A 72,089-nucleotide genomic window follows, 5' to 3' on the forward strand; every position below is an offset into this window, starting at 1 on the left:
GAGTCCCCCAGGGGAGGTGTACTCTGGATATTGATTTGCACATAATCAATTAAACCAACTGAGTTTCAATTTTCTTATCGTAAAATGAAGATAATTTTAAAGTTTTTCCCACAAGAGTGTCTTGTGCATCAATAAAGTCATGAGTTTGAGTGCCTGCCACAGTGCTTAATTCATGCTAAATGCTCAAAAAATATTTATTCACAGAAGCCAGTTTGGAGCTGGATTAAAAAAAAAAAAGTTAAGAAGCATCATTTCCTGACATGAAGTATCTGGGGTGGTTAGCTTTATGTATCAAGTCAGCTGGACCGTGGTGCTCAGAATAATTAATCAAACATCATTCTGCATGTTTTAATGAAAGTCTGTTTTGGATTAGGTTAACACTGAAATGAGTAGACTTTGAGTAAAGCTGATTACTCTCCATAATGTGAAAGGGCCTCATCCAGTCGGGTGAAAGGCCTTGATAGAACAAAAATTGACTGCTCCAGAGCAAGGAGGAATTTGGCCAATAGACTCTACCTTGGGCCTAAACCTGCAACTTTCCTGAGTCTCCAGCCTGAGGGCCTCACCAGGCCATAAGATAGGACTCACCAAGCCTCCGCGACGAGGTGAGCCAATGCCTTCAATTCTTAAGAGTCCTTAAAATTATCTAGCTATATCTAGCTATATCTATATTTACATCTATGTCTGTATCTATCTAGTTTCTCTGGAGAAGCCTGACTAATACAATAACTGCACATTGTTTCTACCAGGATTGAACTTTGAGTGTTACAGTGAGAGAGACTGAGAACTACCAGGAGCCTTTCCCGGTGGGATACATTAGTATTGCGTAGAGTTCTGGGAGGTAGCAATGTGGCAAAAGACTGACAAAAGCACAAGCAGATACTAACCAGTACTGGGATAACGAATGATTCCCGCTTACAGTAACGGTTCCCTGAAGACGTGTTGCTAGATAGCATCCTGCAAAATCCCACTGTAAGAACAGAGCTGTGTATTGTTGGAAACATGCTGCATATTTTTTATTACTAATAGTGAAATATTTTTCCACTTTGTAGTCAAGCTTAGCTTTTCTTAATTAATTAAAGCTCATAGTTAAGGACACTGTTTCAAATATATATTTAAAATTGAAATATCTCAGTTGGGTGGATCTCAGTGGCACTTTAAAACTATTGTATGGCTATTTTTTAAAAATTTGACAGTAATTGTTATGAACTGAATGTTTATGTCCCCCTAAGATATATGTGATGAAACCCTAGCACACAATGTGATGGTATTTGAGAATGAGTCTTTTGGAAGTAACTAGGGTTAGATGAAGCCATGAGGATAGGGCCCTAATGAGAGACTAGTGACCTTATAATGCCAGAGGATCATTTCTCTCCCTGCCATATGAGAGCATAGTGAGAAGGTGGTTTCCTGCAAGTCAGGGAGAGGGCTCTGATCAGAACCCAATCATGCTGGCCCCCTGTTGTTGGACTTCCAGGCTTTAGAATGTATGTCCTTTAAGCCCCTGAGTCTATGACATTTTGTTACAGAACCCTCAGGTGACCAAGACAAGTATTTTACCATTAAAAATAACATTTTAAATTAGAGTAAGGAAGAACTCTTATACAATCCCTTATCCTTTTATATTATAGTACAGTATGTGTCTATATGTATGGATATTTTTAACATAGCCACTGATTGTAACAATACCTATATTTTAAGTCACTATTCTTGTGCTAGCACTGGGTAAACTGAGTAAGTACATGGCTTACAATTGCAACAAGCTCTTTTTTTTTTTCAAGCTCTTTTTAGACAGAATTTTATGAACACGTGGGACCCAAAAGGTGTATGTTAACCTACAAATTTAATTTATATCTTAACCCAGTAAAATGTTATGATCACCGACAATGATATGATGAATTAAAAAAAAAAAGGATCTATGCCCTGGATGGCATCAGGCTAACATCTGCATAAATAGTGTATGTTCATTCCATTTACATAAATGGTTTACATTGTGACTATCACTAACATTAGGTGTATTAATAGCCAGTCTCGTGGCTGTTTTAATGGAATCTGTTTGCAATCTGTGGCCCTCACAGTAAGGCTCTCAATACTCTTTCAAAGCAGTGTCTCTCCACCCTTAAAACAGGACCCTTCTGGCACAATGTTTCAAAATCCTTTTCAAAATACATATTGTTAGAAGCTCACTTTGATGGCAGAGGCACATAATCCGAAAATGTATCATCTCGCTTCCCACAGGTTTTAGGTAAGTAAGAAAGAGCATGGCTCTTGGGAAGCCTTTTTGAATCAATGCAGCTGGGAACTTCTCCCTGAGAAGTTACTACTTCCATGCCCAGCCAAGATTAGGTGCCAGGGGTATGCTGCTGTTAGGTGTGGGCTGGTCTCTCATTAAGCTTGGCTAAAGGTCAGACTGCTTGTTCTGTCTTGAACTTTCAACCAAGGTCATCAATGCCCTATTATTCCATATTTGCATAATGAATGAAATACCCATCATTAATAAACCTGAGAATATGAAACACAGAGTTGCAGGGAACATTCACTCTTGTAGATATTATCTCCTAGTGTTAAAAGGTCTAGGGACTGGTGTTTGTGAAAGATTCCAGGAAGAAAGGTGTTTGGTATAGAACTTAGTCATCAAATTAAAGAGCTGGAACAGTATTTCTTTGTGTGGGATCATAAACACGTGTGTGTGTATGTGTGTGTGTGTGTGAGAGAGAGAGAGATTGAGAGAGAGAGAAAGAGAGATTGAGGACAACAGAGTGTTTTTTTTTTTATTTATTCTAATTATCTGTTTCTGGATAGGAAGGCAACAGCAAATCATGAATAGTGAATAGATATTTATCTCATCTATTATGTCTTCTAAGAAAATATCACAGTCTTCCTATTTGATGCATACCTTATATTTTTCTCCAACTGACCCCATGCATTTTGACAACTACAAACAATCAGTAAGACTCTTGACTATAAATTATCATGTTTTCTGAATTTATTAGGAAGCTACCCAGTATTGGAAGACAGCTAGAAATCCAAAGTAGATTTTTTTGGGGGGAACAGCTTCTACTTCATCCTACTTTATCCAGACAAGTGTGGAAATTTTTCTATAATACTTCTTTTACCTGTTAAATATTCTTCTTAGTTTCTAGTTTTAAAAGAATTAATGGTAAGTACCCTCTGAACACTCTGTATAGCCAAATGCAAAGGAGCCACATAAATGGAGTAGTAAAAAAAATATATATATATATATGGCCCCTGCAGAGACAGGAAGGAGGTAGGAAAGGAAATATATATATACACACACATATATATATCATATATATAAGTATAAATATATATATAAATAAAATGATTAGGGAACAATAAAGTACTATTCATGCTTGCTTTATGCAGCAGGAAGTTTTAGAGACTTCTGCTGGAAGAGGTTGATAATTGTACAGTGCAGACTATACAAGTAAGAGGGAGTGAAGGAGTTAAGGCAGTATAGGGATGCTGCCGGTTCAGTGTGATTTCATTTATTCCAAAATTGACTGTAGCGATAATAATAGTTCCTTGCATCTCTATAGTGTTTTAGAGCTTTTTAAAAGCTTTCCTGCACATTATTCTACTTGATTCATTTAACTAAACTGTAATGAGGGAACAACAGGTTCTATATTTTATTTGTCTGTTTATTTATTTGACAGATGAAGACGTTGATTCTCAGGACAGTTTGATGATCTCTATCAGATGTATGAGCAACTAGGGGGTAGAAGTGGAATGAAAGTCCTCTTGGTAAGCCAGGTCCTGCCTATTCCTACTATTGCTCTATGGGATCAGCTGCAGGTGACCAAGCCTGTTGGACTGGCTCACATTATTCCATCTGTGGGAAGAGGTTAGCTTTGGTGGTTTATATCTAAAAAATGGAATTTGCTTTATGAGATTAAATTATTTTCTGGATTAAATAATTCTACAACTTTAGAGATATGTTTCTTTTGAGAATCACATGACATTTAACTATTCAATGCTACAGGACCATTAGTGAAAATCGAAATAAATGGAATTAAGAAAAACATTAAGGAGTACAGTGATGGCAATAAACATTAATTAAGTGGAGAACATGCACGTGTGTATATATATACATACATACATACATACACACATACATATATATACACATACATACATATATATACACTCATACATATATATATACCTTGCCTATTAATTTTAGAAAGCTGGTATTTTTTTCTCCCTCTGTATATGCTGTTTTTCTCCCAGTTCCCAACTGAACACCTTATTTTTAAAGATTTCCGAATAATTGCTGAAACTTTCTCCTGACTTGAAGGATGCAGTTGGCAGCACTTGTGGAACACCTGTTCAGAGCACATCCAGGTTTTAAGAGACTCTCCTGGGAAGTGATTTCAGGCTGTGCTTCTCAGTGGGAGGTTTCCTGCTGAGAACTCTTCGAAATATTTCTGACATTCAATTGCAAGGCACTTGTTCCTTGTTGTTGTTATTGTTTTCTGTTTTAGTAACATCATCCTCCATTAGTGTTTCATAAAGTCAAACAAGGATTCATATCCAGATGCCCATACCTTCCATTCAACCCAACCGAGGCAGCTTCAAGTCATCCCCAAGACTCTGAAACTGCTTAGGAAGAAAAGACAAAGGATGTGTGGGCATTTTCATTTGACTTTACCTTTTTAAGGGAGAAATATTCTTCTTTTCAAGAGGTAACAGTTTAAATAATCGTCAGAAGTTAGTTTGCACTTCACGTATTTTCCTGACAGCGGTCACCTCCTACCCTGGCCTCAGCTGAGCTGTGTCCCTCTCTCATCTGCAAAGTGCCCAGAGTCTGTCCTGCATGTGGAGCGTGTGGCCTTCACGCGTCACTTTTCTTGTCCCTTCATTCTGAGGCTACTATTGTGGATTCGCCTGTCTTCAATGGACAAAAATGCTTGTTCCCTTTGTTTCAAAACCCCTTATGAAAATATTGTGAAAAACACTTTCTTGTCTCCCTGGATGATGGCAATGATGATGATATTTCTAATAAGTAATGGGCACTCAACTGAACAATTTACAAATATTACCACACTTAATTTGTGACAACATCATGAAATCGATGTAATGGTGACCGTATTATTGGTGAAGAAACAGAAGGTTAGAGAATCAATTACCCATGCTCACCCAGCCAGTAAATGGCAGAAACAGGCATTCAAAGCCAAATCTCTCTTGAACAGTGTTCTTCACATTCACATTATTTCAGATCGGAAAGCCTTCCCCATCAAGGGAGAGTTCTGAATGCTCACCAGATGGGTCAGGACGACCTAGGCTCTACTTAGCACAGTCACTCAAGGGCCCAAATGGGCAGAGAGGCTCCTTACACATGTGATTTTTTCACGGGCAAGGCAGGAAAGAGGGAGGTGGCAAGATGTACACTGTCTCTAAGAGCTGCTGCCTAGACATGCCTCATTTTACTATATTTTATGGGCTGAATCAAGTCCCATGACCACCTGTATCTTCAGGAGCATGGGGAATTATAATCTGATGTAGGCTTGGGGACAGACGAGAACTGGAATAGTTCTAAAAATCCCTTATAGTACCCACCAAGCTTAAGTGTTTTATCAAAATAGAACTTGTTTCTGGAACTCTCACAAGAGTTGCCTAAAAGTTCTCTTATCTAATTCAGGAAGTTCCTAATGTTTATTCCATTTAGGAAATCTTTTCAGACTAATTAGAAAGTGGAGATTGGATATGGATTTCTATATTATTTGGTGTTGGGTTCTAATCTGTAATACACAGTCCTAATACACAATGTCCACATTTGAATAATGGTAACCCTAAGACATAGCTAGGCTAGAAGATGAGAATAAAATCATCTAAGAAACATAAAAATGGCTGATGTGGGGCCTGGCACACAGTAGGCACAGTGGTAAATATAAAATTGTATCTCTACTTTTCTTCTTCTTTTCCTTTTTCCTTTCTATGCCAAATGTTGAAAAAAGTTAAAGAATATGATAGCTTTTCTTAAATTCTGATTTGATGACTTCTACTACATGAACAGTTTATCTTCTCTGGAGTTCACTTTCTAAAGTCTCTTCTTGCTTAATATTTTTATGAATTTAAGAAAATTTGCATCACTAAGAAAAATAGCTAAACCGTGATCTTTATTAAAGTCCTTTCAACTGCAATGATTCACTATAGAAATGAAAACATGACACTATAAAGCACAATCTAATCTGGGTCTTCTATTTACTGACGTGTCACCTCTTAGACAAGCCATCGAGTCCCTCTAACTGCATAGTTTTCTCATCCTACGAGGCATGAAGCAGAAAAAAGTTTCAATACCAGTGGTCAAAAGTCAATTAACTGTCTTCAATTTCTGGGAAATAAAGTGTGAAATTAATGCTTGGACGTGAGGTTAAGCAGCGAAATACTCGCCTACACTAGAGAAGGCACCTTCTCTGACATACTCCTCCATCCAGGATCTTCCTACTACACTTTTGTACAGAAGTTTCCATGTCAGAAAATAGAGTGAAACATACTCTGAGCATGATGAAAATGTTCCTGCATGTAGAAGGATGTGTCCACATACCCACTATTTACACAGCCCATTCATCCCAAAGTCTGACTCATTCCAACTACATTTGGTAGCTTTGCAAGTGGTTATTATTAGAAAGTTGTTCTTTCACAGTAGAAGATTCAGGACTCTTTGTGGTTGAACACTTCAATTAATAGGTCTAAAACTTGAAAAATTGAATAGTCTGCACTTGTTAAACAATCAGTGAATTAACCAATGACTCAATTATTGCTTCCAGAGCACCTACTAAGTACCAAATACTGAGTTAATAACTATAAGAGACTGTCTCATTGAAATTACAAAGAGGAAGCATGGAGGAAAAAAAACACCTAATAATGCATTTTTCAAATGACAAAAATTTTTAAATAATGGTATATTTTCAAGTGACAGGAAAATGAATATTGCCAACAATATAAGCTGTACCATACAGAGAAATAGGGGAGTACTTGGTGGTTTGAACACCAAAAGGTGTTCATGACATATGACCCAGGCTTTTGAGGACGTGGATAGTGGAGGGAAATGTGAGCGATTAACCTAAGAAAGATGTCAGTAACCATAATAGCTTCAATTAGTTCTCCCTAAAGCAACACTGGGGTTTTGTTTTAGTTCAGCTAAGTCAAGTTAAAAATAATTTTAGAAGTTACTTTTACTAAGTCATTTAAAGGGGTGAGTTAAATAAAAGTAATATAAAATCTGGAAAGCAGTTGTCAGTGACAAAGATTTCCGGCTTTAGATTCTAGTAATACCTCACAGAAGCCCCTGTGAGCTCTGCCCCTCAGGAACCAGGCTTTCTTCAGCTCCATTTGTACTAAGATGCTGAGCTGGGTTCATGTGAATGGGTTCCATTGCCAGGATGCCAGAATCCTTCATTCTTGCTGGAAGTGGCTTAGGCTGCGGCTCAGCATGTGTCATTCTTTCTGCATTTGATCTCCACTTTGGTCTGCATTTTGGTTCTTTTGACATATATTGGTCCATATCTGGCCTCAGGACAAAATTTGTTAACTCTTAGTCACTCTCAATCTGAGTGTCTTAGATATGCTATTCAGGAGTTCGTTTTGTTTTATGTGTTCCTATCAGTGTGTTGTTAGGGGTCATCACACTCTTCAGCAGAAATTCTAAGCCTCCATTTACCTTTTTCCCTTCTTTTTGCAAAATGTGTTGTTGTTTCTCTAACTCATGCAAATCTTGTTCTTTAAGAGCATTTATCGCACCTGATGCAGAGTCTGTGCTTCATCAATGTTTGGTGAATAGTTGATAAGAAGAAAATTGATCAATATGTCTTGACTCCAAGAATGATCCAGTCTTCTGTCCTACAAGTAACCAGTTCTGCTTCTTGCTTGAATGTTGTTGTGATGAGTTATTATCCAGACTCTTCCCATGGGAGTGTTTTTATTCAGAATATTGTCACTAGCATTTCAAATTTATCAAAAATATATGTAAAATATAGGAAATATAGCAAAAGCAATTTCTGCAATGGAGAGGAGATAAATAGCATAGTAAATAAAGCCTTGCCAATCTTCCAAACTAAATTGCATTGGTAGATGCAGATGTACCAGAGTACAGAATCCCTTTCTGCAACCCTACTGGAGGAGATAACAGTTTTCTAAACTATAGTTTATACGTCAATAAATTCAGATCCACTATTTGTAAACTTCTAGTGGTAGGAGTTATATCACCTTTTTCTTCTGACATACTTAGGAGTGCATTACAAAGGATAACACACATAATATAAATGCAGGATAGAAAAGATTATCATTATATAATAACTTATTATATGTGATTTCTAAAATTTATCTTCAACAGGCAAGTTAGGGGAGAAGAAGGATACTTTTAATGCACCTCCCATACACCCTTCCACCCTCAGCAGCTTCCTCTTTATCTTTGTCTCCTTTTGTTCAATCACCAAGAAAACAGGCCAATCAATGCTGGGTAAGTCAGTGGCTGTGCTATTGATTCTATTTTTGTTTGCCATAAACCACTGATGCCACACGATAGCACTGTGATGGAAATGTATATAAACACATAGTGGGAAAAAGAATCATCTCTAAAAACTAAAATGTATACATGGTTATTTCATCTATTCTCATCTATTTAATGGCACTTTCTTTAGTTTTCTTTTCTCCCCCTTTTGGAATAACAACAAATATTTTCAGAAACCCAAACATTCACATGGGAAATTTTCCAACTGGCTGTTCACTCATATCTGGGTACATGAAGATACTATAGTGTAAAAAATACAACTCCCTTGTACTTATTAGAAAATGAAAAAAGGAATTATGTGATACCCAGGATATGAGAGATTCCCAGAGAGATGTCCCTGCCCTTAATGAGAAATCACAGAGAAGGCTGCCATCGCTTGCCTGGGCGCCTGGGCTTATCAGCAGGTCTCAGAGTTTAGGCCTCTGCGATATTGAGTGAAGATTATAAGCCAGATGGGCCACAAATTCTGTCAAGCCTTCTTGGCAGCTGCTCTCATTACAAAAGCCAGCCAGCCTTTTCCAAAAATAAGAATGTGAAGCAAATTGGGCTTATAGACCCTTATAATGCAATTGCACGCAGAGATAGGGGCCTGAGCGGGCAGGCAGAAATATTATTGATGGCTGGTGAAAACAGGGAATAAGATGTTATTAAGGCAACTCAGAGATAGATATCGATAGCTAATATAAAGCCTTTATTGGTTTACAGGCTCTAGGAAAAAGGGTTCATAGCTTCGACCCTTTACTTTGCTTTTAATTTCACTGGAGGTGCAAAGTTTATGAATAAAACATATCTTCACTCATGATTCTGATATTAGTCACTACTTTCTCTGTCCCTTGTCCACAAGAAGCAAGCAACAGACACTAACAACATGAACCGTAAAGGCTTCTACTGAGGAAGAGAATTTTGTGTGTGTGTTGGAATGAGAGAGGACCATTTTCTAGAAACACTAAAATTGAAAGAAAATAGTAAATTGCATTCAAAATAAAATTTCCAGAATGAAATACCAAGGTATAACATAACATTGAAAATAGCCCATGTGATAAAAGAGAAAGTAACTTGCATGACACAATAAATCAGATTTGGGGGGACAGGTAAGATCACCAAAGGTCCCAATGAGTCAGACTTGTAATGCTTAAGGAAACAGGGTTTTGAAATGGTATTTACTTGAGAGCAAGGGATCAGATGGAAGAATTAATTACTACTTTCTTCAGACTTTGCATATTACAACTGAGACGGAGTCTCAGTTCCCATCTGCCAAGCAGCACCACGAGGGTGACAGCTTTGTTCAGTTTCCTCCATTCTAGTAGAAAATAATAGCTAAACTGCATGTAGAACTGACTGAACTAATCAACCACCCGTTTGACGGACTATTATGCAATCACTGCACTTTATTCCAAAGTATTTATAAAATCAAGGGGGATGCAGCCCAGTTTGTATTACAATTAGTTTAGAAATAGAACGCAATTTGCACGACTCGTTTCTTCCTTCCCCTCCTCCACCCCTCCAAAAATGTAGAAAGCACAAGGGGATAGGAATCTATGTAATCTGAAAGGGTATTTTTACCTGGTGTTTGCATCTTGTTGGGTCATGAATAGATTTTTAAATCAAAAGACGCTTGCTTATTGCACAGACCACACTCAACACATATCAACTCTCTGAGAATATTTGTACCATCTTAAGTTATCTGAAGGAAACAAGAAAATTTTAAGAAATTTTTTAGGTAAAAATAAGCACTGGATTGACTGGACTGACAGAATTAAAATCTATTAATATAACAGGTAATTTTTTTTAAACTTTTCATCTAAGACATTAGACTCAACTAAAAATAAATTTGTCATATCTAAATAACTTGTTGTTTTTCAGAGAACATCCCTGGAGTATTGGGTTACTGTGGTTATAGGATCCACATTCCTGGACCATTTAGAAACCTTGGTTTTCTGATTACATAACAATGGTCATTTAAAGCGGTCAGAAAATAGTCAAATGCAATGTGTATGTTAAGTTCACATCAACAGTAATTTCCTCTATACCTGTGTAATTGAGAATCAAATAACTCTATTTAATTATCCAATATTGTTTGTAATCATTTTTGTGAATTTTAATCTCAAGTATTTTGATGGGTTGCAAACACATTGAAGAGTTGTGATATTACACTTTTTAAATTTTTAAAAACGTTTACAATTTTTGTCTTTTTATCATGAAACATCTGGTGCTATTCCATATACTTAACAAATATAGAATACATGTTAGAGGGTTTGCTCATTGTTATATGCATTTCCTTAATGGAAACACCGACTTGAAAGATATTTTCAGATATTGGCCTTAAACCCGTTTGCTGTCATCCAGCATAAGAGGGGACATCTATTTCTTCTCGCATCTGTCTACTGGTCCTGCTCACCCAGACTCAGCCTGGGTAAAACAAATCCACAAAAATAATTGTAACTTAGAAAGTATCTTCTAAAAGGAGGCAGGATTGTAGTAGAAAGAATGGAGGGTGTTAGATAAAAAAGTAGATCACATATACTATGAGAACACAGTTAAACATTTTTTCCTTTGCAATTTTGAAATAGCATGAAATTATAATCAAAATTGCCATATGTAAGCCGATAGAGAAGAAGCTTTGGTTCTAACAGTTGCTGTATTTCGACTCCTATGGGCTCCAGGGACACTAAAATGTTGCCTCGTTCTATGGCCTCATTTCCACATCTTATAGTGCCTATGTCCACAGGGCCACTCAGTGGCATAGGATTATTCCGGTGCTCTATGCTGTCAGGTCTCCTTAGCATCAGCCCTCACGGTGCCTCTGAATTGGCAATTGGAATACAGAAGTGGCAACTCAGAGGTTTGCAGCAGACAGATTACTGAAGTACTGAGTACGAGAGAAGAAACAGGAAACATAATTTGGGCTCCTTATTCTTGCTGGTGTTGCAGAATTCTTTAATCATATTGAAGTCTAATTATTTATCCTATGACAGTATCACCCAATTTTCACATTTTTCATTTTTTCCCCCAAGGGCATAGTTGGCCCAAGCTTCACTGAGAAGAGAAGGGAACTAACTTGTCTTGGTCAAATACCATAAATTAGACACTACTCTAGGTACTTTTAATATATAATAGCTTAATAAATATAAACTGAATTTCTTAAACTACATGTCTAGTCTAACTATTTATTTTCAAACTGAGTATCAGAGTTCTCTCACAAATGCTTGAAGTCTACATTATTCTTGTTCAGAAGAGATCATTGAATTTGAATACAATATAATACTTTTGAGGTTCTCTTATTACTAAAACTTTAAATTGAAAACAAAAGCCTTTTTTACATTCAACTAAAATGGAACTTACCTGTTGCAACACATGAAATCAAGTTGTTCTTTCGATTTCTTTAAAAGTATCTTAATACTTTTAAAAGAATCTGTAAAAAAAATGAAAGAATATGAGAAAAATAGACATTATAAGTAGTTTTAGACACACAATAATTTAAAACAAAAAACAAAAAAACAAACAAAAAAAACCCTCCAAAACACCCCAATATATTCTCATTAGCTATTGCAAAAAATAAATGGGAAGCTTGAGTGAACAGCTTTATGCTCTCAGATAAAAATGAATGAAGGAGAACATAGGTTAACTTATGAATGTTGATTCAGAGCAGAGTTTTCTGGCTGTTTCTAAAAATATTTTATTTAGAATTCTGACTTGATTTGGGCAGGGTAACAATGTATCTGCTCCCTCCTCTTACGTCTCTTCAAACCAAATGAAAACCACAAAAAAAACCCAAACATTTTTGTAATGAATTTAGGAGCGATTTGTAAATCCAAATCAGGGTAAGAGAAATGGCCACCTTTGGCTTAGTGATGGCTGGCTTGGGGTGGGGAAAGATGCTATGAGAGGATATCTGACTATGTCACAGAGAGAGCTAAAGAGCAGGGCATTCACTGCAAAAACTGCACAATGCAGTGATTGGAAGAAAAGTTCTATATTTGAAATAAGAGGGTTTGGAGTACATAGGCTGACTGCTAAAGCTTCTTGGGGACTTGCTCGGCACTATGGAGTATCTGTGGGAAAAAGACACAGTGTACCAGTGTGATGTTGTTGAAAACGGTGGCTGTGGCTGTTCTTTCAGCAGGGGTTAAGAGAGGCTGGGCTTTGTGAATACCCTTCCAGCTGCCACACTTTTATTGAGGAAAAGTGGAACACCAGTTCTCTCCTTCTGCCTCTCTTTCAAAGGAGATATAAATATTTTAAGGACAAAATACTAAATAACAGATTTAATAACTTAGAAATGAGATGGAAAAATAAATAGAGAACTTATGAGAAACTATTGAATATAAGACAGGAGAATGACCACTATTAAAAACACAGCCAGTAACATAAGAATAAGCCTGAAAGGAGGATTAAAATTAAATTTAAAAAATAGTTGAAAAGGATTGGTGATATAAAGCTAGATATAAAAATAGGCAAAGTAAAGGATATAAGCATAATTGGTATCCTGGTAGAAGGGCAACCAATGAATGAGAATAAAAGATATAATTCAAGAAAATTTCCAGTAGAAAAGTAAAGACTAAAATATACAAGTTGAATTCCCTGGTAGTCCAGGGCTCCACGCTTCTGCTGCAGGTGTCATGGTTTCTATCCCTGGTCAGGGAACTAAGATCCCACATGCTGCATGGGATAAAATTGATAGGGAAAATTATATCCTAGAGAAAACTGATATATATCACTCTGGAGATATATCCTGGTAATATTACTAGACTTCAGAGGTAAAGAAAGAATTTTAAGGGTATATAAGCCAAATTAAAAAAAAAAAAATCATCACCTGTAAAGGCAGAAATTCAAGTCATCTGTAAAGACAGAAATAGCAGACTGACTTCAAAACTCTCCAAAGACACATTCAGAGTTAGAGACAGTGTTATTTATAGTTTCTTCTCAGAAAATACATTGTTTAAATTTTCTTTGCAGCCCAAACTGTCATATAGGTTCAGTCAGTTGATAGATATTTTCAAATTATGAAGAGTTTAGTCAACTAAATCTTATTAAAGAACAAATAAAAAAATAATTTTTATCCAACCACAGAATAAATGGAGAAACATCTAAAAGGCTAGATGATGAACACAGAATCCATTTAAAAGTAACAGGGACTTCCCTGTTGGTCCAGTGGTTAATAGTCGGTGCTTCCACTGCAGAGGGGGCTGGTTCGATCCCTGGTCAGGGAAGTTCTGCATGTCCTGCAGTGTGGCATCGACTTTCTCATTTCAAAACATAAAATAAAATAAAAGTAACAGGAACACTGAACCAACTCTGAAGCCCGTGAGCCTCACACTCAGGCTCCCCCAGGTGTACATGCACTTTCCAAGGCTGGAGGTATGTATTTTGGGGTCAGGGCTTCTCAGTATTATGTTCACATGTGGTCATAGATTTTAAAATTTGCACTTTAATACTATGGGTTAGGGTTTCTGTCTCTAGTTTCTCTTTCTGTTGGAAAATACACAGACATTTTGGGGAATTAGCTAAGAGAAATTGACTTAAGAATATTTTTAGATGGAGTTTAATGTGATATATTCATGTGATTCACTGTCATTTCCATGGACTAAGGTAGGACTGTCTAATTCTCACCACCCAATGTAGCCACTATCAAGTTACAATGTAAATTCAAAGGTCTTCTGTCATCATAAGTGCATAAACACCAGAAATGTGTGACTAGCAAAAGAGAACAAGGTTTGAAAAGGATGGAGCTACACCTGGTTCCTGGAAAATCATTTTGATTGTCAACATTTTGTTGTCATCACCTAGTCAAAGTACATGTTTTCTCATATAGAGCATAAAATTATAAATTTACAGTTTTCCTTTTTAACATTTTTGATGAGAATGATATGAAATAGAAATGCTGTCTTGCAGAGTATTAATCTACATCAATGCTAAAATCAGTAAATCCATTTGTGTGGGATAGCACACCTTGGACTGTGTCTTAGTGTACACAGTGACCTATGTTGTCCTGATGTCTGAGGGATCTAGATGAAATTAAATGAAAAACGGTCACTGGTATAGCAAGTAAAACACAGAAAACAAACAAATCAATAAGTGATTTTATTATTTAAGAGTGTTTACTCATGGTGCAAGAAAATTGAACTGTTCTGAAATCATATAGCTTGATATGAAAAATATCCTGCTAAAGATTATCCTAAATTTGATAAGTATGACATAAAGTTGTATACTATTACCAAAAAAATTATGGAGCGGCAAGAAACTTTTCCAGTGATAAAAAGGTCAATTGACCATTTTAGAAAACAGGCTGAATTATATTTTTTATTCATATTATAGAAATTTTATAAAATCATTGATCATATGAGAGTATGCAGCCAAATAGAGAAACAAATGTATTATAAATGTGTCTGACTGTTAATAAATATATATAACTTCTTGAGCTTTTGGGAAGCTTGCATTTATTTGCTTTCTGATTTCTAATTTATTGTGATTTCTCATTCAAAAGAAATAATAGGCTTTTTTATCTTCTTTTTCAATTATAGTTTTGTGTAATTTTAATCAAAGAGGGCCAAATTGTTCATGCCCTGGGACCCATCAAACCCAGATCCACCCTTGAGTTAGAAAGAAACAAAATCTTACATAATATCAATCATGAAAAAGTAGAAGTAAAAATATAATTAATGAAAGAAGAGAAAGATGAAAAAATGGTTAGACTCTGTGTAAGTAGGTTGATTCCTTTGTTATTTTTGAGAAGTAAGGGTAATAGATATTTTTTAAACCAGAAAAACATTCAAGTAACACAGGTATATTATATAAATATAATAAGCATCTAAGAAAAATATAAAATCACAATATTAGGTGAAAGATGAAACTAAAGAGCTCTAAAGATTAAAAAGACAGTTCATTCCCTTCTTTTTTCCAGATGTGGTGTTGCAATAGTTATTGGTATAGCTGGAAAAACAAGACAGAGGCATGAGTATTTCCTAAAGGCACATCTTTAAATTTCTAAAATCAATTTTATGTAATTTAATTAACTTTCATGTAATTTATGACAATACTCATTTAGTAGGGTGGAAGGGAGAATGTGGGAATAAGTGGAAATTTCGTAATTCACTGTCATTCATGTTGCAGTGCTAATAAACACTCCTTGGGGAAAAGAGATATTAAAGTTATAAATGGAAAGGAATAAAACTGATTGAAAATATACAGATATCAAACAAACAAGAGAAAACATATATGCTATAGTGATTTTTCTATATTAAGAAAACTGAAAGTATAATATAATTTTAAATTGTAAATAAAAATTCCATGGAATTCCTCTAGAAAATAAGATAAGAATGCAATTATTGGGCCCCTTCTTCTTAATCTAATTGTAAAAATCTAACTTTCCACAAATAATAGGTGAGCTCTTTCCAAATTTATGTGATGGATCTGGCAAAATAATCCCTGACCAGGACCACATTTTACAAAGCCCTATATAAATTTAAATTTTAGAAAATCCCGTACAATGAGTACATTGTATTCATATTTTTTGTGTACCACAAAAATAAATCCTTTCTGAAGGAAGATGCTTTTCTTTGCCAGCCTTCTAAGGGCAAAAAGAAAAATGGATTTTTTTTTATTGTTAGAAAATAAATAGGTAATTACAACTATGTGGACATCTCTCTATCGAGTAAAGTAGGATGAACCATCACCATGCTTGGGGTTTCAGTTCTAGGGCTGATTGCAGAGCCATTTTGGAACCTCTGCTAACAACTGGGCAGAGATGTGATTACATTTGGGCATGGAGCGAAGCAGAAGGATGAATAGATGACCCTTCCCCACCTGAGCCTCAAAAAACATTCATTTTTGGACCCATGACATACCCACATGGTGACTATCCTATCACACCCACTTTGAAAAATCCACATCAAAGTCAATACAAACAGACAGAAACATTCACCTTCAAAACTCCTGAACTAAATCACAATCTGCAGGGCGATGTGTGGGGGCAGTCATCTATTTATTTCCAATTACCTGAGAAGAGCAAGAAACATTTGCTTCCAATATTCTTGCACCCCATCTGGTTGTCAGCTTTCTGGGACACGACATCAAGGGTCATTAATGCCAGAAGCACTTGTTTTCCAGAAGAACTGACTAAATGTTTCACTGTGCTGGCTGCTGTTAGCTCAGCTGCTACTTGCTCTGGCTGTACTTCAATTTCTCCTTTCATTTTAGGTTTTGGTCTCCCTTTTTTCCATTTTACTGAGTAATATATGACTCTGAATGATGTGTATAATGGGAAACTGATGTTACGTGTGTACTTTATTGACACAGCTGCCAAAAAAACAGCCTAGCCTACATCTCTAAGTAGTGCAATTGATTGTTCTCTATCCCCCATTCACCCGCATATAATAGTAAAGGAGAGAAAAGACTGAAGGAATTGTAATTTCAACTTTCTCTCCATATACTTAAAAAAAGAGCCCAATACCCAATCATTAAACTTGAAGCAAGCTGTTCCTTCTCGTGGGACTCTGTGTCCTGAGATACACGTTCCACTGCAATACAACTGTCCCCTGGCCTTGGGGGCCTCTGCTTACCTAACAGGAGGGTAACTGGGGTTCAGTTATCATCACTGCATTTCCCACAGCTAGAGGCTGCACTGTGAGAACAGCTCCACACCCTTTACTAAGCAAGTGGAATGATCCATCGCTCCTTCTTCTCAACACAGAAATGTCTAAGCATTCCAAATTGGCCTATAGTGATGGTGAGACTCTGGGAGAAGAAATTCTTCAGTCTAATGAAGAGAAATTCTTCCTCTAATGTTAGAGGAAATTGTAATTCTGAGCTTTCAGTTTGCAGTATATGATGGTTGGTGTGCATTAACTAGCTAATAACTATCAGTATCCCTGTGGCACAGGGCATACGAACTTCTATTTTCCAATTAATTATATTTTACATAAATAATGCTTTGTTATGTGCTTACATATTTCTGTGAGAATATTTAACTTATTTAATAACAATAAATATATTGCAGCAATTAAAAATGTTTGATAGACAAAAATGCAAGTGCAAGCAATGTTTAAACATTTTGCCAGAGATCAAAAAAAATTGTATTTGTGAGTATATCAGAGAAATGGAAGAGGAGGTTCCAAGAGTTTTAATGAGGGCAAAAACCATCAATAAGAGAAAACAAGATTCACGTACACTGAAATACCAATCTACAATTATGCTGGCTACAGATAGATGATATATATTTTATCTAAGATTGTGTATGTGAGTGTGTGTATATGTACGTGTTTCTTGTTTTACATGCAAACATAGCTATACAAGAAGGTGTGTTTTGAAGTGTTGGAATGAGAACACGTTGTTCTTTGCAAAAAATTTAATCAGAAAAATACTCTGCTTGGAAATGAGATAATGGGATTGAAAATACTATGTAAACTGTAACACATTCCACATATGCTAATAATTGCTATTTGAATTGTATTTGTTATTGTAATTATTAATGCATAGTAAAATGATCGCTTCCTGGTGGAAGAGTGAGGCCCTTTAAGCAGTTTGCCCATGATATAAATTGTTCTATATTGGATTGTTACATCTTAGAATATGAGTGTATGGTTCCAATGCAGTACCTCAAATCTTTTTTAATGGCAGAAATTAAATTTTTCTGGTACAATGGGACCTTCACTATCTTGACTATCTCCTAGTAGCTTTTATTTTAGGTAAATATGGATCCTTTTTTTTATTTGTATTTTGTGGGCCTTCCCAGTTATACCACATACTTGGAGTCACCAATGCACAATTAAGATAGAACTTGATCCACTTTTATAAGTCACAATGATCTGAATGGAGATATTTTCCAATATATAAACAAATCACCTATGTTAATCTATTTATTCAATGAATGTTTATCATGTATTAATACTCTGTGCCAGGCACTTTGTCTTCTAATATTGCTAACATATTCGTGAACAAATACACACAGTCCATCTTCCTGGTACGTTGGGTCCAAGGGAGAAAATTAAGTAACTCCAAGATATTTAAATTCTTATCATTACAAGTTCTCCTATGGAAGATTAAAAAGTTGGGCAAGACAAGACAAACTGGATGTCTGGTAAAATTAGAGCAAGAGAGAGAGAATTAGTCATGAAAAGCTTATCTGAGAAAGAAATTTCAGAATCTAAATTTCAGTTTAAAAAGGATGCTCTTTGGGTCAGAGGGAGGGTTGAGGTGGAGAGTCACACTCAAAGTGAAGAGCACTAGTCTATTCAAAAGATGTGAATGCTTGGGCTGCCCTGGTAGTGGTGATTGGCACAGAACTGGGATTGAAACTCACCTCTGTCTGGCATCAGAGACCGGAACTCACCCCACACTCTGCTAAGCAGCAAGGTCAGACTGTGTGTTCTCCTTGTAGCCTTGTGGAGAAACCCAGAGCCTGCATTTCTGAGCTGGGCTGTCTGTTCAAGTCCAGCTTCCATGCTCTCCTCATTGGGTACACCCCAGAAACTATCTACCACTCAACATCGTGTCCTATTGTAAAATGCAGATAATAATAACATGTAACTCATGTGGATGATATAAAGATTGAATGAGTTAACATTTATAAATCTTTACCTCAAGAATGACAGGGCTTCCCTGGTGGCGCCAGTGGTTAAAAATCTGCCTGCTAATGCAGGGGGCATGGGTTCGATCCCCAGTCTGGGAAGATCCCACATGCCTCAAAGCAACTAAGGCCATGTGCCACAACTACTGAGCCTACATCATAGAGCCTGTGAGCCACAACTACTGAACCCATGTGCCACAACTACTAAAGCCTGCGCGCCTAGAGCATGTGCTCCACAAGAAGAAGCCACTGCAGTGAGAAACCCATGCACTGCAACGAAGAGTAGCCCCTGCTCACCACAACTAGAGAAAGCCTGTGCGCAGCAACAAATAACCAACACAGCCAAAAATAAAATAAATAAAAATAAAACTAAATAATATATTTAAAAAAAAAAGAAAGCATGACATATAGGCAGAAAGATATAGATATTTGTTAAATAAAATACAATTTTCAGTGCATACTGGGTATTGAAACCGCTTGTGCAAATGTTATTTTGATGTACTTCATTCATGCAGATATCTTGTTTTCAAATGAACATGGGGAAAAAATTGTTCATTTGACTGTGTCCTTTGTTATTTGGTGTCAACTTTGACTTCAGTTGCTTAAATTACTTAATAGCCTCCCAAAATGCATAATACTCAGTACATCTACAAAATAGCTATTATCTTGAAAGTTAGTCAAACATACTTGTGTTTACTTTAACTGCTCATGCAGGTGCCGGGACAGAGTTTTTACACCTTGGATAATTCTGACATGTAACTAACATACATGTAACTAACATTTCATTTGACTCCCTCTGTTAGTAGATATTGTGTCAATTTTCTCAAAAATGGTCTTGTAAAAAACAAAATCTGGAGAAAAAATAAATGTAAGAGAAACAAATCTGCTTCATTGCTTGGCTTTACTTTTAAGAAACAGCAAAAGAAGTCATCCCTTCTTCGGCTCAAGCAGTTTTAGTTGAGCCCTGAAAACTGCATTTTAACGCTGGCTATTGCCACTATTGAAAAGTTCATCTTTGTTTTTCTCATGTGCCAGGAACAATGCATTTGCTAAACCAATCATAAGTCTGGTAGAAACAACTGGTCTAAGTACACATGACTACCTGAGGCAGCCCACAAGCAGAGGCTGGATGAAAGCCAAGCAATCTGGCTAGGACAGCATTTCAACACACTCAGCTTCATTGTGATGACTCAGGATCTTATCCATTACTTGGATCTGTTACTGGGTAGGATGTTGGACAGTTATTATCTCTAAAGCTACGTGCCCAATAAAATAGAGAGTTTCTCTAAAGACCCAGCAGGATTCTTACTCCCAATCCAGCTGACTATTTGCAGAGCCATGCCTCTATGGGGCTGGGGGATAGTGGGAGTTATGGCTGAGAATCCCTCTATAGATATCTTCATGCTGTCATGGTCTTGAATCATTTTCTATCCCTTGTCTGCATCTATTGGTATCTTTCTGTCTTGGATTATTGTTACCATGGTGACAGCCGTGCAAAAAAAACACTGAAAAGAAATTTAAACTTTGCTAACTTCACAGGGAAAGAAGATGGAGAAAGAAAAATAGACATGATAACTTGGACATTTCCTGGTGTTTAACTATTGAGAACTAGAATCCAAACCTTAGAAAAAAAGTATTTTCAAGCAGACCAGGGACATTCTAGCTTAAAAAGACACAGAGCGCAAGATGGAAATATTTTAAACATGCTTACATAGCAAGATTTTGTTTTTCCCTGCGTATCATGACTAGATGAGATTGACATTAAGAGGAGAGGAGTTGTAGTAGACAGAGGGCAGGTTTCAAGAAGAGAAAATCATGAAGATGTCTGGTCTTAAAAAAAATGGCATGTTCAAAATGGAAGATTCGCCTGGTTTGCCTCTTTTCCCTCCCAGAATCCAAGGAGACTCCAAGGCACTCCTCCTACAAAACCATGATGTTTACTTTGTGAAAGTATCCCTCGGCAACAGACTTGAGAGCTGCCCCTGTGAACAGAGGAAAGAATTGGAAAGAAATGCCCAGACCAGGTGAAGGAGCGGGCTTCAAAAATGAGAAATTTTCACTGAGGCAAGTGTCTACTTGGAAAGGTATTCAGGATTTAATCATATCCCATCTAAAGAGACTGCCCCCTTGTTGAAGGTCCTCAGCAGCAGAATAGGCTGGGGACTATCAGAGCCATACCATACATTTGTCTCCTCTACTCTTTGCAGCCAGGTCCCCAGCTCAAGATTGTAATAGAGAGAGGGAAGGAAATGGGATGTAAATTGAGTTTAAGATTAAACTTTTAAAATGGCTTGAGTTTTTATAGCTAGATCAACTGGAAAGTTATGGTTTCTGCCCAGTATGTCATTAAAGGATAGGAAAGAGAGATTTAGCAGAGCAACACTGAAACCAGTGGTTGGGGAAAAGATTCATATTTATATCCTACTGCACAATTTAGAATCATCAATAAACTGGTGATATATAACATGTATAATATATATGTAGCAAGAATTAATGATAAATCATCTGTTTATTTGAGTGTTTACTTGTTTATTTTCTGCCCTTATGCTAGATTATAAACTCCATTAAAATCCCAGCAAAAATAAGTGGATTTTATAGTTATGCTACATTAAATCAACCTAACAATTGTAAAATATAAAAAGCAAATTTTCTCAATCCATCAATATTTATTATAACACATTTAAATTTCCAAGGATCTCTGAGTCCTTTGCTGTCCTGAGACTCAATATTTCAATTGCTCATTTCCCCATTTATTCATTCAATAAATGTGTATTCAACTTCATACACATTGCAGTATGGTAGGGAGTGTAGGGACTGCAAACATACTTAAGAAACAGCTTTTTCTAAAGAACATAAAATCTGAGCTGGACAGACAGGATGAAATTCAATAAATTACTTGAGAAGTGGGTATAAATTAGAGAATGAAGATGTATTCGCAGATGCCAGTAGCTCTCAGAAGACTGCCATGGGTTGGTCAGGTGTGTGATTCTCAGGGAAGCAGTCACAGGCATACAGTGAGTGGACGCTATTGAGAGTTGAATGTATTGGTTGAAATAAGTGAGGATGTGGAAGAAGTAAATTGGGACCATTAATAAGATTTGGGGCCCTCTGTAAGAATACCATTAGGCATTTATAAGGTCTAATGTGGGAGAACTTAGAATACAGTGCTGAAGACCTTGACTTAACCTGATAGGAAACCATATACCATACCATCTTTCTAAAGGAAGCCATGAAAGACAGGATTGGGGTAGGGAGAATAGGCAGAAACAACCAGCAGCCAGCCTACGTGAGTTTAAGATCAGGGTTGGGTCTAGAGGTTGCGGAGCATCTCAAGATTCGGGTGGGGTCAAACTGCAGAGAGTGGAAGTATACAGAGTCAGAGGAACAGGCAGTGTGTTCTTCTTCCTACCAAGCACTATTATAAATCTAAATGCATAATCCTAGATGTAATATTTGCAATGTGATTAACATGATTTTAGAATTGTATTGGGGCTAATTAATGGAGAACAGTGATTCTAACCCAAGCTTCCTTAGCTAACTGGATTGAATTGAGAAATTTAGAGAACTATGGAGAGCAGTTTTTCTCCCCATGGTGTAATCCAGGAAATATATTAATATAAGATTATTACATCTGATGTAAACAGTAGGGGCTAGTATTCCTGAAGCTAGCTACTTGTATGGTCTTGTGACTCAGCCACTGGAACAGCCACAGTGTGAACAAACTGAATTTACGTTCTCTTCAGGTTGTTTTCATCCTTAAGAAAAGCCCTATAACCGCTGATCAATATGCTGTGCAGAGTCTCTTCCTGAAACTGCTGGATAATTTTTACTGCAGTTATAATTATAACATTTACTCATTTTTTGGTGTAATTACTGATGCTCACAGTAGCTCCACTTGAATATTTCAAAATCATTTGAATGTTAATTTAAAATACATTTCTTCTGTTTATTCTTCTTTTATTTTTAGCTGCTACAGTTGCTGACTTCCTAAGAGAAGCCAAAAGGAATGTCACTTCCCTGAAGCCTGTCTTGACCTTTGCCACCAAGTAATGAAGTCAGAGCACATGTATCCTGCACTGTTCATTTGTTGTTAATTACGACATGTGGAAATCTCTTACATTTTTTAACTCTTCTATTAGTTTTAACTCTTTATATGCTTGTGAATTCAGCTAAATTTTAAGTTCTTTGAGAGAAAGAGTTGTGGATCAAAAATAACTGTAGTCATAAAGCAAGATTGTTATTTCTTCTTAATAATTATTATGTCTGAATGCAGTGAAATATGATCACTCTTGCTTGGATCATTCCATTTGCCATTTAGAGCCAGAAATGGGCTGGTGGTTTTCTTTTTGTTTCTCAAATGCCTTTATATAATCTGAATTGTAGATTACCTTGCTTTTTCCCACAAAATTTCAGTCACCTATCGGTATCTTCCAGAATCCCTTCTCAGACCCTTTCATTCTCTTCTACCTTACACTCTGCCTGAAAGCTGAGAAGCTAGTCTCTGCAAATATACTAAGTGGTCTTTTTTGGAAATACGGTAACTTAACCACTCAAAGAAGTAATGGTAGGCACATAGGGGGTGTTAGATTTTGTCAAATGTTTTTTCTATTGAGGTGATCATGTGATTTTTTTTTTCTCTTTTAGCATATTGATGCGATGAATTACATTAATTGATTTTTGAGTGTTGAACTCACCTTACCTGAATTAAAACCCACTTGATTGTGGCATATAATTAATTGTATACATTATATATTGTGGCTAATATTTGGGGATCAGGGGTGTTCATGTGAGCTAATGGTCTATAGGTTTTTTTCTCGGAACATTTTTCTGTTTTTGGCATTAGGGTGATGCTGGCCTCATAGAATGAGTTAACTATTTTCTACACTTCTATGTTCTGAAGGAGATTGCAGAAGATTGGAATAATTTATTCCTTAAATGAATGGTAGAATTCATTTAAGGTAGAAAATGCATATATTTAATTAAATGTATGATGCTTTCTCTTGCAAAGGCTATTTATAATTGATTCAATTTCTTTAATAAGATAGGCCTATTCAGAATGTCTATTTATGTTAGCATGAATGTTGGCAAATTTTGTCTTTCAAGGAATTAGTCCATTTCATCTAGCTCATCAAATTTGTGGGCATAGTTGTTCCTAGCACTCATTTATTATCCTTTAAGTGTCCACAGGATCTGTATGTCTCCACTTTCATTTCTATTTTTTTTTCAATCAATACACATGTTTATTAACACCTCAGTAAATATCTATAAATATTGGGATTCTGTGCTTTTGGCATGGTGAACGCATAGAGGTGCTGTGAGAGTGGTGTGCTCCACTAGGGCATGGGGGCTCCGTACACCTCTACTCTCTCTTTGCTCAATGCATCTCATCCACAGGCCTGTCACTTTCATTTCTGATATGAGTAATTTCTATCCTTTTTCCTTAGTTGGCCTTGCTTATTGATTTTACTGATCTCTTCAAAGAATCATATTTTAGTTTCATTGATTTTTCTCTACTAGTTTCATTTTTTCATTTTCATTGATTTATGATTATTTTATTCTGCTTACCTTAGATTTAATTTACTTTTTCTTTTTTAGTTTCCTGAGGTGGAAACTGAGATTATTAAATTTAGATATTTCTTCTTTTATAACATATGCTATAAATTTAATATAAATATTAAATATAATACTAAACATATACAATATTAAATATATACATATATATTTAATATATTAAACATGTAATATATTTAATATAATTTTTAATATAAACATTCAATGCTATAAATTTATCTCTAAGCATTGTTTTCACTGCATCTCATAAATTATGATGTTATATTTCATTTTTGTTTAGTTCAGTTATTAATTCTCTTGAATTTTTTTTCTTTTACCCATTATTTAGTAGTATGTTCTTTGATCTTGGGATTTTACTTCTCTTTCTGTTATTGATTTCTAATTTAATTCCATTGTGGTCTGAGAGCAGATGTATGATTTCTATGCTTTAAAATTTGTTAAGATGTGTTTTATTTTCTGATACATTCTTACAACCTGTGTTTTTTTCCTCAGTGTATTTAGACCACTGACATTCAAAGTGATTATTGATATACTTAGATTAATAAGTACCATATTCTTTTTGTTTCCCTGGATCCTTGTTTCTATTTTTTATTCTACCCTCTTCTTGCCTTGTGTGGTTTTAATGATTTTATTTGAATGCACTTTCTCTCATTCCTTAACATATTATTATATATCTTTATTTTTTTATTTTTTTGGGGGTACACCAGGTTCAATCATCTGTTTTTATACACATATTCCCGAATTCCCTCCCTTCCTTGACTCCCCCCCCTCGAGTCCCCCCCACCCTCCCTGCCCCAGTCCTCTAAGGCATCTTCCATCCTCGAGTTGGGCTCCCTTTGTTATACAACTACTTCCCACTGACTATTTTACAGTTGGTAGTATATATATGTCTGTGCTACTCTCTCGCTTCGTCTCAGTTTCCCCTTCACCCCCCGCCCCCTCCCATACCTCGAGTTCTCCAGTCCATTCTCTGTATCTGCATCTTTGTTCTGGTCACTGAGTTCATCAGCACCATTTTTAGATTCCGTATATGTGAGTTAGCATACAATATTTGGCCTTCTCTTTCTGACTTACTTCACTCTGTATGACACACTGTAGTTCTATCCACCTCATTACATATAGCTCCATCTCATTCCTTTTTATAGCTGAGTAATATTCCATTGTATATATATGCCACATCTTCTGTATCCATTCATTTGTTGATGGGCATTTAGGTTGCTTCCATGTACTGGCTATTGTAAATAGTGCTGCAATAAACATGATGGTACAAGTTTCTTTTGGGATTATGGTTTTCTTTGGGTATATGCCCAGGAGTGGGATTACTGGATCATATGGTAGTTCTATTTGTAGTTTTTTAAGGAACCTCCAAATTGTTTTCCATAGTGGCTGTACCAACTTACAGTCCCACCAACAGTGCAGGAGAGTTCCCTTTTCTCCACACCCTCTCCAACATTTGTGGTTTCCAGACTTCGTGATGATGGCCATTCTGATCGGTGTGAGGGGATACCTCATTGTGGCTTTGACTTGCATTTCTCTGATGATGAGTGATGTTGAGCATCTTTTCATGTGTTTGTTGGCCATCTGTATGTCTTCTTTGGAGAAATGTCTATTTAGGTCTTCTGCCCATTTGTGGATTGGGTTATTTGCTTTTTTGGTATTAAGCTGCATGAGCTGCTTGTATATTTTGGAGGTTAATCCTTTGTCCGTTGTTTCATAGGCAATTATTCTTTCCCATTCTGAGGGTTGCCTTTTAGTCTTGTTTATGGTTTCTTTTGCTGTGCAAAAGTTTTTAAGTTTCATGAGGTCCCATTTCTTTATTCTTGATTTTATTTCCCTGATTCTAGGAGGTGGGTCAAAAAGGATGTTGCTTTGATGGATGTCATAGAGTGTTCTGCCTATGTTTTCCTCTAGGAGTTTTATAGTGTCTGGCCTTACGTGTAGGTCTTTAATCCATTTGGAGTTTCTTTTTGTGTATGGTGTTAGGAAGTGTTCTAATTTCATTCTTTTCCATGTTGCTGTCCAATGTTCCCAGCACCACTTATTGAAGAGGCTGTCTTTTTTCCATTGTATACTCGTGCTTCCTTTGTCAAAGATAAGGTGCCCATATGTGTTTGGGCTTACTTCTGAGTTCTCTATTCTATTCCATTGATCTTCCTTTCTATTTTTGTGCCAGTACCATACTGTCTTGATCACTATGGCCTTGTAGTATAGTTTGAAGTCAGGAAGCCTGATTCCACCAACTCCAGTTTTCCTTCTCAAGATTGCTTTGGCTACTCGGGGTCTTTTGCATTTCCATACAAATCGTAAGATTTCTTGCTCTAGTTCTGTGAAAAATGCCATTGGTAATTTGATCGGGATTGCATGGAATCTGTAAATTGCTTTGAGTAGTACAGACATTTTCACGATGTTGATTCTTCCAATCCAGGAACATGGAATGTCCCTCCATCTGTTTGTGTCATCTTTGATTTCTTTCATCAATGTCTTAAAGTTTTCTGCATACAGATCTTTTGCCTCCTTAGGCAGGTTTATTCCTAGGTATTTTATTCTTTTCGTTGCAATGGTGAATGGGAGAGTTTCCTTCATTTCTCTTTCTGCTCTTCCGTTGTTAGTGTATAGGAATGCAAGAGATTTCTGTGCATTAATTTTGTGTCCTGCTACTTTACTAAACTCATCACTTAGTGCTAGCAGTTTTCTGGTAGAGTCTTTAGGGTTTTCTATATATAATATCATGTCATCTGCAAAGAGTGACAATTTTACTTCTTCTTTTCCAATTTGGATTCCTTTTACTTCTTTTTCTTCTCTGATTGCTGTGGCTAGAACTTCCAAAACTATGTTGAATAATAGTGGTGAGAGTGGACACCCTTGTCTTGTTCCTGTTCTTAGAGGGAATTCTTCCAGTTTTTCCCCATTGAGAATGATGTTGGCTTTTGGTTTTTCATATATGGCTTTTATTATGTTGAGGTAATTTCCTTCTATGCCCATTTTCTGGAGATCTTTTATGATAAATGGATGTTGAACTTTGTCAAAAGCATTTTCTGCATCGATTGAAATGATCATATGGTTTTTATCCTTCAATTTGTTGATATGATGTATCACGTTGATTGATTTGTGTATATTGAACAATCCTTGCATCCCAGGGAAAAACCCCACTTGATCATGGTGGATGATTTTTTTAATGTGCTGTTGCAGTCTGTTAGCTAGTATTTTGTTGAGGATTTTTGCATCTATATTCATCAGTGATATTGGTCTGTAGTTTTCTTTTTTTGTGACATCTTTGCCTGGTTTTGGTATCAGGGTGATGGTGGCCTCGTAGAATGAGTTTGGGAGTGCTCCGCCTTCTGCAATATTTTGGAAGAGTTTGAGAAGGATAGGTGTTAACTCTTCTCGAAATGTTTGATAGAATTCGCCTGTGAACCCATCTGGTCCTGGGCTTTTGTGTGTTGGGAGATTTTTAATCACTGCCTCAATTTCGGTAGATGTGATTGGTCTGTTCATGGTTTCTATTTCTTCCTGGTTCAGTCTTGGAAGATTGTATTTTTCTAAGAATGTATCCATTTCTTCCAGGTTATCCAATTGATTGGCATATAGTTGCTTGTAGTAGTCTCTCATGATGTTTTGTATTTCTGAGGTGTCCGTTGTGACTTCTCCTTTTTCATTTCTAATTCTGTTGATTTGCATCTTCTCCCTTTTTTTCTTGATGAGTCTGGCTAATGCTTTATCAATTTTGATAATCTTCTCAAAGAACCAGCTTTTAGTTTTATTTATTTTTCTTATGGTTTCTTTCCTTTCTTTTTCAATTATTTCTGCTCTGATCTTTATGATTTCCTTCCTTCTGCTCACTTTGGGGTTTCTTTGTTCTTCTTTCTCTAGTTGTTTTAGGTGTAAGGTTAGGTTGCTTATTCGATCATTTTCTTGTTTCTTAAGGTAGGACTGTATTGCTCTAAACTTCCCTCTTAGAACTGCTTTTGCTGCATCCCATAGGTTTTGGGTTGTTGTGTTTTCGTTGTCATTTGTTTCTAGATATTTTTTGATTTCCTCTTTGATTTCTTTAGTGATTCCTTGGTTGTTTAGGAGTGAATTGTTTAGCCTCCATGTGTTTGTATTTTTTGCAGTTTTTTTCCTGTAATTGATATCTAGTCTCATGGCGTTGTGGTCTGAGAAGATGCTTGATATGAGTTCAGTTTTCTTGAATTTGCTGAGGTTTGATTTGTGACCCAAGATGTGATCTATCCTAGAAAATGTTCCATGTGCACTTGAGAAGAAAGTGTAGTCTGTCATTTTTGGATGGAATGTCCTATAAATATCAATGAAGTCGAGATGGTCTAATGTGTCATTTAAAGCTTGTGTGTCTTTATTTATTTTCTGTTTGGATGATCTGGCCATTGATGGAAGTGGGGTGTTCTAGTCTCCCACTATTATTGTGTTCCTGTCGATGTCCCCTTTTATAGCTGTTAGTATTTGCCTTATGTATTGAGGTGCTCCTATATTGGGGGCATAGATATTTACCTTTGTGATATGTTCTTCTTGAATGGATCCCTTGATCATTATGTAGTGCCCTTCCTTGTCTCTTTTAATAGTCTTTACTTTCAAGTCTAATTTGTCTGCTATGAGTATTGCTACTACAGCTTTCTTTGGACTTCCATTTGCATGGAATATTTTTTTCCATCCCTTTCCTTTCAGTCTATATGTATCCCTTGGTCTGAAGTGGGTTTCTTGTAGGCAGCATATACAAGGGTCTTGTTTTTGTATCCAATCAGCCAGTCTGTGTCTTTTGGTTGGAGCATTTAATCCATTTACATTTAAGGTGATTATTGACATGTGTGTTCCAATTACCATTTTCTTCATTGTTTTGGGTTTGTATTTGTAGGTGTTTTCCTTTTCTTGTGTGTCCTACTTAGAGAAGTTCCTTTAGCACTTGTTGTAAGGCTGGTTTGGTGGTGCTGAATTCTCTTAACTTTTGCTTGTCTGGAAAGCTTTTGATTTCTCCCTCAAATCTGAATGAGATTCTTGCTGGGTAGAGGATTCTTGGTTGTAGGTTTCTTTCTTTCAGGACTTTCAGTATATCCTGCCATTCCCTTCTGGCCTGCAGAGTTTCTGTAGAAAGGTTAGCTGTTATCCTGATGGGTTTTCCCTTATATGTTGTTTGTTGCTTTTCTCTTGCTGCTTTTAATATTTTTTCTTTGTGTTTAATTGTCATTAGTTTGATTAATATGTGTCTTGGTGTATTTCTCCTTGGGTTTATTCTGTATGGGACTCTCTGTGCTTCTTGGACTTGGTTCATTATTTCCTTTCCCATGTTGGGGAAGTTTTCCACTAGAACCTCTTCAAATATTTTCTCAGACCCTTTCTTGTTTTCTTCTTCTTCTGGGATGCCTATAATTCGAATGTTGGTACATTTAAGGTTATCACTGAGGTCTCTGAGACTGTCTTCTAATCTTTTTATTCTTTTTTCTTTTTCCTGCTCTGTGGCAGTTATTTCCCCCATTCTATCTTCCAACTCACTTATTCGTTCTTCTGCCTCAGTCATTCTGCTGGTTAGAGCATCTAGAGTATTTTTAATTTCAGTTATTTTGTTATCCTTTGCTGTTTGTTTTTCTGAGTTCTTATGAACTGTTTCTTGTACTTTCTCTATTTTGTTATTGAGATTTTGTATCATTTTTACTATCATGACTCTAAATTCTTTTTCAGGCATTTTTCCTATTTCCTCTTCATTTATTTGGTCTTGTGGAGTTTTTTCCTGTCCTTTGCCTGCATGGTGTTTCTTTGTTTCCTCATGGTTGTCCAAACTTTTGGGGTTGCTTGTCCTGGCGATAGAGGTGTTTATAGAAGACTGTCCAAGCCTCAGACTAATGTCCAAGTATTGGATTAAACGAATATTAAGTCTAGGAAACACATACACGTATAAGACACACAATTACTGAATCCGTTAGGACATAAGGCTCTAGAAAGACCTGACAGAACCCAGTGTGCTATCAGATATTCAAAGAGAAACCCAGCAGAAATTGACAACTGAAACAGAACAAATCAGAGACAAAAGCAAAAGCAAACAAACAACAAATAATACCCTACACATACAAACATCAATCGAGGGAGATTTTGTAAGCTAGGATCAAATATAGAAAAGAGCTGGAGTACCACCAGAGAGAATGGAGATTCTCCGAATGTAAATAGACAACTGTACTAAGAACTAAGATAAAGACAAAAGCCTAATATTAAATACCAAGGTAGTGCGTCATCTGGAGAATAGAGCAAGGAGTCTGAGCAGACCAATAGTGTTGCTTATAAGTATGTTAAGATAAAATAAACTTAAAAAGGCTGGAAGAAAGGGGAACAGAAGAGCGTAATGTGGTTGGAAACATGCACATAAAAAGAAAGGAATAGAAATGTATAAAAGATAGGGATGAAAGGAAAGTATGAGAGATATTTTGTCCATACTACCAAAAACTTAGCTAGATATAGAAGTATATAAAAAGGAAAAAAAAAAAAAAAAGAATAAAAATATCATTAAAAAATTATGTTATAAAACTTGTAGATCCCTTAGGGCTAAGATCGTATTTAATAAATCAAAAAAAAAAAAAAAAAAAGAGAGAGGGAGAGAAAGGAAAAAAAAAAGAAATCCAGAACTGATCCCAGAATGGACCAGTTCAATAGGTATTGATGCTACTATTTCTGTTTCCTTAGCGTCTCAGCTGTAAGTGTCCTTCTCCTTGCCTTGGGTTTTTTTTGCATTATTCTGTGACCAGCAGAGGTTCCTTTATTGTTCGTCTGTAAGCGTCGCTGTGTGGAGAGGGAGAGGGTACAATAGTGGCTCCTTCTCCTGGGAGTGAGTGAGCAGTGGCGCACTGTTGTTTCAGTCAGGCTTGGAGGTGCCTGTTGCAGAGGGCGCTGGTGGCTCAGGTGTAAACAGAAAGTCTTAGAGTTTGGCCTCTCTCGGGGTTTTTTTCTTTTTGATGCTGTTGTTTTTTTTTTTTTTTTCTCTAGGCAGCCTCCCTGATGCTGGCATTGCAAGGGGTTTTAATCTAGCCCCACCCGAGTGCCTGAGGGTGCTTGTTATCTCTGAGCACCTTAGGTGGCTGGCAGGGCGTCTCTCCACTGCCTGTTGCAGAGGTGCCGAAAGAGAGGGAGAGGCTACGCGGGCGGCTCCTCCCGCCCCCCCCCCCCCCCCCCCCGCCCGTGAGCCTGCAGCCTCTAGCCGCCATCATGGCCGGGCAGCTCTCAGGGACCGGCACTCCTCTCCGCGGACCTCCTCCCTCCTGTCCTCTCGGTCCGTCACCCTACCGGCAACAATGTTTCTCACCCTGAACCAGCTCTCCGGTTCCCACGCTCCCGCTCCTGGACCCTCCGTTCAGCCGCAGATCGATGTCTCGGTCCGGGAACGCTGAGCTGCGCTGCGGACCCTCCGTATGTTTCTCACTCCCTCCCATCTGCCACAGCTCCGCCGCTTCACCCTCTTTGAGCCCTCGTAGATGCCTCCCTACCGGCTATGTCGGGCTTCCCGCAGCCCTTTCTGGTGTCCGAGGCCGTCTGCAGGTGTTCAGCTGGTTCTCTGTGGGAATGACTGCATCCTTCCGTGCATTCCCAATGCATCTGTGGAGAGGGATGCACTCCACGTCTCTCTACTTCGCCGCCATCTTTTCTCCCTCTTATTATATATCTTAATATTCTTTTAGTGGTTGCCTTCGAGTTTGCAATCTACTTTTACAGTTAATCCAAGTCCACTTTCAAATAACATTATACTACTTCATGGGCAATGTGGATACCTTATGAAGAAAAAATTATCCTATACCACATATATATATATATATATATATATATATATATACACACACACATATATATATACACATATATACACACATTATATATATGATTGTTGGTATTATTATACTGAACAAATTTCACCTTCCATATACTCTCTTATTTTGTGTAGATTTTTGTTTCTGACCCTTATTAGTTTCCTTCTCTTTATAAGAACGTCTTTAACATTTCTTGTAAGACATGTCTACTGGCAACAAATTCCTCAGGTTTATTTGAGAAAGTCCATATCTCTTTTATTTTTGAAAGATAATTTCACAGGGGTGAGAATTATAGGTTGATATTTTTTTTCCTCTCAACACCTTTATTTGTGTGTGTGTGTGTGTGTGATTTTTTTCTTTTAAAAACAGTTTTATTGAGATATAATTGACATACAATAAATTGCATATATTTAAAGTATACAGTTTGACATTTTTTCTTATTAGTCATCTATTATATACATATTAGTGTATATATGTCAATCCGTCTCCCAATTCATCCCCCCTCCCACTTTCCCCCTTTCTTGTCCATATGTTTGTTCTCTACATCTGTGTCTTTATTTCTGCCTTGCAAATGGGTTCATCTGTACCATTTCTCTAGAGTCCACATATATGCATTAATATACAATATTTGTTTTTCTCTTTCTGACTTAGTTCACTCTCTATGACAGTCTCTAGGTCCATCCACATCTCTACAAATGTCTCAACACCTTTAATATTTCACTTCAGTCTCTTGTTTACAAGGTTACAGAGGAGAAGTCAAATATAATTCTTATCTTTGTTTCTCTATAATTAGGATTTCCTCCCCCACCCCAGCTTCTTTCCAGATTTTTTCCTTATCTTTGAATTTCCACAGTTTGAAAACAATATGCTCAGGTATAATTTCCTTGGTGTTTGTCTTGCTTAGGGTTCTCTGAGATTCCTGGATCTGTGGTTTGGTGTCTGACATTAATTTGGGGAAATTCTCAGTCATTATTGTTTCAACTTTTTTTCCTTTCTGTTTCTTTCTTTTCCTTCTGGTATTCTAATCTACACATGTGTTACACCTTTTGTATTTGTCCACAGTCCTTGGATATTCTTTTTCTTTTTTTCTTTCAGGCTCTGTTCCTTTTTGCTTTTCAGTTTTTAAGGATTTTGTTGAGATATCCTCAAGCTCAGAGATTCTTTCCTCAGCTGTGTTCTGGCTGACAAACCCATCAAAGCTATTCTTCAATTCTGTTACAGTTTTTGTTTGGTTGGTTGGTTGCTTGGTTGATTTATTTTTTATCTCTAGCATTTTTGTTGTTGTTGTTGTTCTTCTTTTAGGATTTTTACCTCCCTGCTTACATTACCCATCTGTTCTTGCTTGCTGTTTGGTCTATCAATTATAGTCCTTAGTATATTAATCATAAATCCCCAGTATGATAGTTCCATCATCCCTGCCATGTCTGGTTCTGATTCTTGCTCTGACTCTTCAAATTGTGTGTTGTGACTTTTGGTTTGCATTGTAGTTTCTTCTTAATAGCCTAACGTTTTGTCCCTGGTAAAAGGATATGGTATAAAGAGTAATATGGTGGTGAGGTATGGGAGGAGGGAAGCCATTCTATAGTGTTGCAATTAGGTCTCAGTCTTTTAGTGAGTCAATGTCTCTGGACTATAAGCTACGTAATCGTTTCTCAGCTTTTCTTCTTCCCATCTGAGATAGAATAGGGTGACTAGAGTGGGCCCAAGTTTACTCTTTCCCTGCTCCCACATAAATGTCTAGAGCTGACTGGTGTTGGGTATTTCACTTCCCCCATGTCAGTTAAGCTCTGATAACATCCCAGCATGTTAGGCTCTGGATAACTAGTTTCCTCTAAGGGCAGACATTTTAAGAAGAATACAGTGCTCTAGAGTATTTCAAAATGGTTCCTTTCCCCCTCCCTGCCAGAAGCATTGGAGAGTTTTTCTCTGTTATTTACTATGGAAACTGTGTTGAGATCCTGGAGGTAAATCTCACAATACTATAAGGATCCCCTATGACTGAATTCCTTTGGATTTGTTAACTCATAATCATGTCCTCAGTGAACCTCCAGCAATTCATTAGTTATAGTTCAGGTTTCCTACTCTGGCACTGGTTCCTATGGCAGTTTCCACTGTGAATCTCTGTTCTGGTAAGTCATGATGACCTATATTTGTCTGTCTGTCTCTCCAATCTTAGGGGTAGCAGTTTGCCCTGTTTCCTACCCTCTCTTCTTATGTATCCTGGAAGAGGTGTTAGTTTTCCATCTGTTTAGCTTTTTACTTGCTCTGAGGACAGAGTGTCAATTTTCAAACTCCTTACATGCAGAACTGAAAACTAGAAATCTCTCAAAATGTTATTTTTATTTCTTGCAACCATAGAAATGTAAAGGATAAAAAAAAAATAGTGTTGGGCTGGTATATCAGAGAGTTCAGTATACCTTATTATTATATAGAAGTCGATCACTAAAGACTATATCAGCATCAAATGGTTCATGTAATTCACTTGTGTAAAATTGCCAAGTCCTATTATTTCAGACATTAAAATAAGCAAAGCAGATTGAGCATTTAAGCACTTGGTGACTAATTCAATCTGTAAATGTTCAATGTGGTGCAGTTGTCTTTAATGGTACAACTAGTGAAGAACGTGGGTGGGAAGAAAGGTGGAAATGAAAGTTATTGGTGATCCCTGATGTATATGCAACAATCTCAGCAACAGATGAATTTGCTCTTATTAGCCTGATGATGCATATGAGGAATCTGATGCTTAGAGAATTTTTTAATTAGCTGAATATTCTCAAATAAGGATGGATTGTTAAACCCCCTCTATGTTGATGAATCTGATAATTTTGACAAACCTTAAATGCTTCAAACCTTGCTGGCCATTTATATACACATTGCCTCATCTACTTCCCCAAGCAGATTTTAAGTTTGGTGTCTTATTTCCATGTTATATCTGAGGTAACAGAGTCTTATAAAAATTCGGAAAATTGATCAGGAATTTTATCAAATAGTAAGTGATGGGTTGGATTTGAAACAAAATCTATCAGAATGCATTGTGACACTATGTCACTCTATATGCCACCCACGATCCAACAAGAAGGAAACACTATTTCTTGATTTTTTTTAGAGGAATGGTGGGACAGATGTTTTAGATTTATAATCGTAAGTGCAGCTTCCTTACCAAGTGAAGAAAAGATGTGATGTCTGAATTTCCAAAAGAGACTATGTGTGAGCATAGAAATATTCATAGCATTTTAGAGTTTACAGATCTTTTTCAATGAGTTATCTTGTATTGTTGGTCCTATGTTATCCTATTATATGTGAAGAATAAATATTTACTAACTTTCATTCCCTATAAAATATAAGTCCCCAGGGAAGCAATAAGAATGTGTGATAAATTCAGGAATGTGTTTCTGATCAGCTTTATGGTTTTTATGGTTCAGGGGTATTTTCTACGAAGAAGGCACCAAAACAATTAATGACTTGATAAAAAAAAGTGACTCTATTCCATTCATATTCATGGCAAAGGGAGAAGTTTTTGTCACTAGAAACTCAAACATATATACAGAAAAAATTTTCATACATCCTATGCTTTAACCTTTCTTTACAATTTATATTTTCTTTCTGCCACCTCTTGAGTGTGTCGCATAAGCTGGGAACTAACGTGGTTAAATGGCACCCCATTTATTTATACTGAAAAGTCCCTCAATCGAACTTCAAGTCCTCATAGGGTAGAAATAAGCCTTCTTTCTCTTCACTTATATGTACTTCCTGTAATTCTGTTACCTATTTTGAAATATAGTCCCATTTTTGTGTACTAAGTTCTATTACCCTCTGTTTTCCCTGCCTCCTTCACAAATAGGGTGCCAGTGTGCTTTCCCTGAAACTTTCTTACATTTGTCATTCCATTGATGTAAACGTACTATTAGTCAATTCAACATTCAAGGTGAGTTCATAACACTGACTTACAGAAGAGCATTACAGTATTTTCCATATCATTCTCAATCATATCCTCATTTTTTTCTTCAACATTGTACATTGAAATACTCACAATGATGCATAGATCCTTTTCCTGAGAGGTTACAATGCAGAGTGAAATAGGAATACTTTCTAGTAATATATTACTTGTCACACAGTGATTTCAAAGCACTTTGTTAACAAAGAAAGATTATTACCATCAATTTAATGGGAACTGAAACACATAAGTTAAATTACTTTTCCAAAGTTGAACAGAAAGTAAGTTACTACATTATGAACATAATTCATGTTCTTGTCATTACAGTGTTTAATTCCATCTAGTGGAACACACTTCCTTTCAGGCTGTCTTCTACATAACAATTTACTGCCCACTTGGCAGAACAAAGGCTCAAATTCATGGATTTGAGAATCCACTGTATCAAGGCAGAATCTGGGTTTACCTAGTAGTATGGTGACATTACTTTGGCTGGACAGAGCCAAAGGGAACTGCTTCACTACATCTGGAACTGCTCACATCTTCAAATATCCATAGTTTTATGAAAAAAAAATGAACACAGAATCATTACAGATATTTAGAGAAAAGAGAATAGTTAAAAAATAGAGAATAAAGAGAATAGTCAAGAAAATAAAAAGAGCATCACCTGAAACTCAACACTGAAGTAATTTAGGTATTGCTTTCATCCATTATGTGCATAGGTATATGTGTGTATATTTTAAACATTGGGATCATAACCTAGATACAATTTGTATGTTTCATTAGCTATTTTATTAATTTGTACTACCATTTATTAAAAAAACTTTTAAAATCCTTATATATTATTCAAATGATCAATCTTTTAGGATTGTTCTATTTTTTATATTGTTTAAAATATACTCTAACCCTGCTTAATGTTACGTGGCAGCCCGGTTAAGAGGGGAGTTTGGGGAAGATTGGATACATGTATATGTATGCTGAGTCCCTTTGCTGTGCATCTGAAACTATCACAACATTGTTAATTGGCTAAACTCCAATATAAAATAAGAAGTTAAAAATATAACTCAAGGAAAAATAAATATATACATCTTATCTTAAGGTAACTGAGACATTTTCCTAAATCTTTTGTATAAAAGAAATAAAATTATATTTTTAAAACTTAAGAATTTATTCCATCTGGACTTTTTTATTTTATGTTGATGTAGAGTTACATCAGTCCAAACCTCTGTAAGCTCTGGAAACCAGGCATGAATGTTCTTTAAAGCCCTCCCAATTGATTCTAACAAGCAGGAAGCATTGAGTACATGTCCTTCATGTAAAACATGAAATAAAAGGTTGTTTAATTTATTTGTTTTTAAAAAAGATGCTGATATTAGTATATAAAATTTCCTCTGCTGTGTTTTTATTTTCTTTTCACACCTCCCACTATCTACTCCACTTGGTTTTAGAGAATAAGATAATTTTTCTTACTCTTTACCTTCGCATTTTTAAATATGCTGTAAAGTTTAGTACTTAATTTATCAGCTTCGGTGGGATCTTTGACGCTCAACTATTATAAATAAGGCAACAGAAAGCTTCTTCCACTTTTCGTCTTTCCAAACCCTACCCATTCTTGTCAGCTGTGTCATTTCTACACTTGCAGATTACTGACATTTATATTCCATTCTGTCACTACGTTTCCCATGTAAGCTTTTGTTTTCATGTGCCAGTTCTTTTGCTTCCACTTTCCAGGAGTTTCCAAAAACTCATCTAAGCCATATCCCTTCAGTTTTTTTCATATTCAAAACTACAGTCTTTATCCTTGAGAAAGAGTTTATTGGGCTGCAACAATTTTGGCCTTCACTTTGCCCCTCTAGAATAACTTATAGACACTCTTCTTTCTGCACTGACTGTCACTGGAGAGGTCAGGCACAGTTCTGATTATTTTCCTGGGGAGCCCCTTGATATATATTTTTTTCTTTTGGCTGCCCAAAGAATGTGTTATTTATCTTTAAAGTATAATAATTAAATATATATATATTTTTTATTTATTAACATGTTGGTAGGGGCCTTTCTGAGCCAACTTTCCCTGGAATATTATATCAACTTTCTATTTGTAGATGTAAGGCTTTTTTCATTTCTGGAACAATTTCTTGAATAAAATATTTAAGTATTGTATCATGTTTTATTGTTTTGGTTTCATTTAGTCATTCATCTTCTGCACATATTGTTTTGTGGTTGTATTATGATACTGTTTACGGTTTTAAACATCTCTCATTTTTCCTTACTTTCTTCTCCATCTCTTTTTTTTTCTCCTTTAGCATGTTCTTCTTTCTCACATCTATCCTTTCTAGTCTATAATATGACACATAGTGGCTATATTTTCTACTAATTTTCCTCTAATTTTTTTTTTTTTTTGTCTTACTGTGTGTCTTCTGATGGTTGCTACATTTACTCATTTTTGTAATACTTATATTTAAGTGAAATGGAATTTTCCGCAGAACAACTAAATGTAGATGGTCCCTATGTAAAGAATGTGATGTCAGAGAAGTAGTCAAGATTTATTCATTCAAGGCTATAGTCCCTGTAAATATGGAGATGGCCAGTTTCTTAGAAACATATACTTAATATTGACTCTTTTGCCCCAGGATCTAATCTGACTCAAAATACATTTTGCCACCGACACTCAGATCCTTCCTTTCTTTCACTGGCTACTTGTGCCAAAGTGCAAAGGCCTTTCTTCCTTCTCTCTGCTCCTGGACTTCCTGCACTTTTAATTCCAATTACTCCCTGTATTCGTGTTCTGTTCAATCCCTTCTTGCAGACTGGCCAGTCAAGGTAATACCTTTGCATTTGGGGAGTAGTTATTGGCTCTCAATTTCTGAGATCTACCACCCTAACCCACCACTTTTCCTTCCTTCTTCCCTCCTTGTCCCCGTATAGCTGTAGCCTTCTGCCTAGATTCAACTGTCTTCAGTTTTTCTAGTTTTTTTTTTTTTTTTCCTTTTTTTAACTCACATAAGCACACTTAGTAAATCATGCTTGGGTTTTTTGTTTGTTTGTTTGTTTTTTGTCACCTAGATTAATCCCTAGGTCAAAAGGTGAAATTTTGTTGGCACATTGTCTTGTATTAGCACAAATTATTTTTCAACTAGACTCAAGCACGCTGGCAGCACACGGAATGAAAGGAATATGCTGAAAATTCTCACATGAAGACACTTGGAGTGCCTTTGTTGTTATTTTGTTAAGTGGGATGACAGGTATTTGGCGATAAAAATTTTCAAAGTCCCCAATACTGGAATGTTAGTGGAACTGTACACAATGTTCCTATATCGTGAAATAAAATAGATTCATAATTTAGCTTCTTTCAGAGCTTTTGGAGGACCTTAGAGTCATAATTACAATTGAACAAATAAAATTAAAATGACAATGATACATACTTACAACATCTGTACAACTCATCATTACATCAGACTGGAAGGGGAGACACACTAGTGGAGGAACTTTATGCTATTGACATTGAAGTGTTTGTTACATGGTCAGACTTCTTTGATAATATTATTAGTAGAATGTTCTCACAATGTAGTTCAGGACAGACTCAAGTGTGTACATGAAACTTTATTGGTGAGCCAGTAGGAAGGCAGGGATTGTGGGAGATGATTTTTATTGGAGAGACTAGAACTATGAATATTTACATCTTTCTTTGCTTTTGTTTGATAGGCACATGCTGGAAAATCAAGGAAAACTCATAGTTGAGAAAAAATCTGACAGAAGTCAAGATGACAGAGTAAGAGGACACTGAACTCCCCTCCCCTCAAGAACACATCAAAACTACAATGACATATAGAGCTACTCTCAATGAAATTGGCCTGGAGACTAGCAAGATGGCTCATCTACAACAAAGGCTATAAAGAAAGTTCTGGTAAGAAGAAAGGAGAAAGTGAGGGACACAAAAGAGGAGGGGAAACCTCCTGGGAAGCTAGGGGTATTTTTACTGTTGTTGTTTATTTTTATTATTTTTAAAGATGAGCACCCTTAACTCCCTTAAAATCAGCATTATCTTGTGTGTGCTAGAGAGGGTGACTGGAGAGGTTTGCTAAATATATAGCTGTGCAGTTTATACCCTATAACTTGAGGGACACAGTTTCAGCCAAAGGACTTGATATTCTCAGGGCAAAATAAAGCATGTAAAGGTGTGACTGTTAGATAACAAAAACGACAAACTGAGTACACTATGAGATATAAAGGAGAATTAAATGGCTGGATAAAGAAAAGTTTGGATAGTCATTATCCATAGGAAGATAGAGGAGGATATTAGAAAAATGAATTAAACCAAGAGGCTAGGTATAGAGAAGAATCAGTTGGAGATATTGGGTACCTATATAATAAATTTTTAAAAAGGAACTAAACTAAACTAATAGAAGCTTTGAATACTGAATAGATACTGTGAAGAAATGAATTTAATTTATTTACTGGAATAAAGTTGAAGAGAGAAAGAAGTAGAGTGAATATATATAATAAGATAAGGCAGAAATAAGTAGTAATGTGAATATAACTAATAAATAAAAATAGGTCTATTCATCAAACAAAAGCTAGAGACAAATTTGCATAAAAAGGAATCTGAAAGATGGTGAATTAATGAGAAACACTTCAAGTAAAAACGATACAGAAACCCAGAAAATGATATATTGTAAAACATATAACAAGCAAATAACAGAAAATGCAGGAATTTCATATTAAACAACATGAAATTTTGGATAAAAATTACTAACATGAAAGGATATAATGTACTAGTAAAATGAAAAATATAATCAAGAATATGTAATCATCATGAAAATATAAATACCTGACAAAATATCTTAAAATCATAAACTAAAAAACTGATAGAATTAGAGAGGAAATAGACAAATCAGCAATTTTAGTTTGCTAGTTTGTCATAAATCTTTCAGAATCTGATAGATTAAATAAAGAAAAAGTAGCACATATATTGATTATTGGAAATACATGATTAAGAAGCACAAACATTCTACACGTATGTTGGGTATAAAACAATATACTTTTACCTACATTGTATTTATATAGACATGTTTATACACCTATAAAATTTTTACCAAACTATAATAGTGGTCAAAATTTCCAATAATAACACATGGATCATTCACCAACACTGATCATGTCCTCAGTCATAAATAATACATCAAAAATTGCAATAGAAAAAAAAATCAAGGTATGTTCTTTGACTGGCATGTAATGTCATTAGAAATTAGTAAACATAATCTAGAATTAAACATGTATATGAATTTAAATTAAATCTTACTACTAAATAATCTTTGAGTTAGAGAAATTAATCTAAAAGGAGATCATTAAGATCTTAGAGCTACATGACATGAAATTAGTAATATTTAAAATCTATGCAGACACAACTAATCCATTAGTATTTAGAGGGAAATTTAAATTTGGTTATAAATAAACCAAAAGAATAAAAGTAAAAAACAAACAAAAACCCTTGAAACTAAAAACTAAACAAAAAAAAGAAAAGAAAAAAGCTAAAGAGAGGCATTAAAATAAAAACAAAAATAAAACAATAATAAAGGAAATCATAAAGATAAAGGAAGAATTTAACAAAGAAGATAAAATACTGAAGATTTCAACGTCAAACTGGTTTTTAAAAACATTTAGGAAATATAGAGACACCTCTGCCAAGTATAATGAGAGGGAAAAAAGATAGCAAGTGAAAAAAAATTCAAAATAAAATTGGGAAATAACTTCATCTGCCCATCATAGTAACAAATATAATTTAAATAATACTATAAAAAATCACACCTCAATGTATTTTCAGACTGGACAATTTAAAATAGATAAATTTATAATAAGGTTATAAAATGTTAAGTTTGAAAAAGAGGAACAAAAATCTTAGATATATGAAAAATTATGAAGAGATTGAAATTTCCAATCTAATTTTTTCTTCCAGTAAGGGCGAGAGTTGTTCTCACTTATACAAGTTGTTCCAAAAGAGGCAGAAACTGATCCAGATCTTTCTATGAGGCTAGTAAAATTTTATCTATAGTATTAGATAAGGATAATTCGGACACAGCAAATTACAGGCCTGTTTTATTCCTGAACATAGATGCAAAATTCCTAAATAATACATACCCTAAAATAATCCTATTTTATGCTAAAAGTAATATAGCAAGATGAAGTACATTACCTATATCCTAAACATATGGTACATAATAAAATAATAAAAATTCAATATATCTAATTCAATCTCTATCAACAGATGTATGATAGATATGTATTTAATCGATCTATATGTAGGTACATATATAAATATTTAAATCTATTTAACTTTCTATTTGTAAAAATACATATATATACTTATCATTCTCCTCTCTCTTTCTAATACATATAGACATATATAGTTATCTACCTATATCTTTCTATATAGATATACATACATAATTAATGGGTAAATTTCAAATCCTTTTAAAATAGTGAATATATGTGTACACATATATGTATATGTTGCGTATATTGAGAAACCTAGTAGAACTAAAAATTGTATTAAGGTAGTTGGCTACAAGACCAATTTGCAAGTCTGCAGGAGCATTTCTGTATGATTAGGCAACTAGATAATATAATAGAAAATAAAGTTGCTGAAAATGAAGTTAACAAATAATGTATAGACTTTTATGGAGGATGTATTAAAATATATTGAAGGATGTAAAAGCCATGAATAAATGCAGATATGCAAAATGCTCATAGAGAGGATGACTTAAGATCATAAAGATATTAATACATAAATTTAATACTTCTCAAAAGAAACTACAGTTACTTTTTTGAAGAATTTGAGAAAATTATACTAAATTGTATGTGAAAATAAAGGTCCATGAATAGCTTAGTCAATTTTGAAATAGAAGAGAAAAAATGTAGACCTCATTGTAGTCTATACATATTAAGATATTATACAAAGCCATAGTAATAAATACAGTGCAGAAATGATTCCTAGGCAATGGAATTGAAGGAAGAGTGTGATACGTGCGTGTGTGTGTGTGTATGTGTAAGTGGGCTGTTTAATTGACATTGCTGGAATTAGCTGTCTTAGTGTCTGTTGAAAGATAAATATGGATTTCTCTTTTTCCATTTATCAAGGTCATATCCAGTTTAATTAAGTCCTAAAGGTAAAAGTTAAAATTCAAATTATAACAGAAAAAATGACAGAGTATCTTCGTGATTTGGAGGTAGATAAAAACATAAATCAAATTATGGACCATGAGGGAAACATTCAATGTATTTAACTAGATTCCATATAATGGATTTAGTGGATAAGAAAAGTGGATAAGTCAACAGAAAACTGATAGACCAAAGAAGATATTTTCAATGCCTAAAATCAGCAAAAAAGTCATATTTTTAAAATAATACAATGAATAGCTGCAAATGAATCTGAAAAAGAGAGAAAAACAAGCAAAAAGTACAAATTGTTTGAATAGTAGTTACCAACAGAGTGGTCAAAAGTACTGAGGAATATAAGTCCCATTACTGATCAGAGAAACAAACTTTAAAACAGTAAGATCTAGTTTGACACCCTTCTGATTGTTCTAAATTGGGATCCCAAATAATACTATTCTGGCTAACTTATAGAGAGAAAGGAAATCTCATGTGCTGCTGGTAGGAGGGTAATCTGACACTTTGATTTAAGTGAGCAAGCCAGTGGTAATTAGTGAAATATAGATTGTACTTGCCCTATCATTCTGCTTTCCACTTCATGGAAATATGCACTAAAAATTCCCCTGCACAAGAGCTATATATAATTTGTTTGTTATAGCACTATTGTAGTTGCTGAGAGTTGGTTACAAGTGAAGTGACCACTACTAAAGTAGGACATATGAGTGACATTAGGTACGTATATGTGTGCATGTGTGTGTAGACTCTATCTATCATCTATCATCTATCTATCTGTCTATCTATCTATCTATCTATCATCTATCTATCTATCATATATTTATATATATATAATGAACTACCATATGTATTAGATTGCTAGGGCTGCCATAACAGAATGCCACAGACCAGATGGGGATGGCTTAAACAACAGAAATTTATTTTCTCACAGTTCTAGAAGCTGGGATCCAAGGTGCCAGCAGAGTTGGTTTCTCCTAAGGCCCCACTTCTTGGAATGCAGATAGCCACCCTCTTGCTGCTCTTTGCATGCTTTTTCCTCTGTGCCTACATACCCCTGGTATCTCTTCCTCTTCTTATAAGGTCATCAGTCATTTTGGATTAGGGCATTATCCTAAGGACCTCATTTTAACAAAATCATCTCTTTAAAGACTTTCTCTCCAATTATGGGTTACCCATATCTCAGAATGAGATTTCAAAATTCCCATTGAGGGGTTCAAAATGTGAATTCAAAATGTGAATTTGGGAGGAAGACAATTCAGCCCATATTTCCATAGATGAAAAGCATTAAAAATTAAAACCCCAGAAGTATATTTGGCAATCTAGACAGAATTTGAAAAGTGTTAAGTGAGGAAAGGTAAGAAGTATAATTCTACTTACATAGCTCAATAAAATGTTTGTAAATTAAATGTACACACACAACTATTAAATAAATGCATTTATTAAATTAATACATACATAATTACTATATATTTTAGAAGAAGGCATATATATATATATATATATATAATGTATTTGACCTGAAAGTCAGAGCCAATGAAAGGGGACAGAATAGAAATTCAGACTGGGTAAAAAGAAAATAAAAAAGTAAAACAAAAAAGTTGGTTTGCAAAGACTGATGAGGAATTTGATAAAATCAACTCTAAAATTGGAGATTAAAATTTAAAAAGCTGATGATCAAACATATATAGATAGTTATGTTGTGAAGACATGCATTAGATGTAAAGTTATAGCCACTTTTTAATATTGAGTTGACATTGTCATAAATATTGTTAATTCTGTTACTGCAAGATCATTAAACTGAACATTAACTTATTGGGATAGGTGACGGAGACAAAAACAGAGGAAAGGAAAGAAGTTTTTAAAAAAGAGTATTGGATGGAAGGAATGAATTATAGCCACATAGACACTGGAGTACTGGGTTAAAATATAGCTACAGCAAAGCTAAATTGACACCAAATTCTATCAATCTTGGCATGAAAATTCTTGCATAAAGGAGCATGGGAACAGAACTTGGAGCTGGACATGTGCTTATTTGTGAGGGCTGTGGAGTGGAGGACAAGACAGAGCATTATTGCACTAAATATTGAGGAGAACAATAATATTCCCACCTAAATTTTCCCCCAGTATTCTAACCAAACTAAATGGGCTAAGTGGACCTAATGGCTCATCTTTAGAAATGTTAGAGAAGGTTTCCTATTTGTTCTTTCCTGAGAAAAGAAAGAGTTCTGGACACTCATAGCTTTCAAATATGAATAACTCCAAGGAGCTTCTACCTCAAACTATTTCCAGTCAAGGTTTCCCTTCTCTTCCTTTTCTTCCTACAAATAAGGCATTGCAAATATGCCCATTAAGATTCTCACCTGAATATTTGATTCTTTATGACTGTGCTGCATAGAAAAATTTATACATAAAAATATTTACTATTTACTCATTTATGAAATAAACATTTGTTTATTCCCTATTCTGACCAAGCAACATCCTAAGAACAAAGTATAAAACACAAAAAATGAGAGCCCTGCCACAGGCCTAGCTCATATCCTTGTAGGAATCAAAATAAACATAATGTTACACAAGAGAAGTGTGACAGTTAAGCAAATAATAAGATCTACAATGACTACCTAAATGCTATGGTATCACAAAAGAAGATAGCCTAACTCACAGTGCACAGAAGGGGTGGTCGGGGAAATCTGGATGGCAGGGCCGCACGGTTGCATCTTGAAAGTGAAGTAAATACTTGTCAGAAAAACAAAGAAAGAGAATGTGCATTTGGAGAAAGGCAGCACATGGGAGTCATATTACAAGCACGTTGAATATACATGAATTAAAATAAATGTGCAGCACAAGCCACCAATACAAAGATTTGTTTCAATTATTGAGGAAATTTGGCTGCATTAAATTTGTGGGGAAAGAATACAGTATACATAAAATATGAATATCATACTTTATGATAGTTTTCAAAGGAGATTTTGACAGTGCATCAATTGTTGCTAAATGTACTGAATTTTTAGTCTAATATTTGTGTAAGCATATTGGTAATGTATTCCAAAATGCCTACAGCATGATGGGAAATTACATGATGGAGTTCAAAGGAGGCATATTCAGAGGCTTCATGGGCCCTGCTAATGGCTTAGATTTCTTTCCTAATATTCAGTGACAATTTTAATCAAGGTAGTGACAGAACCAGGTAGACGTTTAAGAGAAATAAACACAATGATGTTATTGGACAAAGGATTATGACAATGCCTGGAGGCATGAGGAGCAGTTAGAAGATAATTTCAGTTATCCAATAGGAAATTATGAGGATTTGAACCAAGGAAAGAGCAATGGGACTGGACAAAGAGGGCAGATTCAACTGGCTTGAAAGCAGGAGGAGCAATAATACACAGTGGCCAATTGTAAGGAAAAAGAGGGACAGGGAAAGGGAGGGTGACTTTTTTTTTTTCTTGACGTCTGGCTCGGGAAACTCTAAATGTGGCATCACTAACAGCACTGAAGAAGATGCATTTTATTTGGGATACAGTTGGAAATCCAATTGGAGAAGTACCAGTATCTTAAAGTCAGCCAAAAGATACAAAATTGTAAGTAATTTGATAAAATGACTCAATGGTTGAAGCCACAAAAGTAGATGAAGTTGCCCAGAAAGAGTTTATGGAATACTAGATTTACATTTTTTATTTAATTTGATAATAACTTGGTTATTTATAATCAATTTTGTAATAAAATTTACTCATGAAACAATCATCTGTTCATGACTTAACATCCATGAGGTGTTATTTTTTTTTTCTATGTTCTTATTATTCTAGTAAAGAGCAGCATTGTGCCCTTGAAACAGCCCAGTCTACGCTTACATGCAGACTAGGGTTGAAATCTAGTCTATACTTGATTTCCAAGTGGAGAAATGAGGTAAATAAGCTGAGATACATGCACATGGTCTGACTTGGAGTGAGCATTTTACTGAATGCTAACAGACTTTGTTCTTATATTTTTGCCAATTCTGTGGGCATGGGCCAATAATTGGCATAGAATCAATAGTTATGGATTATAGAAGGATATTGAGTGCCTTAATATGGTGTGGGGATTTTAATTGATTCCATTCAAAGAAAAGATCAAGGGGCAAAGAAGGTGGATAAGGAAAGAGAGTTTCATATTTTCAACTATATGAAGCATTACTGTTTCTTTCTTTTTTATTTTTTGTTTCATGCAATGAAATATGTTGAATCATACATGCCAGCAAATGAAAATGGCTATACTTGCACATAGGTGTGTGTGCTCATCGCAGTCTTTTTTTAGCTTCTTATCCTAGGGTTTCAAATTAAGAGTACTTTTTACATATAGTTTTTTTGTTGTTGTTCGCTTTTAAATTTATTTGTTGGCTGCGTTGTGTCTTCGTTGTTGCACATGGGCTTTCTCTAGTTGCAGCGAGCGGGGGCTACTCTTGTTGCAGTGTGCAGACTTCTCATTGTGGTGGCTTCTCTTGTTGTGGAGCACAGGATCTAGGCATGCGGGCTTCAGTAGCTGTGGCACATGGGCCCATTAGCTGTGGCTCGTGGGCCATAATATAATAAGTATAATAATATACTTATTCCAAGATATTATCCATTATAAAATGTACTGTTATTTCATGCTGCACTAAAAGGGAGGCTGTGAAAGTATAGCTACTTAAACTCCAACATATATCAATCTTAACTTCAGAGTTATTAAAATGTTAAGGAATATGTACATAGTTTCCGTGATAAATGATAATGGTGTCTTGAACTTGTGCAATCATTATTACTTAAAAATTACTTTTTTGCATACACTATCTTATTTCATCATCACAAGATATTAATATTTCTTTTAATACAGGGGAGTGGAACTATAATTCACAAAAATAAATTATTTACATAATATCACAGAGCATAAGACCTTTGGGCAACAGCAACCCAAGTAGTCTCCTAAGGAACTTTGTTTTTGCCTTGTACCATGACTTATAACATAAAAGAGAAAAAAAAAATACAATTTTGGGAGTCATAGAAACTTGACGATAGCAGGAATAGAGGTTCTAATCCATATTCTCCATCAATGCAGAGGTCCATTCTACTTAGTAGTTTATTTTCTGTTTTCAACTGAACATTTCTTCCAAAGTTAATTTGACTTGGACAATTGATATAACCCAGTGAATAGAGAGATTTAGGATCCTAAATCTTGAATAATAAGGAAACAAAAGGTAGGAACTCACTGTAGATAACAAAAAATAAGATCAAGTTGAGTCATGTTAAGTTTGAGGTATTTATGGTACATCAAAGTACTGTTCTATAAAAAGTTGGTGACATAGACTTTCAGTTTCAGCTTAGAAATGCAGAGAGCTGAAAAGAGCAGTACTCCTATGACATTATTGGACAACTCTTCCCCAGAAAGAGAGAAACAGAAAAATTGTTCCAAGGAATGATGACCAAAACTTACCTAATTTGATGAAAAGCAGTAGTTTACACATCAAAGAAGCTCAATGAATATTTAGTTAACACAATGATATTCATACCTAGACACATTGCAATTAAACTGTTGATAAACAAAGATGAAGAGAAAAATCTTGCAACTAGCCATAGTAAAATGGCAGATTATGTACAAGGAAAAACTGTAATAAGATCAATAGCTTACTTCTCATCACAATCAATGGTCAATGCAAAGGCATAGACAAACTATTGAAAGAAAGAAAAAATGGTCAATCAATAATTCTATACCCATAAAAATCATACTTCCAGAATGAAGGCAAAATAATGACATTTCAAAAAAAAAAAAGATGTAGAGAATTTGTTATTACAAGCCAAATACTAAATGAAATTTTGCAGGCTAGGAGAAAGTGATTCAGTAATACTATATAATTTGAATCAGTGAAGAAATATAGAACACTAGTAATAGTAACTATTCAGACAATTATAGAAGCAGCATAGATATAATTTTTCTATTTTCTTCTCTTAAATGATTTAAAATACTTTTTATAAGACAATATATTAAATCCATTTTTGTAAGATTTATTTAATGATTTAATGAACACACACACTAACCTGAATGAATTTCAAAGCCAATATTAAAAGGTGACATACCCTATAACCCATTTATGTGACATTCTCAAAAAGACAAGCAATACTATTGGAGGAGAGATCAGGCTTTGCCAGGGGTTAGGGAAGGAGAGAGGGTGACTATAAAGTGATATTATGAGGGAGAATTGTGATGAGATTGAACTGTTTTACATCTTAACTGTGGCAGTAATTACATGAATCTATACATGTATAAACATTCACAGAATTAAACATCTTGCAAAGTAAATTTTACAGAATGGAAATTTAAAAAATACAATTTAAATGGATAAAAGCACCATATGATAGGCATTATGCCAGAGGTGAGCATAAGGCGTTATGGGTGCATATCTGAGGGCCATCATCTCACATGAGTGGAGGAAAAGACAGCAGAATTTAGTTCTAAGGGATAAACCAAAATTACTCAATTGGCTGACCAGGGGTGTGAAGGGAAAGGAAGGCTGCTCTCAAGTTAAAGAAATTCACACATGTGCAAAGACATAAAGGAAAAATCTTAGGACATTCAGGAAGTTGTAAGTAGTCCTATAAGAAGGACAGAAGAGTGAATAGGAGAGCAACAAGTGACAGTAAGCAGAGGTCAGCTCATGGAGAACATAAAAATGTCATTTTATCCTGAAAGCAATGGGGAAGGACTGATAGGTTTGAAAGCCAGGGAGGAACACAGAGAGATTAATGTTTCAAAATGACCACGTTGGTAAGAAATAAGATCAATGAGGCATGGAGTGAAGCGGTAAGATGGTCTAGACTGTAAAGTAGCATGAAAGAATCTCTTTGTGGTGATGGGAGTGTTCTGTATCTTGAGTACATACATACATGAAAACTCAAACCATATGTTTAAAAATAGGTGCATTTTATTGTTTGTAAACTGTCGCTCAATAAAGTTGATTAAAGAACACCATAGGACAATTCAAAAGAACAAGCCACCCCTACACATCACAACATGGATGGCTCACATAAACATAATATTGAGTCAAAAAATTATTTATAGTGTGTTCAAAAACAGATAAGCTAATCCATTATTACAAACCTTAAAAAAAATTACTTTTTGAGAAGTAATGTCTGGAAAGGTCCTAAGGCGAGCTGTGTGTGCGAGTGAAATTTTATTGAGTGGGCCAAAAGGTTCATGCAGTTTTTTCCATAAGATGGCTCTAGTAGCACTTAGTTGTCTATAACTTCATCTGAAACAATTTTGTTAGATTGTATGTGCAGCTGTCATATCAGCCTGCATTAAAAAAAAGACATGGAAATTCGTGAATTTTTGTGTAGCCATTTTAATATTGAAGATGAAAAAAAGCAACATTTTTGGCATATTATGCTTTATTATTTCAAGAAAGGTAAAAACACAGCTGAAACACAAAAAGATTTGTGCAGTGTATGGAGAAGGTGCTGTGACTGATTGAATGCGGTTTGAGAACTTTCATGTTGGAGATTTGTTGCTGGACGATGCTCCATGGTCTGGTAGACCAGTTGAAGTTTATAGCGATCAAATCAAAACAGTAATTGAGAACAATCAACGTTACACCACGTGGGAGATAGCCCACATACTCAAAATATCCAAATAGAGCGTTGAAAATCATTTATACTAGCTTGGCTACGTGAATCACTTTGATGTTTGGGTTCCACATAAATTAAGCGAAAAAAAAAACCTTCTTGACAATATTTACGCATGCAATTCTCCACTGAAATGTAATGAAAATGTTCTGTTTTTAAAACAAATTTTGATGGGTGATGAGAAGTGGAAACTGTACAACAATGTGAAAGGGAAGAGATTGTGGGGCAAGCTAAATGAACCACCACCAACCACACCAAAGGCTGATCTTCACCCAAAAATGGTGATGTTGTGTATATGAAAGGATTGGAGGGGAGTCCTCTATTATGAGCAACTTCTGGAAAACCAAACAATTAATTCCAATGAGTACTCCTCCCAGTTAGACCAACTGAAAACAGCACTCAACAAAAAGCATCCAGAAATAGTCAACATAAAATGCATAATCTTCCATCAGGATAACTCAAGACTGCAAGTTTCTTTGATGACCAGGCAAAAACTGTTACAGTTTGGCTGGGAAATTCTGTTTCATCTGCTGTAGTCACCAGACAGTGCACCTTTTGGTTTCCAGTTATTTTGGTCTTTACAAAATTTTCTTAATGGAAAAAAATTCAATTTCCTGGAAGACTGTAAAAGGCACCTGGAACAGTTCTTTGCTTAAAAAGATAAAAACTTTTGGGAAGATGGATTTATGAAGTTGCATGAAAAATGGCAGAAGTTAGTGGAACAAAAGGGTGAATACGTTGTTCAATAAAGTTCTCGGTAAAAATGAAAAATGTGTCTTTTATTTTTACTTAAAAAACTGAAGGCACTTTTTGGCCCACCCAATGTATCTTGAACTGCATGGAAATAATGTCCATGTGTATATTGTAAAATTCACTGGGATGTACTCATCATTTATACATTTTATACAAATCTGCTAAACATAAATTTAGAAATAAAAATGGAAAGGCAAAAAACAAGGATAGTAGGAAAACTCAAAATGAAACAAACACTGTGAAGAAGGAACCTAACCACATTACACGTATAGGTATATGCCACTAAAGAGAACGGGGAAGGAAGGAACTAACTTAAGTAACTTTGTAAAACAGTATTTTTACCACACTGCTAGGCTGAGAACAAAAATAACAACAACCAGAACATCTGTACACAAACAATTTACACTGATTGGCAAGTGTATTTTTCACAGGAGTCCAGGTAAGTGATTTTGTCTACTTTACACGTATACAAGTTTTGGACAAGCAAATATTTTGGAGATAATGAGATCCAGGCTTCTTTTTGTGAAAGAAAGTTAAAAACAAGCAAGCAGGAAAGGATGGGATGAAACCTGAGGTGGTGTGTCACAGTGAGGAATAAACAGAATGAACTCATGTTTATTTGATTGATAGATTAGATAAATATATAGATAGACGACAGACAAAGTAAATATAGATATATGTGTGTACATGGTTAGTAAAAACATATACATTTCCTAGTAAGTTTGCTGAGAGGGCCTAAAATCAGTGAAAATTCACTAGCAATGAACATACCTCTTGGTCTCTAAATATTATTTTCCGAAAAGAATCTGATCTACGGTCCCTTAAAGAAATATCTGAATCTTGAACTAGGGTATGGAAATACCTGAAGGCTCTAAAGAATCTTGTGGGACTAGAAAGTAGAGAAGTGCTGTAAAGAAAAACAAACGACAGGTGCATGTTAAAAGGACACAGGAACTGACATGAAAGAGCACCCAATGGCCAAAGCTGAAACAATTTAAGCCACTATACAAAGACAGTAGGAAATTGTGACTAAAAATATATACCCATGAGTCCGTCCCAATGTAAATAAGCAATTGAAGAATAAATAAATAAATAAAGGAAGTAATGATAACTCTTCCTTACAGAAAAATTCCAGTTAATATATGAGAAGCTGATGTGGGAAGTCTGAAAAAAAATCATGATTAAAATACCGCAGTGATATTTGTTGCAGGTAAGATCCACAGTGAATGCTAAAATTAGTGGGTAAAACTTTAAGGAGAAAAGGTTATCCTTATATCTTCAAAATATCTCCCCTAAAATATTTTCAGTTTTTGTGGTGTTTTAACATATATGCTTGACCCTTGAACAATACAGTTTGAACTTCATGGGTCCACTTATACACAGATTATTTTTTTTTAATCAATGTAGTAAATACCTATATTTTCACTTTACAGATCTTTAAATTAAGTGTAGAGAAGAGTTTGTGTACAATTATGAATCAAAATAACTAGGGCTTGAGTCTTGACTCTATCCAGGCTTTTTCAGCTTCCTGTCCTTGGGTAAGTCATCTGTCAATTATTTTGGTTTCAGGCAGAGTTAGCAGTACACAGATTTTCAACTATTCAGGGGGGACAGCACCTTTAATCCCCTCATTATTCGAGGGTCAACTATATACAAAATTTCTTTCAGAGTTCTCCCTTCAGGAATTGAAGCTTAATTCTCCTCCCCTTGAGTGTGAACTGGACTTAAGGACTCCTAAAATACAAAGCATGGAAAAAGGAAAAATGGTAACTTCACAGTGGAGAAACATGAAAAACAGCCCCTTCAGCAAGTGACCAAGTTTAATCTCATAATTTTTAAGACACAAAATGAGTTGAGAAGAGCACTTCATTTCTGTGCCATCCTTTCCAAATATCCTTAAACTCAGTCTAACCATGAGAAAACACCAGACAAAAAACACTCTGCCAAATAACTGATCAAAAGTGTGAAAGTCATGATAAACAGGTAAAGACTGAGAAACCATAATCCATTAGAAGACAGGCAAGAATAAAGATGCAGAGGTAGAGAACGGACTTGAGGACACCGGGGAGGGGCGTGAAGGGGAAGCTGGGACGAAGTGAGAGAGTAGCATTGGCATATATACACTATCAAATGTAAAATAGATAGCTAGTGGGAAGCTGCTGCATAACACAGGGAGATCAACTCGATGATGGGTGATGACTTAGAGGGGTAGGATAGGGAGGGTGGGAAGGAGTCACGGGAGGGAGGGGATATGAGGATATGTGTATAAATACAGCTGATTCACTTTGTTGTACACCAGAAACTGACACAACAGTGTAAAGCAATTACACTCCAATAAAGAGCTATAAAAAAAAAGAAAAAGAAGAGAATGAGACATGATGAAGAAACGCAATGCCGGATCCTGGATTAGAGTCTTATAGAGAGAAAGGACATTAGTAGAAGACTGGTGAATAGTGTTTTATCAAAGTTGGAAACATAATTCTGGAAGAGAGAAAAAAACAGAGTTAAAATTATAAATTTGGGAGTTGCATTTGAAGAGATAGGAGTTGAAGCTTGGAGGAGGAGACATTAGATCGCTTGGAGAGAGCTTGCATGGTTTTGAGAACCAGGAAACATTGTTCTTCTGGAACAATCAAGTCTGCTCCAGATTTTAGCAACTAGAAATTCCAAAAAACTCTACCTGTGTGTTTGTGGACATTAATGGTCATGGTGCAGCTTCAAAGATTGAAAACACATAATCCAAATTTGATCTCAATTTCAGATCCAAAAAGTAAACTTTCATACTTAATTCACTTATATTTAGTGTAAAGTGCTTATTTTTATATTTTTAAGGAACTCTTGCTAAGGACCTGATGGATAGAATGCTTAGCAGAGTGCCTAGTGCCAAATAGTCACTGAATAAGATGGTAGCCAATTTTAACATTCATTTCTAAAGACAGAAGTCTAGAAAAAAGTGAAAGATTTTATAGTTTGATTCCATTGAAAATTGCTCTTGATTAATTTTGATGATAAAAATTGGCTGGGGGGGGATTAATTTGAAGAATTCCAAGGGAACCAGTGTTAGCAATCAAGGGTCCTCAAAATACTGCCTATGGAAGTGCCTCCTGTCTCTCAAACCATTTCTGTTTAATTCTTGCAGCCTTTGTCCTTAGAGATAAAAATCTTACTATTGTGGTTAGGTAGAAACAAAGGTATGAGGCAACATCTCTTGGGAGATTTTGTTATTTTTGGACCCATTGCCTCATCACCCCACTTATCTCACCTCTGAAATTATTACTTTGAGCAAGTTCAAGTTAAATGTTGGACTGTCTCCAAATCACCAATGCTTCAAGCCTGAAGTAACATATTTGCCCTTCTTTAATTATAGATTTTTAAATTAAAGGTTTATAATAGCAATAGGGCCTTTGTGAAGTTGTCTTAAACGTGACAGTTGCTGTATATATAATGACAAGATTTATTGCCTAAGTAAACAGTCAAGAAAGACTATAATGAACTGCAGCAATCCAGCCAAGATGTAACGGGGACATGAATCAGTGCCTCCTTCTCCCTTGAAGGCAGCATTGGTTTTGTACTCCAGGAGGCAAGGGGGGTGAGAATTACTATTGTTGTTTAAAATGGAATAACAATGACAACTGGAATTAGAGTTTGACATTGAAAATTATTTTGAATTTTTAATGAAAACTCCTGTTAAGTATTTCAAGCTTCTCTAGTAGCTGGAAATACATTCATCTGTATACTAAAGTCACTCAGAAGATGGGTAAAAGAAAAAAAAAAAAAACCTTTCCTACTTTCAATGTCATTTTCTAATAATTTAACTGTGAGACATTCAGACACTCAAGACTGAGTGTCAATTGACTGGAAAGAGCTTCCTTTTGGTCAGGGAAAATAATTCATATATCAATGTTATCTTAAGTGATTCCTTTGAGTGATGATATGTAACCACCTGGGAACAAAGAAGTGAACCCTATCAGACTATGCTGCACATTTATAACTATTGGGAGAGCTGAGCCGTGATTGCATATCGTGTGCCCTGCATAAAATAAGTCCCCAAACTTTTCTGAAAGTGGCCTAATGCAGCAATGTAAAGTTCCAGGTATTTTTAAAATCCTAAAGAATCAGAACTATAGGAAATATTACCTCTTGATTATAAGCCATTCTCTCTTAGATTTTGAATTTTCTACCAGGTACAAGTGTGAAGGCCAAGCATCACGCAGCTCCCCTTTGATTCTATTTTCTAGGTTCTCTACCACAGTATTGCCTGTGTCAACAGGACGGAGCAGAGACTTACTGACAGCCAGAGTGGTTGGGTTGATGCTATGGCAGTAAACACTCTGAAACTATTAAGTTCCAAAGTTTCATATTCCATTCAGAGACAGGCTATGTTATAGTGGAATTCCTGAGTATAATCAGAAGAAAAATGCTCTCTCCTTTTGTCACTATGCAAATCATCAACTTGACTTTAGCATCCACTAGCCTAATCTCTGGTCTAAGATCAATTGTGCACTCTTCATTGAATCTCTTTTTCCCTGGTTTCTACAGATTCCCATGATAGAAGCTTGATCAAGGGCAGAGCTGACATAATTAAAACTTCACTGTCCAAGAATTTCAATTATGCATACAATATTCTTGCCCCTCGATTATGTGTTGTGAAGAATTTTTCCATAAAAAAAGATGGAACCCTTATTGCATGATAAAATGTATAGTTTCTATTGGCAGACTAACTGAATACTGGCTCCTCCCCTTACTAGTCATGTGACCTTCAAGGATTGCCTCTCAACTCCCACATCTATAACCTGGGAATAAAAATGACATCTATCTTGGTGAGCTGTGTGGGAGGATTAAGTGTATAAAGGTAGAAAGTTCTCATGGAATGCCTGAAAACACACAGAAGCATTCAAAAAGTAGATTTCAAAAAATATAATTTAAAAATTATATTTACTTTATGTATTTACATTATTTTGTTTGAAAATGAAAGAAAACATAATCAAAACTGACTTAGGAAAAGGAAGGATATTTACTGGGTCATATAACTGAATAGTACAGGGCAAAAATAGATTGAGTCACAGCTTGACATAAGGTTTTAAACTATCTCATAAAAATCTGCTTTTGTCTTGCGTGTCTTAGTTTCGTAAGCTCTGTGAAGACTGTATTCTCAGATATGTGTTTAACATAGACATAAGATGCTGCTAGTAGTTTTCAGGACTACATCCTTCCCAATTGATGTTCCAGCATTTCCAGTTAAAGTGTTACTATATGTCAATTCTTGCACAAATTTTTGAAGCCAAATAAATGCAGCACTGATTGGCTTCTACCTAATTCATGTCATCTCCCTGACGTAGAGTCAAGACCTTTGGAAAATATGAACTGACATGGACACATGGGAAGAAACGCATGGTCCTAGACAGAAATTGTGTAACTATTACCCAGAAGAGGATGAATGACTGCTTGGTTGCAGAAACAGTTGGTGCCCATTATAACCTAGAAACAAGATCATGATCTTGTATGCATGAAATTCATTAGAACAAGACAATGGAAATTCAGAACACTACAGAAATGATGGAAACAATAAGATAATAAATGATGATTACTATATTTTGTTTTTATATTTGAAAGTGTTTTTCAATTTTGAAAGAATTCCACACATGCATTCTCATTTTTTTTTCTGTGTAGCATCCTGTGAGATACACATGGCTTCCTCTTTACCTTTGTACTTAGAGGGAAACTGAGACTCAGTTACATTAAGCAATTTTTCCTGAGCTATATAAATAGTTCGAAGCAGAATAGGATTAGAACCAATATCTACTATCTTTTAATCTTGTATCACTTTCATTATATCACTTTATTGTATTAGAGAGATCTAACCAGTGGTTTATATCCTAGGAAATGTCAGAAGGAAGGGGTATCCACATTAGGTATTGACATTTTTACAAGATATATGAAGTGGGTAGCAATTGGTAAGCACTGCCTGTTTGATGCTTTAGAATTCTACTATATGATACTGCTATAAAAATCATGCCACTCTCTCTAGAGTGAGCAAAAAACTTAGTTAATGGAAAAAATGATTAGAGGTAGAAGGCTGCTCAGCAGCTCTAATGGTCTCAATTTTGTTCACAAAATAACTTATAAACCATTCATAGTATTCTACCAGTACCTCCTTCTCTTGATTTATAATCTCTTTTTTATGGGTTCAGAATGGAATCAATGGTCTGGAAGAGCACAGGAGGGTAATGTTTCCCAGAAGAGATGATATTAGAAAAAAATGTGCTGCCCTTGCAGCTTTTGATGCACTTTCTCATTGGTCTACAGGTTGTTTTCTTTCTCGACTGTGATCTGGAAATGTACAACCAGAGGATCTCAATAAATGCTCCAATGTGTGACCAACTAATTTTATTAACATTGGTTCTCTCTGAAATGATGCTGCATTTACTTGGTAACAGAAAGATGTGGCATGAATGAGGAGGTTGTGGGCACAACTCTGTGACTGAGAGAAAGGAGCTGCCACTCCTGAGGACAGGGCATCCAGGCTTCACATTTCTCTGTGAATAACAGTCTCAACAGGACTAAATATTAATGCATCTATCTTTCCTTAAAGGTACCGCTTTCATGAAGAAAATAGCCTCAGTGTTTGTATTTTGTTTTGTTTTGTTTTTGTCTGGTGCTGTTATTGTCACCCATTTGCAAATGAGCAAATAAATTTCTCTGCCATTCATAGCTTCTTTTCCAGTCTTCCTTTGACGTAGTAAAATGCATTTTCAGAAAACTTTGTTGGAATTAAAAGCACCTCTGTAACCCTCGACAACGTAAAACTAACCTCAACCTCATGAACATTCAATAAACTAGCATCCAGTTATCCAAAAGAGCCATACATTAATTTATTCACGACAATTATCAAGCTTTGAGAAATATATTTCCCTGGAATTTGAAAGATTATGTTCCTATTGCTATTACCATAAACTAGAACCTCAGATTTTACTTGGAAGTTACTGCCTCCATTATTCGAGACAGTTATTTGTCATAAAAAAACTAGTGCATCAACATTCTATTCAAGAGAATCTAATTGTTTGTCAAGATCCATCATATATTTGTCACTCCTGCTATGGTATCTAGTAATGTAAAATAGTCATAAATGTTGTTTTAAATATGCGATTTATATCAGCTTTTGCCTTAGGGTAATTTAAATAATTTATGGTAAAAGAGCTAATTTTCTCTTTCCTATGTCTGGTGATTATAAAAAAAAAAGCTAAAAAGATGAATTAGTTGCCAGGTAGTAAGCGCCTATATTGCACCATGATTGTGTTCTAAGGATTAAGAATTTTTATCATTTAGTGAATTCTAAATGCAACAATAAAGCTCAATGCTTATGATGAGGTTTGAGATATTGATATACAAGATGATCAGATTTCAGGTTGTGGTGTTGAATCATGCTTAATTAAATAAAGATGAAGAAAGATCTCCTAAGAATTTGCTTTTAGATAGCTATGCTCCAAATGCCACAGAAGCCTATGATGGCTAAGTGAAGAGTATACTCTCTACTGATCAAAACTAATGCCTGCCACATTCCAGGAATGACCACCAAATATAGCCAGAGACGTCTATTGTATTATTGCAGGAAGAAGAACAAATTCACACTTGACTAAGCAAAGACGCAACAAGATCTATAAGTCACTGTGAGTGGGGTCTCTGTTCTTCCAGCATACAAGTTTGGCTTGCTGGTAGCTCTCATGGTTTATGGAAGCCAGCTTTTCATGCTACCTATTAGTTCAGGAAAGCAGATTTTCATTAACTGCATGAGGATGTGAACAAACATCTCTTTCCCTGCCTGTGCCCTTGTGCTTTCTCTCTGTAGCATCTGAAATCATAGACATTAGATCTGGCTGCCTTCTGGTCCAGAAGGTCTTATACACCTGAGACCACATACAAAATAATTGTGAATTTGTGATTATGCATTTGTTATCTGTGCAAAGGATCCACAAAATTCACTCCATTCTCATAATCCTTCCAAAAGTTAAAAAAAGGCTGGTCTAACCCAGCGCTCTTGTGTCACAAAGGAAGAGGGGAAACACAGGACTCAACTGATATAGTAAGTATTCACTGCTGATTACAGGCAGAGGTGAAACTACAGTCCAAGTCTTCAGTCATCCATATGCCCACTACTTCTACAAGAGGACTGGCCTAATTTTGCTCCTGTGCAATAGGTACCCTACAAAAAAAATTAAAAGAGGGGAAGGAAGGGAGAGAGAAAGAAAGTGAAAGACGGACAGAGAAAGAGCTAGAGAGAAATACTGGAAACACGCTTCCCAAATGTTTAAAACCTGTATCCTCTGTTATTAGCACAATTATGTATTATTTGCAGATTTAGTGTTTAGGATTATTATTTAAATTAAAACTCTCCTTTTCTTTTCTTTTCTTTTTTTTTTAACAGAGGCAATTATTAAGAATTGGCTTTTTTTCCCCCAAGGGAAGAACCATTTCTTTATTTTGAAATAATATGTAGCCTCCTAGCGGCAGGAATCCGCTTACACCTGTGGGCGGGAGGAGGGATGGGCACGAGGAGGGGACAGTGTCCAACCCCACTGCACATGTAAAGCTCAGATGCTTAGGATGTACAAGACTTGGCTTTTTTAAAGATAGCTCTAGACCATCTCCAAAATTAAATCGAATACTAAAATTCTAACTCTATTAAATGTAAAAGCTATTAGTAAAATATATCAATGAATGTATACTGGTCAATTAGAAAAAAATATAAGATCACTTTTTTTTAATACATCAATGGTTTATTGGAGAAGGGATCCTACACATCCAAAACAAAAGGTCCTGGAGCAACACCCCACAATGTACAGTAGACAGCAGGCAGAACATGGGAGCAATCTTAACTACTAGGGGGAGAGGGAGGGTACCATTTATAACTGATATCATGTTGGCTTATCAGTTACCAGAGAAACCAGCAGCTGAGTCAGTGGGTAGGCAGTTACTAATTAAGCCCTATAATTTAGAGAATCGGATAGTCACATGAATGAAGCAGGGACAGGTTGGGCAGGGGATATATAGGGTCATCTTGAATGGCCTGACCTTACACTCTACCCTACATAACCTGTACAACCCTTACAATAATATGATCTTTTTTAACTTCACCTTTTAATCTTATCCTATTAAATTTCAGAGCCCATCAACGTAAATGCAAGATAATTTGCACAGAATTAATAGATACCCCATTGAATAAGAACTTAAGTAACAAATACAAATTCCTGAAATTTAGCCTACCTTCTCATCTTTTTTATTACAAAAACAAAAGATTTCATACTATTTGGGGAAAAAGGCAAAAATTCTTATGTTTGCCTATTTCTTTTTAGCATTTGTAAGGATAAGTTTCACTTTGTTTACTTCATAAATTAAAATATGGTTGCTTGGAAAGATTTATAAGGTCATCCCTTTGGGTCTAAACACATGAAACATAACTTATGTGTTATAGACAACGTTAAAGGGTGGGAACTCTGCGAAAGTTGTAAAATTATAACTAGAGGCATGGAAATAGCAGAAAGTGGTATGTCAGGTGGTTAAATTTATCAGCTACATAAGGAACTAGCATTTGAGTTCTTCATGACTAGAGGCATGCAGCAAGCACTGTAATTTAGAATCATGAATCATTCTTCGTTGTTGTGTGTGTGTGTGTGCATGTGTGTGTGTGTCTGTGTGCCTCTTGTAAAAGAAACTGCTCTCCAAGCCCCAGGGTCTGTTTTCAGCCTTCCTTTTATTTGATTTCTCAATGTCTTTTACATAATTAACTACTCCTTTATGTCTGAAATAATTTTTTCCAGTCTCTTTGAAAGCACACTTAGGTTGTCCTAATTCATTGGCCATTTTGACTTAGTCAACTTTATTTGCTCTACTTTCTCATTCTGATCTCTACATACCCTTTATCTACATGCATTTCCTAGGTGAACTTATCCAATCCCATCTCATTTAACTATCAAAACATGCTTCTAACACACAAGTAACTATCGCTGAACTTTAGCTCTCTGCTGAAACTCAAACTTATGTATTCTGTTGCCTACTCACCATTTCTATTTGCCTCTCTATTCAAGCATCTCAAACTTCATTTGTAAATATATAATAAGCAAACTAACAAAATGATATTTGCTCTCTATACCGGCTATTCTCCCAGTTTTTCCATTTGAAGTAGTTGCTCAGGCTGAAACCCAAGTGCTATTCTTGATTCTTCTCTTTCCTCACACCAATTAGCTAATTTGGTTGATAATGGTTTCAGAATATTCATTATTTTCATCAGCTCCTTCCAGTTTCACCACTACAACCTCAGAATAGATCCTGGTCTTTTCAGATTACCACAGTGGCCTTCTCTTTGTTTATGGTGTCTACTCTTACACCTATGTGAGCCATTCTCCATGAAGTGCCATAGTGTTCTCATTTTTTTTTTTTAAGATTCTACCATTCTCATGCTTAAAATTCTTCTATGACTTCCAATAATGCTTAGCATAAATCCAAACTTCTTGCATTGGCTCTATTGGCTGTATTTGATCTCAGCCTTGCTTGCTTCTCCAATACAATTTCCTAAGATTTTTCTTCTTATTGACAATGTTTTAGTTCAAAGGCATGCCTTCCTACCTTCATACATGTGACTCTCATTACCATTGCATTCCTTGGGCCCTCTATCTGGAATTACCCTCCCTGGATCTCACCCCCTCATTAACTATTAATACAAAAGGCCTCTTCACCAATTGTAGAGGCAAACCATCCCCTACAATCCCATACCATTTGCTATTATGTTCCACTTTATTATGGGAACATATTATTTTCTGTCTTCATTGTTCTCTAAATCCATAAAATTTGCTACTGGTCAACTCCACAAACCCAACTATAATTGTGCCCACCATGGGAGCAGAGATTTTGATTTTATTCAACATTGAATCATCATCACCTAAATTAGTGCCTGATGTATAACAGGTGCTCAAAATGTAATTACATATACTCACCTGTCATATATATAGATATAGGTATATCGACATTTTCATCATTCAGTTGCTCACTACATAAAGAATTTTCTTAGTAAACCAAGTGTAACAAAACTTGACTTAAACTCTGAATTAAGTAGAAATGTAGAACATAATAACTTCCTGATTTAAACTAAACATCTGAATTTTAGGGGAAAAAGTGGAAGATAGCACCATACACCTATATAGTAATTTAATAACATATTAATAAAATAAATCCATGTGCTTGGACTCAGCTTAAAATGAGTCTATTCATCTATATTTTATCTCTGTCTGATCTATGAAAATCTAGAAATTTATGTTCACTGTGATGACCCTGAGGCCTTGTGAAATTCATAGTGGGAAATATTTTATTTTCATCTTTTGATTGGTTTGTCTGAGGTAAACAAAAGTATTTGGAAATTCAGAAATGGTTTTTGATGGTCAGAAGTAAAGCAAATGCAACCTTTATTTTTTTTTTTGTTTTTGTCTTATATATATAATAAGGTTGCAAATTATTCACTATCCTCTAAATGATCTTACCAGTTGTATAAGGACCTATAAATATTGTATGAGGTCATTTTTTTAATCTTCTAAACTGCAAATGTCAAGGAAACCCAACAGCGATAAGTGTGGACCTGAAGGAGGTGTCTCTGTGGTGAGCTGGCACCTCACATGAGGTGGCCTCCACATCAGGTTTAGACAGAGTCAAGCTGAGCATCCCCACCTGACAGTTGGATGGTCAGAGACTAGGAGAAACCATGGTCCAACTAGCTATAGGGGAGATATGATGGATTAGAACCAGTTCTGGATCCAACTCTTGCCACTATTTAAAGTACCTTTATATTTATGGTGAGAGAAGTGATTCAAATAAATAAAAATGATTAATTCCACTTACTTTGCCTACCTTACTCAAACGTGATCTTCAAAGTAGTGTAAAAAATGTCTTTGTCTTCTAAACACATTCTTCCCCAAAAATTGGTTCAAGAAGTTAAGATTACAGGGTCATTCAAGGTCTCATTCTGAGAGGATGTAAAAAAAAGGGTAGGAGGACTTTGTAAATCATGTAGCTTACAGAACTGAAAAGAAAATCCTTTGAAGAATAGGTCATTGGTTTTGATATTAGGGCATAAGGTATGGGATGCACTTTGAGGAACTGTAACCTAACCAAGCAGCTCACACGTAGTGGTTTTCATTAAAAAGTTGCCATTTATCTTATCATGGCGAGTTTATCTTACCATGAGCTGTCATTGAAAGGATAGGGAAATACTGTGACTTACTGCAGCACAGCAGATATCAAAAAAAGACAGATGGCAACTTTTCAATGACAGACACTGTTCTCCAGGGCTTATTCCTGTCTCCAGATTCAGCTGCCATCAATACCAACCTCTGGGGCTGAGCTGAAAAGAGATATTAATAGAATAAATTCTATATTAGTATTAAAATCTTAGGGAAATTTTGATTTTTTTTGGAATCTGTCCTGTTCACACTGGAAAAATATCTCATGATAATAAGAGGCAAATTTGTATTTTAATATTTGATTCTTGGCTTTCTAAACAATGTATACTTCTTATAATTTTTTAAATCTTCTGAATAAAATTTAACAATTAAGATCCTGTGGTTTTGAACCACACACTCCTGGTCAATCTGCTTTTCACTCTGTCTCAATTTTCTCATCTAAAATGTGGGCAAAAGAAGTATTCCTAAGTCATGGTGTTGTATTAAGGATCTAGGAAGATAAAAAATAGATTATTATTATTGCTATTGGTATTAACTGATGATGTCCCCTGTATTTGATGTTGGATTCAGTGAATTAGATCTCAACTCTCTAAATAAGGAAAGTGGTTCTACTAACTGTCCCCAAACAAATTGAGGCAATGTTTAAATACCCCATATTGAAGTCAATCTAACTAATACCACACACCTCTATATCTCAATTGTGCAACCAATGGCTGGAATCCTCCATCCTTTTGTACCATCAAGTGCTAATTGACCATTTAGAAAGAACGTTCCCTGCTTTCTACTGAGTCTTCCCAGTTGGGCTGGCTAGTGGTCATCTCTCCTTTCTGGGCCACTGAGAGCACTTAATACCCATATTGCACATGTTGGTCCTTCTTCATATATTGCATTCTATCATTTTGTATCTGAATCATTTTTTCCCAACTAGTTATATATTCTTTGAGAGCAAGTATATGCTACATAGTTTTTCATAGGCTTCTGAAGCAACCTAGTCCAGTGTGAAGTAAGAAATTAAAACTCACTGATGATATTTTGCCTTATAAATTAATTTACATAGACTAAATTTAAAATACAATCATTCTATTTGTCTTCCCTAAACTCTTAAAGTTAACAGTGTGATGGAGAGACAAAATACTAAATGAAACTGCATTTTAGAATTGACTTCTAGGAAAAAAAAAAGACTTACCCTCTTGGACTTCAGTTTTGCCATCTGTTGAGTCACAAAACTAAGCAGGTGACGTTAAGGTCCACTGCAGATAGAGCATTGTTGATTATTATTTTATTAAATTTGACAGTGTTTAGAATGCACTCACTGATTGTAATGTACATTTCCAAAAACTGCCCCAGCATATGTTCTAATCACGTATGATGACATTGGCCACAGACCTCACGATTTTAAACAAAGGGGGAGAAATGATATATAATCACTAGGTGTTTTACTTTCAAACACAGAATGATACTGAAAATTTATCAAACCTGAACTTCATTTACTTACAGACTGCTTTTAATTCCCTTCAGTGTTTCTCTTAGAGCATTTTTCTTTACTTCTCCATTTATCAGATGCTTAAAAACTCTGAAGAATGAAGTTAACTAATTGTCCATTAGATGTCATGGATCTTTCATCTATTTAAGAATGTCTCCTTGATGCAGTTCCTCTCATTAGACAGAGCTGTGAGCTTTGCTGTGCACTCACAGATGGTATCCTGGCTTCTACAGCAATGGGCACTTAAGCTCCAGGAAGCCCTGTTTAGAGGGGGATGTTTTAATAGAGCAGTCCACATCCAACCTCTCACTCTTGTCTAAGTACCTGCTGGTGATGATCACTTGGCTTCCTGCTGCTGTAAGTGGAGTCATTAAAAGAAATGCAACTTTCAGCACAATTGTGAAAGGGTGGAAACTTCCTTCTTCATCTGAAGGTCAGCTCCACCAAACATTTAACCTTTCTAGTCCATCAGTTTAATCATTATGAAGAAATCAGATAATCCTTATCTTTAAAGAGTCCTAAGAAGTAATTACATCTCTTTTTTTCTCTCAGTAATTGGTGGGAGGGGAGGCAGGAAGAATAAACTAAAATTTAGAACATTAATGGTTGTTCCTATATTTTTTTAGATATAGGTAATATAGTTAAATATCAAGGATAGGTTTCTTCAGCACCCCCTCAGCCCTCTGTCCTACAGTCATAGAGTAGACCATGATAAACTGTCAGTTTGGGATTATCTTAATTAGAACAAGAATATAAGATTGAAACTTCTGCAAAATGCGGCAAAGAGGTTGAAGTGAGAATAGATGATTGCCCATTTTCTATGTTTATTTAAAAAGTTACTGAAGAATAAGTAAAATAATTCAATGATGAATAAGTAATTTAAGCTTTCTAAAAAAAATATTAGATTTATACGCTGATTTCCAGTTAATCCCATAGGTACTTATCAAAAAGTTACAGGGATATGTCACTTCCTGGGGGGTGTTTCAAAGTAGACTATGTCCTTTAGATTCTGAAATCTATTTGAGTAAAAGGAGACAAGTATATATAAAAAATAAAAATGTAGAATTAAACATGAAACAAATAGAGGAAACTGTAAACCAGAATAAAGGTAGGCACTGGATTTAATAGAGTCAAGTACAAAAATAAAGCATAAAGCTTATGTTAGCAACATACACTCAAAATATTTAAGAAATTATTGTGATTCAGATTAATGTTCCATATGAAATTTGGACTTGAAATGATTTTTGAAGAAGCAGGAGAGAGAAATAAACTTCAAGTAAGGAAACAGTGCACAGAAGCTCGTTCAGCTTCTTTAACTCAGGGAGTTTTATGCAAACACTCATCAGGGAAGAGCCCTACCTCTTCACCTGGCTCCTGAAGGATGTTATCGCTTTATTACCCACATGGTCTCCACGTCCACCTGTTTTATTTTTTCTTATTTCCATTGTGTATTTATAAAATTGCACCCTCTACTTTCAATAGCCTCAGGGTACAAGTACCAATAAAATTCCCATTGATTAAAGTATTAAAATACATGAAAAGGAACAATAGCCAGCAGCAATAATGATTAAACACATAAGTATCAAACAAAACAAAATTATATTAAAAACAACAACCTCCTCAAATCTACCCTCACAATGTAGCAGGCCAGCTTAGAGTGTAGAAAAAAACAGGTGAGTTGTAACTGTACACAACAACCTGGGCTGTAAAATATAACAAAACTATCATATTTTGTTTCATACTGTTTGACTCAGTTTCTGGGTAGTCTCAGTGTAATTATCTTTTCCCCTTGTGTGCTTCTGTTTCTTTAGCTGTCAGATGGGAAGGATGGAATTCATCATAGACGATTACTGTCTCCTAGGGATGTTGTGACGAGGGATGAAATAAAAATGTTCAATGACTTAAAAGGGGGACCCTTACAAATATTAGCTCTTCCCAACATGACCTATCATTCTAACATTTTTTTAATATTTAATCCCTGACTGCGTCCTTACTCTGATAATAAAATCAGCATTTTTATTGATAAACTCTGGTTGTAGGTGTTACATACCATAAACATGGAAATACTGTATAAATGCTTGTGGTTTTATCATTTTTAATACTTACAGCTGATGATGCTGTCACAGAGGTAAAATGACCCTACCTTCTATGACACATTCCAAACCTTACCAGGCACATTTCTAAGGTCCTTTATTGGAACAATAGAGATTGAATCATACCAATGTTATGTTAAGACTTCAAAAGCCACGAGCACCTGTCTGTACCGCCACTTTTCTGCCTAGAACAGTCAATACAAGTCTACAAGATGAATTTATCTCTCAAGGAGAACAACAGCCTTATTTTCTTTTAAGCCTTGATTTCCAAGGGAAATTCTACAGGATTCTTCTTTATTGTATTAATCACAAAGTCTGTTTCAAACACTTAGTGACCCTCATATGCGTAAACACACTCCCAGCAACTGCCATCCTGACTGCTATGTTTTCCAAGTTCTCATTCTCATTTCCTGGTAAAGAGGGGACACTGTTGGTCCTTATCCTCATTGCAAAATGATATTGGGGGAATAATCCAACAAAAATAAGTCCAACTATGCGTCTTATCCAACAAGAACAAGAACAAGAACAAGAGCAAGAACAATTGATGGAGATGTGTCTTTCCCCAGTTTTTGATTGTTCTCTGGCTATTAGTTAACTATTTACTCTCAGGTGAAATCTACTCGAATACCTTGTTATGTCATTCAATTAATCAATTGAGATAATAATCACAGTATTTCTTTATTTTTTAAATTTGAACCAATAGTTGACTTTCCTATTTTTCCCCTATTGAAAACTTTCAAAGAAGAAGCAATAACATGATTTAATTAAGGAATGAAAAAGTGTACAGTGGTGCTGTTAAACAAAAGTTTCCAGTTCTACAGACATTAAAATGCTAAACCAGACAAAGGAACTGTAGCGATAGAGCATAGAGATTAATTAATTAATGTCATTTCATCCTAAGAGCAGTGGACTGAATTCTCTTTCTTGCCAGGCACTGGTGAGAGGTTTCCATGCTACTGACAATGACAGAATACAATAATTTGATGCCATAAGAATGGCTTCCATACTTAAAGCACTAAAAACTCAGAAACATTTCCACTGATGCTTATGCCATAACTTCTGGTTAGAACAAATAAATATATAGTTCAAAGATCTGGACTGAAACTGTTAACAGCAAAATGCTATATGGTAAACATTTCCTTAGACATTTGGCAAATCTTTCTCAAACCGTGTTTTCACAGCAGGGACAGAGGGATGCGTTCCTGCTAAAGGAAAGAGGTCAATCATCTATGAATTAGGACTTCACTGGTTGTGCAGTGGTTAAGAATCTGCCTTCCAATGCAGGGGACATGGATTTGATCCCTGGTCTGGGAAGATCCCATGAGCGGCGGAGCAACAAAGCTCGTGCGCCACAACTACTAAGCCTTCACCCTAGAGCCTGTGAGTCACAACTACTGAGCCAGTGTGCCACAACTACTGAAGCTGGCGTGCCTAGAGCTCATGCTCTGCATGAAGAGCAGCTACCGCATTGAGAAGCCCATGCATTGCAGTGAAGAGTAGCCCCCACTCACCGCAACTAGAGAAAGCCCATGTACAGCAACAAACACCCAACACAGCCAATAAATAAATAAATAAGTAAATTTATTTAAAAACAAAGTGAAACATAGAATTACCATATCATTAATTAGATCATGTGATAATTCTACTTAAAAAATATCAATGAATTTAAGGCCAACCTTATATGATGCTGGATCAAGCTCTTTGATGTAAAGAATGTTTGTAGACTTCATTGGGCATAAATCTAGATTTTATCCTACAGTAATGAGATTGAAATTTCAATTTTTTTATACTTGAGTAACCTTTTGGATTATGATTATTTTGACAGGTATTTATTAAATTCCTGTTAATGGAATTCATTATTCTAGAATAGGAGTTAAAGAAGTTAACAAAGGAAACTCAAGTTGGGGAGATAAAATATATGTAGAAACAAATATATTCTACATCAGATGATGATAAGTGTTAGGAAGGTAAATAAAGCATGGCAAGGAAATGGAGTGTAATGAAGATAAGAAAAATGAAGTAATTTTAGATAAGTTGATCAGCAATGACTTTGTGTAGAGAGATGGAAAAAGTGAACATGTTTCTGTGAGAAGAGTGTTTTGTAGGGGAAAAAAAGCAAAAAAAACTCTTCAAGACTCTAAAAGTGTTCTTGTGACTTTTGTGAAATAGAAGGATGGCCTTTCATCTGTTGATGGGCATTTAGGTTGCTTCCATGTCCTGGCTATTGTAAATAGTGCTGCAATGAACATTACGGTACATGTTTCTTTTTGGATTATGGTTTTCTCTGGGTATATGCCCAGTGGTGGGATTACTGGAACAGATGAATGGATAAAGAAGATGTAGCACATATATACAATGGAATATTCCTGAGCCATAAAAAGGAATGAAATGGAGCTATATGTAATGAGGTGGATAGACCTAGAAACTGTTATACAGAGCGAAGTAAGCCAGAAAGAGAAAAACAAATACAGTAGGCTAACATACATATGGAATCTAAAAAAATGGTACTTATGAACCCAGTGACAGGGCAAGAATAAAGATGCAGATGCAGAGAATGGACTGGAGGACATGGGGTTGGGGGTGGGAGGGTGAAGGGGAAGCTGGGATGAAGTGAGAGAGTAGCATAGACATATATACACTACCAACTGTAAAACAGCTAGTGGGAAGTTGCTGTATAACAAAGGGAGATCAACTCGATGATGGGTGATGCCTTAGAGGGCCAGGACAGGGAGGGTGGGAGGGAGTCGCGGGAGGGAGGGGACATGGGGATATATGTCTAAATACAGCTGATTGACTTTGGTGTACCTCAAAACCTGGTACAAGAGTGTAAAACAACTATATTCCAATAAAGAGCTTAAAAAAAAAAAAAAAGAAAGACGGCCAATGAAGTGAGCTCTGTGAGAAAAAAATCATGATTCCAATGGAAATTCTTGTAGCCCACTACACATTATGAAGAATTTTTATCTCATTATCTGATTTTGTTTATGATAATCCAGTGCAGTAGATAGCACAGATATTGTCTTCCATTTTCAGATTAAGAAAAGAAAGTAATTGGATCCAGGTATTTAGTTCTACTTTCTAAACTATTCGTGAGGAAATAGAAAAGCTCAAAAGTAAGTTTACTGACTTGAAGTTCACATTCTCTGTTCAGAAAGTCATAGTAATACCTGGTAGATTTCTTCTAACTCCATAAAGAAGTCAATATCTTTATGAATTTGTCTCCAAACAGTGTACACAAAATACATACATGTTCATGCAAATGGTCGTACATTAACTCACAGATATAGAAAAAGTTCTGAGATATTTACTCCTCAAAATCAAGAGTCTTATAGAATACAATAGGGATTGGGAAGAATTCAAAGAACACATAGAGCCTAATGGAGACACCATAATATTTTTAAGAAAAAGATTCTTGCAGATTATTTATTTCCCACTTCAAATGCTATAAAACAAAAAGTCCCACTGAGGAAGCTTTGAGGGGGTGGATAGCCGAGCACCACTGGACACCTTAGGGGGAGGGCATTAAAAATGTCTTGGGGCCTCTAGTTTACCCCAGAGAGAATACTCGTAGTGATATAACAACTCTTACACAATGAGAGGCTCTGCATCCAGAAGATGTCCTGAAGCTGGTGAAATAGCATTGAACTAGTTACTCCAGTCAATGTGTGTTGTTAGAGGATCTACCATTCGCAGCCCCCTCCATCACTCCACAAGTCCACCCGCAGTGACAATAATATCTAGACTTCCTCATGATTGGCTGCCTTGCCTAGTCCTTGATAAACTGAGCCAACACACAGTAAAATGTATAACTGACCGCCGCTGTTTGCATCAACTGCAGATTTGGATAGAAATTTTCTGAACATACGTGCACGTACATGTTCAGCTTTATTTGTACTGCACTTTTTTTTTTGTATTGCACTTGAGCTGTGAAATATTCTTTGCTCTCTGTTCACTTGCTTTCTTCTCTCATTCTAATCTCAGAATACACATGACAATGGGTAATGGGGTTAAAAACATATACTTTTACATATGGGTAAATGTACTACAAACATTTCCACAGTGTGAAGCTACTTTGTCCCCAAGTAAATTAAACTGATGTGTATGTCTGTGTGTCTGAGTGTTTTTAAAAACCCTTTAATAAATGAATTGTTTACAAAGCAATGATTCGGGAAGATGTAGATGTATTCCTTCAGGCAATGCTCTACAAGGTGGGGTGAGGGGGACTTTTCTTCCTGATGAAATATGCTGCACTGAACAAATCCAAGAAACTTTGCAGAAGATTATATACTCTTGACAGCCCAAATGTGATACGTATATCAAGATTTAGTGTCCCTTTATTAGTTTCTCTTACG

This window comes from Hippopotamus amphibius, chromosome 11 (assembly GCF_030028045.1).
Source record: "Hippopotamus amphibius kiboko isolate mHipAmp2 chromosome 11, mHipAmp2.hap2, whole genome shotgun sequence".
NCBI classification, from domain to species: domain Eukaryota; kingdom Metazoa; phylum Chordata; class Mammalia; order Artiodactyla; family Hippopotamidae; genus Hippopotamus; species Hippopotamus amphibius.